This window comes from Miscanthus floridulus, chromosome 9, assembly GCF_019320115.1.
Source record: "Miscanthus floridulus cultivar M001 chromosome 9, ASM1932011v1, whole genome shotgun sequence".
In the NCBI taxonomy this organism is placed as follows: Eukaryota; Viridiplantae; Streptophyta; class Magnoliopsida; order Poales; family Poaceae; genus Miscanthus; species Miscanthus floridulus.
In genome coordinates, this window is record NC_089588.1 from 101,785,832 (window position 1) to 101,846,779 (window position 60,948).

The 60,948-nt window shown below is 47.1% G+C and overlaps 1 non-coding gene and 3 pseudogenes across 1 annotated transcript; 1 reads left to right on the forward strand and 3 right to left on the reverse strand.

The window, feature by feature from the left end:
* Window positions 1-29,918: 29,918 nt before the first annotated feature.
* LOC136484611 (small nucleolar RNA snoR60) lies at window positions 29,919-29,992 on the reverse strand. The gene has a single exon (XR_010766117.1). It is a non-coding gene; the product is annotated as a small nucleolar RNA snoR60 (small nucleolar RNA).
* A 10,484-nt stretch (window positions 29,993-40,476) lies between these two features.
* On the reverse strand, window positions 40,477-42,686 carry LOC136482486 (uncharacterized; annotated as a pseudogene).
* Window positions 42,687-44,216: 1,530 nt separating this feature from the next.
* LOC136484028 (ETO1-like protein 1) lies at window positions 44,217-52,442 on the forward strand (annotated as a pseudogene).
* LOC136484027 (uncharacterized) lies at window positions 47,119-49,750 on the reverse strand (annotated as a pseudogene).
* Window positions 52,443-60,948: the final 8,506 nt, after the last annotated feature.

A 60,948-nucleotide genomic window follows, 5' to 3' on the forward strand; every position in this document is an offset into this window, starting at 1 on the left:
TCACGACCTCGCTCCCCGTCCGAGGAATAGGGACGCAGCAGATGGGGCACTACACCCTGTCACCACAACAACTGCTGAGCGCGGCACATGAGGCCGCAGCGGCACCTCATCTCGACCTGACGACCGCTCCACACCAACCACCTATCTACGCGCGGCTCGGACCAAACCGAGGCACTTGCAGCGGCGACCGGAGTCCCAGCACTGACGGCCCAGGACCACCGACCTTTGCCCAACTCCCCCAGCAAGCGCCGTTCTTACCGCGCTCCAACGGAGGCAACGACAAAGGTAAGGCCAAGCGCCAGGATCAAGACAAGGGCCCCTCCACGCAGAGGGGAAAAAAGAACAGAAAGGATCGCCGCCGACCGGCAAACTCCACGTTGGTCGCCGTGGCTGATCACCTGGGCACGCAGCCCCATCAGGACCGATCGGGGCACTTCCACGAGCTCATGGAAAGCCCATGCACCAACCACAACTATCCTGTCAACCATCTCTACAAGGACTGCCAGCTCCTCAAGCGCCTGCTGAGGTAGACTGGCAGGCCAAGGAACGAAAAAGGCAATAGAAGAAGGGGGCACATCGGGCGAGGATCCAGACGTCTGAAGTCTAAATTGATCCGACCGGACACCTACCGACTAAAAGACAACGACGACGACGTTCTCTCCGAACGCTTGGAACAGCTATGCCATTTTTTCCTTTCCCTAAGTTCCAGTCTTACCATTATTCACTAAACATACGCTCCTGTAAGAGCACCCCGACCCGAACACTTTTCGGCTTGGGGTGCTCGGGGGCTCCACTAAGGGGCAATACTACCTCTCTGTTTTGTTCACTGTTGTATGGAGAAAACTCCTTCCCTCCTGAACAGAAGGGCGGTTCGTTCTTTTGATTTGCCTTACGTAGCTTTGCTTTAAAAGATTCCGACTGATCGCACCCCGCCCTTTCCTATGGTTACGAGCAGCCGAGCCTCGCGGGCCACGCCCCGGGCTCACAAGGTTGCAGCCTACGGGACAAACGGGCAGGTACGAGAAAGAAAGAAGTAAAAAACAAAATTATGCTAAGGAAAAACTAAAGAACGAAAGGGAACAAGCTTCCCCGAATGGAGCAACTCCATCACAAAAACAAAAACCGATTGCAGTCATTAAAACACACCACGAACGTCTTATATTCTGCAAGCTATTAAAAACTTTTTATGTTTACTAACTACTTATATTCTGCAAGCTATTAAACCGACCTGACGACATCTGCTGGCGGCGCGACCGACGAAGGCGTAGGCTGCTCACTCCTCGGTGGCACGACATTTGGCTCGATCGAGGCCGAGGCGACATTTCCCCCCAAACCAGGCTCCGGGCTATCCACAGGCTCAGAAGCATTCTCTCGACGCATGCTTTGGGCCATGTCTTGATGGTGAACGTCCATCACCCACTCGGTGGAGACTTGCTCTGACATCGACCGTGCGTGCGGCAGCCAGCTCACCCCGATTGATTGGATGTCCTCCATGCTCAGACCTTCAGCATACCCACTACAGATAGCGTCAAAGTCTAGGTTCGGGTGATGCGTCGCCACCAAGGTCAGCACCCCCGATGCTCCATAAAACAGCCCGCTCCTGACAAGGTCCTTGACCGTGTCCGGGACCTCCGCTAGCTGGACCGCGGGCGCGCTGGTACTTGGCGCCGACCCGAAGATTTCCGAGATCCACTTCGAGAGCACGTCGCTCTTCACGGGACTTGGCCAGCTCCTCGGCGTTCCGGCTAAAGCTCGCCTTGGACGTCTCCAGGTCTCGCTCCAGTGCCCTCACCTTTTCACCCAGCTCTAGAGGAAGGGAGACAAACTCAAAAACAGGCTGAGGGAAAAATCAACACCATGAGAAAACAAAAAGGTACGCACCGACACGAGAGGCCTCAAGGGTGGAGAAATCCTCTGCCTACCAAGCCACCTGCTCGCGCAGCCAGGCACTCGCATCCTCCATCCCCATCACCTGGCTCCGGAGCGCGAGCACCTCCTGATCCGCCTCCGACCGGGCCCTCCGCTCCGCATCCAGGGCCTTCTGTGCCATCTCTAGGGCGGCCCGCTCTGGCTCAAGGGCCGCCAAGGCCTCTTGAAGCGCCGCCTCGGTATTCACCAGGGACGTCCGCAGCCCTGCCTCAGTCTCCTCCTAGCGGACCTTCGCCGCCTCGAGCCCTTGCTCGGCAGCAATCGCTCGCTCAGCCACACGCTGTCCCTCCGCCCGCGCCGCAGCCGCCTCGGACTCCCATACCTAGGACTCGCGGTAGGCGAACTCCACCCGACGCTCAAGCTCGGCCATCCGAGCGTGTTTCGCCCGAAGGAAATAGGACTTGCGGGATGACGCCTTCCTTATTTCCTATGAAAAATAGGCATGCTAAAAACAACCGACGAAAGCTTCAAAGGGTAAGAGTGAGTACCAGAAACTCACCTCCACGGTGAGCTATAGGTCAACGTCAACCAACTACCAGGTGAACTGAGCCTTCTTCCGGGCACTCTCGAGCCTTGCGGACAGCTCGGTGAGCTCGGACACCGCGGCATGCCCTTGCCCCCCAAAAATGTCCCAGAGCTGGCGCTCTCGAGAATCTCGGAGGACGAACCTCGCCTTTGACGGGTCCTCTGGGAAGGGCCACTCTAGGTCACCCTTCGACGAACCGTCGGAGGGCCCAGCCTTCGACTGGACCACCGCCAGCTCCCGCGCAACACCGCCAACTCCTGCGGCGACGCCTCCAACTCCCGCAGCGACACCGGCGGCCTCGCCACGGCATCCGCTTCGTCGTCGGATAGAATCTCCACCACCTCATTCGCGTGGGACACCGCCGCGTGTCCCGGCTCTGTCCTGGCCACACTTCCCTCCGGCGCCTTCAGCTCCGACGGCAAGGATGGGTCGTGTGGCCCTCCACCCGGCGAGGTAGGGGGCTCATCCTCCCTTGTCTCTTCTGCCACGCCCGATGGAGGAGGGGCCACGAGAGTTACCTCCACCACAACCCTCACCATCGACACCAGGATCGTGGCCAACAACGTCACCGCTGCTGTCACAATATCAGCAGCAGCCCTGAGAGGCACTACCCCCGGGAGGGAAGGCTTCGCCGCCGCCACCCTACTGCCCCCTTTGCTCGTCGCCACATGCTACAGTGTGGGCCTCCAAACCTCCTACACAGGGGTCGAGGCGATGCTCAACCCCAGCATCCCCCGGCCGCTGACAAAAATCGCGGGTAAGCCACACTCAAAAAAGACTCGACCAGCAAGAATCGAAGAAGCAACAAAAAGAAACATACCGGGTGGCGAGCGGCACGACCCAGAAGGCAGACTCCGACGACCACAAACCTATGGGATGAGGACCGCTCCTAGGCTGTGACCCATGCCCCCTCACTTCAGACGGGGTCGGAGTCATCCTGACCGGCTCCTACCCGGCCTGTGGGTCGCTGCGACCTCTGGCTCGGGACTCCCCGACCGGAGCAGCAACCAGGGCGTCCTTCGACTACAAGTTGCGTATCGACCGGGCGCTAGTCTGCCCCTCAGACCGCCTAAGCTGCTCGAATATACAAACGGCAGGCGAGGCCTCCTCTGGCTGCAAGTCCGGCGTTGGCGCCGGTCCCGTCGCCGCGCCAGCACCGCTCTGCTCCTCGGACCGCCCGGCTCGCTCAGTCGTGTCCGCCGCAGGTGACGACGGGACCGGTGGCACCACCGAGGGGCACGGTGACCGTGTCCGCTTCACTGCTCGCTCGTCAACGGCGTCCGCGCTCGCCGCACGCTTCCTCGATGTAGGAACCTCCGCACGCCACGCAGCCTCCTGCTCCTCACCAACGGACATCGCCGTAGGGTCGTGACGCACCGCCGAGGTCACAACGACCTCCCGACTCTCCTCCCCGTCGGAGAAGACCATGTCGTCCAAGTCTAAAGGATCATCCGATGCGAGTTCCGACTCGACGTCACTCCTACGTTCCTCGGCCCTCACGCGCTGGGCAACCTCCTTCGTCTTCTCTTCCTTCCGCTGAACCTCCTGGGTTCTCTTCTTCTTCTAGGCGTCAGCCGCCTCCTTCTGGGCGGCCTGCCAGGCCCGGCCCTCTGGACCCTTGGGATGGTGCGGCCGGGACTTGTACCTCCTGAGCCCCTACGGAATGATTGAACCAAAATCAAAGAAAAGGGAAAGAGAAAGAGCACGAACAAAATAAGGACCATACCAGTGTGGGCACGATCGAGGCATTGAACGGTATGGGCTTTCCTACAACCGTCTCTCCGGGCCTCAGCTGTAGCACTCGGCCGATGCGGCTCTAGACCTCATCGTCCGGCAGCTCCTCCGACGACGCGTGGTCCGGGTCCGACCGGCCGCCGTACGTCCACATCGGGTGCGTCCTCTCCGCCAACGGCGCAACCCAGCGGCGGTAAAGGGTGTAGAACACCCGTGCCCCATCGAGGCCGCCCCTTATGAGCTTCCACAGCTCCTCCTCGATGTCCCCCACCTTGTGCTTCTCCGTGTGGGCGCAGCCCCATGACCAACTCTTCTGCTTCACCGGCCTCCCGTCGGTAAACGCTGGAAACGGCGCCCCCGCCGGATTCTAGATATAGAACCACTCCCCATGCCATCCCCGGTTGGAGTCACATGGGGTGTATGCAGGATACGAGCCTCCCGCACGCGGCTTCCACTACTGGGCAAAGCCTCCAACCGGTGCGATCTCGGCCGAACTCCAGTCCGCCATAGCTCTCCCAGAGAAGAAAAGCCGGAAGAGATCCGCATGCGGCTCCATCCCGAGGAAAGCCTCACAGACGGTGATGAAACCAGCAATGTGTAGCACCCCCGTCGGGTTGAGGTGCTGCTGCTCCAGACACCACTCGTTGAGGAGCCTGCACAGGAACCAGTGCGCGGGATACCCTAGTCCGCGCTCATGGAAAGTGAGGAAAGAAACCACCTCGTCGGGACGAGGTTGTGGGAACTCCTTCTTAGGGACCCTCCAGTGTGCCACCTCCTGCGGCGGTAGAAACCCCTTCACAACGAAAGCCTCCAGCACCGACTTCTTCACAGTGGACGATCGCCAGTTAGACATTTCAATCTGAATCGCCAAGGATCGGTGAGTTCCCCTCTTCTCCCTCGCTCTCTCCCCCTTCTTCCCTAGAAACCTCTGCGGCTCTCAGGAACGCTCATGGCAAAAAGGAAGAGAGAAGGCGGCGACAGGTAAAGAACAGGCAAAAGAACGAAACAAAAACCTCTCCCTGCTCCTACTTAAAGGAAAGGGAACATCGGTTAAGGAAGGACGCTCCGATCACGGGAGGCAGAACAGCAGAGCGAGAATTTCTCTCTCTTTTCCATTTAATGCAGATAAGACGTGCCTTGAACCAATGAGACACGCCCTGCTCGATGGAACGGCTCCTGATCAGACAGGACGTGGCCTGGCCGTGGCCTGCCCGTGGCCCACCACTACTGCACGATCAACCACTACCACACGACGGGCACAGGAACCAAAGCGCCACCACATGCGGGCGGCTTCCCGCCTCCCCAGGCCAGGCCTGAGGAGACCAAAAAATGAAATCTGCGCCGAGAGACCAACCGATCCCCTGAGCCAATCAAATCGCTCAGGATAAACATGAAGACACAAGCAGGAAGCGAAGGGACGCCCCATGTGGGCCATGCCGACTCCGTCATGAATGACGAGTGTGGGTCCCGGTCGGACGTTTCCGACTAAAGCTCTCCGAGCCCCGTCACTCCAGTCGTCAAGGTAAACGTTACCGAAACCCCCTCTATTTCTTTATAAATCATTCATACATCCATACGCGCATTCATTTCATACGCCTAAACCCCCCGGATGGTTAGGGCATGAACCGCCCGGGGGCTCGGGAACTAAGCATCGCACGTGCAGCGAAATGCACCAGAACGCTCCGTGTTGCGTCACGAAGTGGCGGTTGCCTCTTTTGACATGGGCAACCAATAGAGCCAGGGGAGAAAACCGTAGATGAGCACCATGTGGCCCTAGCCTAGTCTGACAGACCGGGTCATCTCAACCTTCTCGTTCGATCCTGAACCTCTCGCCAGGCCCACAGAATCCACATCGAGGGGAGGCCGTTAGGCCACCCAGGTCGATTTCCGGAACGACCTAGGCATCTGTCAGGTTGCAGGTAAAGGAGTAGTGGAATGTCATAAGAGGGCTATGCCGACCCCATCATGAACAATGGACCCGGATTCCACTCGATCACACCTGTTAGCGAACTCACCGAGCTAGTCTTCGAGCCCGAGCGATCGGGACAGGCGATGAAACTCAGCCCCTCCGGTTGTGAGGAACCGAGGATGGGGTAACGCACAATAGTCACATCGACCCCCATGAAAGGCCCGATAGGGCTCGGGGGCTCAAGATAAAACGCCAAGGATGACGACCTCGAACTCGCTAGATCCACGACTCTGACTCGCCCGGTCCTGCGGCGCGCACCGACGCCAGGATCCACGAGCATCGCCTCGTCCGATCTTTAACCAAACTAACTACGCTTCGGCTTCAAAACGGCTTCACTTCCGACTGCGCTCCAAAAAACCTTGGGACCGCGACTCCGAACTCGCGTCGACAAGATCTATGACATCAGGCTATGACTCTTGGGACCGCGACCCCAAACTCGCGTCGACGGGATCTATGACATCCGGTTACGGCTCTTGGGACCGCGACCCCGAACTCGCGTCGACAGGATCTATGACATTCGGGTATGGCTACTAGGACCGCGACTCCTAAACTCACGTAACGGCTTCAGACGGCTTCACTACGCTCCAATAAAACCAGGGACCACGACTCCTAAACTCGCGTAACGGCTTCACTTCCGACTGCGCTCCTAGGATCCACGAGCTCCGGCTCGTACGATTCCTAAACTAACTAAACTAACTCTCTCGATCCACGGCGCGCACCGACGCCTGGGTCCGTTCGTGGCTCCACCTCGCCCGATCCCACAGCGCGCATCGACGCCAAAGATCAGTGAGCTCTGTCGCATCTGAACCAGGCTATCTCCATCCGTGGCGCGCACCGACGCTAGGGTTTTTTTTCTTGTGCCAAACTAACCTTCACACCCGCGCCTCGGCTGCACAACGACGCCCGGGTTAAACAAAAATCGTCTCAAAACTAAAACATACACACACGTCCACCGAAGCAACACCCCCAGCTAGTTCTGCCCGAACCACCCGGGGGCTACACCCGCCGGTGCGCTCGCATGCACCCGTCGACACAACGCAAAAAACCTATCCCGTTGACAACACAGAAAACCCCCCAGCCGGTTCTGCCCGAACCGCCCAGGGGCTCGGGGGCTACACCCGCGGGTGTGCTCGCGCGCACCCGCCGGCAAGACAAAAAAATCCCCCGGACGATTCTGCTCGAATCGCCCGGGGGCTCCTGTCGGGTTCACAAACCCGGGGTCCCTCGGGGACCGGCTTCCACGCCAGGGCTCAGCTAAAGAAAACAGCATGTTGTTCATGGGCCGGCCCGAAGGTCTAAAAGTACGACGGGCCGGAAGGACAGTCCGATCGCCAATCGGAAGGTCTGCCCAAAAGAACGAACGCCCGCTCATCAACTTCTTCGGCCCACCTCCGACCGGAGCACTCGCCTCGGGCACTAGCCGCCTCCGGGCGGTCTCTCCGGTCGGAAGGCCTGGCCCAAAACGCTGCTTCCTACTCCGACCCCGCGACTCCAACCGGGGACCCATAAGAAGCCTGCTTACCGCTCTTCTCCGACTTGCGCGGCCAGGACCGACTGGGGCCATCCGACCGGGGGCGCTCGCTCAGAAGGGACCAGGGGCGAACGGAGAAGGCAGCGCACAAAGTCAAACCACGATACCAGGACCATACCCTGCACGCCTGCGGGAATAGTGCTCCTCACCACCCTGACATAAACAGTATTGTAGGCGCCGACATTTGTGTCTACAGTATTGTAGGCGCCATTAGGCTCCCATACGGCAAAAAGCCCCCACATACCTCTAGGCATCGGCAGTGGGCGCCAGGGTTCGCCATACCTGGTACATGTGGTGGGGCTCCTCACCTACCAATAGTATTTTATAGGTACCGACGTCCACCCTTCCTGAAGAAGCCAATGCAACCTCCCATGTGCACCTGGCATTCTACAGTGACGTCAACAGTTTTGTGGGCGCCTACCATCGGCTGTCCTCATCGGCGTGGGGAACAAGGCTTAGTAACATCCGTACTCTCCCCCTCTCACCTGTAAAGTCATCCCCTTCATCTATAAAAGGGGATGCTCTCCCTCCAACAAGGAGGATCGACTTTCCATAGGTCGACTTCCCCAAGTTAAGATTCACTAGACCGATAGTTCGCAACCCCTCAAGCACACGCTTGAACACCTAGTTCGTAGCGGAGTTCCGGTCGCCCTCGGCCCTTCCGGTCGGACCCAACCGGGCCTCTCGTACACCCCACCTTTCTCCTTCTCGTTTGTAACCCCACTACAGACTTCGAGCACCTAGGCTCAGGAATAAAGTCACCGACCGACCCACACTGGACGTAGGGCACATTGTCCGAACCAGTATATATCCTGTGTCATTGAGTGCTAGGCCACCTCCGATCACAACATATAGCAAAACTACAAATATTCACTAGTTGGCCGACACTATTGTTCTAGATGGATGTTCAACTTAACAGTCTCCATCGAAACACTGGTATATAAAAGAAATAAGGTTCTGAGACTACTTTGTCACAAACCCTAAAGTTTGGTGGGGATTGTTGGATATATTATGGGCTTGACCCATATAATATTTAATAAATCAAATAAAAACTCTATGGAATGTAACATTAAGCGTTGTATTGTTTAATACCATACGGGATTTTGACTGAACGTTGACTCAGTTTATATGGTTGAAAATTGTTCATCTTAATTGAGAAGCTGAGAAAAGGACAATGGCATGCCACGCGTGCGCGCGCCGCCGCCACCGGCGGCCGGGCTGGGGCGTGGGCGTGGGCGTGGCCCGGGCCGGGCCGAGGCCGAGGCCGTGGCCGTGGCCATGGCGAGGCGAGGCAGGCGGGCATGGCCAGTCTTTTACCACTTAAATCCACATAATCACGGGAGTTTCGCTCCTTGATGGTGGAGGCGAACTGATTGCGTCAGTTACCATCCCTTCCGCTTCTCCGTCTCCTGGGATTCTCCGCTGCCTCTCTCCCTTCCCGTCACAGCCATATATACGTAGTCCTCCGTCAGTCCAGACCCCGTCGTCCGCAACCGCTCCCGAGAGAATCCACATTTCAGCAACCCTCTATCTTCCCCGTCCCGTACCTCTGCGCGCATGGAGTAGCAGGAGAGCAGGTGCCTTCGAAACCCTCGTCTGCCTGAGAACCTTGCACGGGGTGTGCGGCGATTAGGTTTTTGGGGAGCAATCCACGACTGCTCGTCCACGTACGTCTTCTTCCCGGTGATTGCTTTCCCGCAAGGCGTCTTTTTCCTGGTGATCCGTTCGTGGGATTGCACCGCGAACACCGTCCTACACCGACTGTGGTCCACGACTTCAAGCAACGCACTATGTCGACTAGTGTGAATGGAGCCTCCGATGCCCTCGGCATGGGACCCTCCGCTGGGTACAATCTTATCTCTAAGATTACTGTATTTTGTATTCTTACTGTATCGATCTGTATGTCATCTCTGCATGCTGTTGCTTTCGTTAGCGATTTACACATGCACATATATGTCATCACAAACCTGCTGATGTTATATTTCTGGATTAAATTGACCACGAAAATGCCTAATTATCTAACACGTTGTTGTTCGTCTGTACTCTGTACGTGAGAAAAGAGGAAGGAGAACAATAGGGTTCCCAATGCAAAAAATAATACAGACAAGAAAATATAAGATGAGCTCATATAGTTTAGAAATAGTTTAGGGTTCCCAATGCAAAACTGCCAGTTTTTTTTCTTCATTTTGGTTTTGTAAATGAATGAACAACAGTAAAGTTGTAAAATCATTATAAAATCAAAAGTAAAGTCCAAAAATTGCAAACTAATTTTTCTTAGCTTCCTTCACAAAGATCTATTGCTTGCTCGTGGAAAATCACCAATTGCTTGAATAATATCTTATCAAGAATTATTTGTATAAAATATGCAATACCTTTTTAAAGTAAGATATTGGCTTTATTTGCCCTATAATAAAGAGAGAAAACTGTCACATGTCAAGGGCACTTTGGTCTATTCAACCACATTCTTCTCTCTTCAGAATCTGAATAACTGACGGTTTCAGCAAGTGATTCTGTTTATCAGATAAACGATTCTCTAGAGAATCTGGAACTGAAACGTTTCTCCGAGAATCTGGAGCCCTACCCAACACAAAACACGGCGTACAGTGGTCCAGTCAGGCGTTGGCCGCGCTCACCACACCACACCATGCATGTTGTTGCGGTGTGTGTACCTCAGATCTCTCGTACGAGTAACTCCTAAGTCCTAACCAGTGATCGGTGCAGACCCACCGAACGCATGCAATGCAATTAGCAGCAGCACCACCACCACCACTTACGATCTCAGCGCGCTTTGATTATTAATTAAGTAACCTAATTACTCCCTCAATTCCAAATTAATAATCAAAAAAATTGGAACGGAGAATTAAGCAACTAGCAAAATATATATCTAAATACGTAGCAAATTTGATGTACTAAAAAAAGTCAATATGACTTATAATTTAGAACGGATGGAGTAATTAGAACGAAATCAATGATCACCTGCTGCTGCTACGCCAGTACAGTACGCCTGCCTGCAAAGTCAAGAGCGTGGAGACCATAGAGACACAACCATGCCGCTGCCTGTCTCTTAGGGCGCGTTTAGATCCAAAAAAATTTTGGGTTTTGGCTATTGTAGCACTTTCGTTTGTATTTGGCAATTAGTGCCTAATTATGAACTAATTAGGTTCGAAAGTTTCGTCTCGCGATTTCTCACCCAACTGTGCAATTAGTTTTTTTTCGTCTACATTTAGTACTCCATGCATGTGCCGCAAGATTTGATGTGACGGATACTGCGCAAAATTTTTTGGAATCTAAACAGGCCCTTAGACCCGGTGCACGGGGCCAGACCGCCCGAGCGGCATATGCATCCCCACACGTCCGCGCGTCGAGGCGCGTGGCGTGGTACTCTGGTAGTGGTAGTGGCAGAGCCGTTGGGTCGGTTGGCTGCCTCCGCGCCACCATTGGTTGCTCCACACAGTTTTTTTATTATCTCGGCCACACAGATCTGGTACACAGAGGGGTGATTGGTTGCCGAAACCGAGCCACCTCGCACGCTTTGTCGTGTTTGGTTCTCCTCCTCGCACGTTTTGCCTGCTTCATCTCATACATTTATCCTCCATCCCGTAGTCTCCGTCTTCTCAATTTCCACTTCCCTCACAATGCAGGACGGCTTGATTCACACATGATGCAGGGGCCCATATGTCATACACCCAAAACTTTGATACATGCATGCAACCAAACACGACCTCGTCTTGTATTGGACCAACAACAAAGACAACCAAACACGACCACCTGCACGAGCTCAACCCGACTTATTCGGTCCTGCACAGCTTGGTCATCCTGACTCGAGGCTTGCTCTGCAACCAATCACGTCCAGAGAGGGGGCTCGCCCCGCACCTCAGCGGCTGAGCGGTCTGAGTGCGTGCTCCCGTCCACGTCGCACACCACCACTAGCCGTTATGTCCGCCTAGTTTCCCCGCCCGTGTTGCAGGAAGGAATGAATTCTTTTTTCTTTCGATCAACCAATTAATAATAATATAATCCTCCCCACCCACACCTATTTTTGCAGAAATAAAATGGGTTGTGACAAATGCTGCTTTATCAGCCTCATAATTTCCACTGTGAAGGTTGATCCCGGCCAGTAGGACGAAACAAGAGGAACCGAGACTCTATTATGCTTATGCCTAGCACAACCTAGGTCCACAAATAAAAAAGCACACATGCGAAGAAAAAAAATGGGGTTCACGGTTTTCCATTTCACGAGGTTACTCGAGTACACCTTGAGGATATCTGCAAGATCCTATAATCGACTCCAGATAGTCGGTTTTAGGCTCGGGACTGCGGGATATATATCCACAGGTAATGCATTCAAATTTCTTCGAAAAAATTGAAACAATTGCAGAAAATACACTCCACCTCTTTATGCTAAACAACAAGAGCTCCGGGGCTAAGCATGTGTGCTTCACCGAATGGTGACGCATATTCAAGACTTCAAGAGCACTTCATGCTGCCTAATTCTACTCGGCCAAGAACAGGAGATTCAAGATGACATCGAAGATCAACCATGAAGAGCTCGGAGACTTGACGGACCGAGATCCTATGGGTTCCTTAATTACAAGGCCGACTGCTCGGATGGACTTGGACCGGCCCACAGTCTGCTTGAAGACACGAAACAAGGTGGCGTGATCTCCAAGGCATGAAGGACCGACCTAGTCGGAATTATAGGAAAGCTAGTCTCTGTAATAGAACTACGACTCTTCTATCATATCCGACTAGGACTAGATCAATGCGCCTGCCCTCTGGACTATATAAAAAGAGACAGGAGCACCACTCCTTGTATAATCAATCATACACAACAACTTGCGCAAAGGCAACACGCCTAGCTAACTAGACTATGGTATTACACGCTATTCAGCGATCTGAACTAGTATAAATCGCGGTCTTCGCATTAACCGTCGAGTTTTGCATACACCGAAGCCCATCAATCATCGTTCCGAGTAACCCCGTGACATGTTGGTGTTGCCGGTCATCAAACACCGACAGCCACCTCGTAGAACCCACACAGGTTCTAATCATTCATCAGAGTTCGTCATAAAAAATAACACGCGTAGAAGGGCTTTGTAGCATAGCGGTTACAAGAGCCTTAGTAGCACCCCAGGCTTTAGATTTGACTCTTCGTGTGAGCGAATTTAAACAGATCCCTTTGTGCGTACGAGTTAGTAGCTCGTGGCGTGTTTTTTAAAAAAAGTCCCCCTCACCGAGTTTCAAGGATTTTCTTGGACATCGAGATTGTTGAGATCTTCTGCCTTAATTACAGTGCCCTCAGGGAGATCGTACCCCTGGCCGGTTGAGGTTTTTTTTATAACATGGTACATGTGGTGCTAGCCTTAAGACCGATCTCATTTTCATATATATTATTAGAGAAAAAATAGGGTGTGGAAAGAGCTAGCTCCCGACTTAGTACCAAATCTTGGAGGTCAAAAGTCAGTGTTGAAGCTTGAAACAGTTGTCCAAAACGGAACAGATGTAGTCTGGGCTTGTAGTGTGTAGTTTAGGACTTTAGGGTCGCTCGTCTCTTGTTTTAGAGAAAAAAAAAGATTTATTAGATAACGGATTACTTAACTCTTGATCCATCAAATTTGTTTGGTGGATGCATGTTCCATAATATTTTGGACATAATAAAGATATAGAATTATAGATTTTACGTAACCGATTTTTTTTTGGCAAATCATAGTACATACTCAGGCACTTATACATCCATCCACATTCATTCCCGTAGAGTGTGAACGCACACAAACACACGGTATCCTATGAGCACCTCAGAAAAAAATGAACCAACAAATCCCGAGAGCGACAAAGCGCGCTTATTGCTGATGGGCACTTGTATACTACTATAAGAACCATTAAACACTGAAACAGATCTAGAAAAAAAAAACCGAGCATCCATGGTATTAGGTCGACAAACTTGGGTAGGACAGGTTCCCGCAACGAATCCAACAAACTAAGCTACCATCGGTTGAAGGACGACCAATGTGTACGTTGGCAAAGGACGACCAACATTGTTATGAAATGCTGTACTAATAATCCGATGTCATTCAATTTCGCAGAACCATTCCCTCCTTATTTGTTGCAACCACCCAATTTACCTATAAGGGCGCGTTTAGATGAATTTTTTTTTGGGTTTTGGTTACTGTAACAGTTTCGTTTGTATTTGGTAATTAGTGTCTAATTATGAACTAATTAGGTTTGAAAGTTTCGTCTCGCGATTTCTCACCCAACTGTGCAATTAATTTTTTTTCGTCTACATTTAGTACTCCATGCATGTGCCGCAAGATTCGATGTGATGGGTACTGCGCAAAATTTTTTGGGAACTAAACAGCCCCTAACTACTAGTGTGAAATATTAACGGGCACAACCAATGTGTAAGTTGGCAGTAAATGACTACCACCCCGCGCACGCGATTCCTTTCCCACCCCTCTCCTCCGCACGACAGCAAATGAAAAGCCAAACCGAAACCGAGTGCGCCGACGCCGACTCGCCGCCGCCGCCGTTCACGCGCGCCGGGCTGGCTCGTGCACTCATGCCCACGTAAAACCAAGCCAAAAAAAAAGTGCCACTGCCACCCCGCAAAAAGAAAAGTCATGTCGCGAGCAAACGCGCCACTGGCATTGGGCGACTCTGGTCTGGTCTGGTCTGGTGGAGCCTGTGTGTGGCCTGGCCTGGACCAGCGGCGCAGGCACTACGGCCGGCCGGCCCGTCCCCAGTGAGTGATGCCGCACGACGCCATCGCACGCACCACAACAACACTCGGCAGCAGCAGGGGGCCCAACGCTACGCTTACTACGACCACACGACACGGGATTCCGAAGCGATTAGCCGCGTGCTTATCGGCGGCTAGGCTCCCTTGATCCTTGCTTAACACGGGAGCCTCTCTCTCTCTCTCTCTCTTGTGCATCGTCTTGTTCGCGACAGCGAACGAAGGGGGAGGTAGGAGTAGATCGATAAAGGGCGGCGTCTTTCTTTCCCATCTTTCCTCACCAAAAGCCGAGCGGAGCGAGCCTAGAGAGCCAGAGAGGAGGGGATCACAGACAGCAGCGGCTGCCCATGCATGTCCTATCACCAAGGTCTCCTACACAAATTGAAAATAGGAAAGAAGCCAAGGTGCGTCAATTAGGTGATTGGTGTAACCATCCAGGCACAAATGACAAAAGTTCGAGGCCTTTTGCTCGCTCTTTCTTTTTGCCGAACTGCCGGTCGCCAAATGTCGAAAACGTCAAGAGTACTCACGTCATAGGGGTAGCGGCCGCTCCCAACTTTTGTGGTGAAGTTTCGGCAGCAAGCTTCCCTATGAGAGGTACATGAAGGGAAAACGATGTGAATGCGTTGAATGATAACCAAGTGAGAGGATAAGAACGACTTTGAAGATGAGACTTAATTAGCTGATGAAGAGGACGACCTTTTTGGAATGGGATATATCATATATCCTTTGTAGTTGTACCATCGTGTTTTTAAGTTAATGAAAATAAGGCATAAGCTACTTTGATTTGCTGGACATCTTAAGTATTTATGTCTTTTTGAGCCCTTTGATCATTTGTGAATCACCATATATGTGAACATTTTGTGAGCCCGCCTGTCAGATCATGAGCATTGCAACTACTAGTAGGTAGAGCAGTGTTCGGCTGCAGCAAAAAGTAGCTGCTGCAGCCTGCTGCTGCTTGGCGCTACAGTAATTTGAGAGAGAGCGCTATCAGCCGGCTTATCTGCCCTACTTCAGTTTATTCTCTCTCACAGAACACTATTGAATCATTCGAAATCAGCCGTGAAACGCACCAGCCAAACAGCACCAGAATAAAAAGCAACAGCTGCAGCAGCTGCGCCTTTTTTTTTTCTTGCAGCAGCTATAGCAAGTTTTTGCACCCACACGTACGTGAAAAGAAATACATACCACTACCAAAATACTCCATAAAGTTTTAAGGGTGCTATGTTAGTTGTGCACATACTATTTTGATTTGCAGCCATAAAGTTTGCAAAAGTGCATGTTCCAGCATTTGCTACACATTTGTTTGTTTCAATTTTAAGAACACAAGAGTGGCGGACCTGTAAGTGTAGCAGGGACCCCAGCATAGGATTACACCTAAATCACATTTGTGCATCCACGCCCCCACGTCGCCCCGCACAGGCGACTCGGGCGGCGGCCACCATAGCCCCGCCGCCAGCCCTCCTCCTTCCCCTCCCTTCCCCTCGCCGCTGCCGGAGGGGGCTGCCAGGAGGCCCGCGCTGCCCCCCAGGATGGTGGCGGTGAGGCCTTCGCCCAGGCATGCGAGACCCTCCGTGCAGGGCGGCGCTCGGCGGCCATGGCGCGGTGGCTGCGCGCGGATGCGTGGCGGAGAAGGAGTTGGCGCGGCAGTAGCTGCGCGCGGAGGCGCGACGGAGGAGGAGTAGGTTGCGCGGGGTGCGTCTTCCGGTTGAGGGTGCTGCTCGCCGGCGACTACGGCGGGCGCGGTGTCAGCGACGGCGGCTCCGGGCAGCAGATCCGGCACCCTGGCGGCCGGATCCGGCCTCCCCGGGGCCGGATCTGGTGCTCCTGAGGTGGCAGCGGCGCCGGCAATGGGGACGGAGGCCGATGTCAACTTCGGGGACGGCGGCTGGCACCGGCGTCGGCAATGGCAGGCATGATGTGGCTGTCGATGAGCGGGTGTGGCTCAGCTGCGTCGGCGCGGAGAGCATGGAGGCGGCAGTGCGGGGGGCGGGGTCCAGAGGTGGCGGCCCAATGGTGGCATGGTGGCGTAGCCAGGCGCCGTCAGACGTCGTCGTGGTGCGGGCGGCTACGCTGGTTGAGCGGCGTCGGCGCCGTGGTGGCGTGGATGGCGCCGGCCTGCTCATTCGCGTCTGCGGCGTCATGGTGGCGAGGCGGGCGATGGTCGAGCGGGCCACACTAGCCTCTCATAGTTCGGCGACAACGACAGCGCGGCTGGGAAGGCTGGCGTAACGAGTTTGGGCCGGCCACTGTCGTGCATGGGGTTGTGGGGCCATGGCGAAAGCTTTGCCCATTTTTTGGGCTGATGATGGCGACACCTTTGGGCGTCGTTTACTTTCTTGGAAACGTCTATCGAAAGGCCCTCTCCCTCTGCACGGCGCATCTGTGGTGGTGGCCGGAACAATGGCGAGGAAGGTGGAGGAGGATTTTGAGTTTCGATGTCCACGGTGGTGGAAGGTAGCCATGACAAGTGCGTTAGCGCAACGAATGGAGGGCTACGCATCTGTTTGCCAGTGGAGGGCGATGGTCTGGCGGGACTGTGTGCCATTGCGACCACGAAGATGGTGAGGAGGCCGGCGTGGGAGGTGCTTATGGAGTTGGCGACGAGGTTGACGTGGGAGGTGGTAGTTAGCATATTTGTGTTGCTAAGGTGACCTGAGTGGAGTTGTGGCGGGCGGTCCTACTCAGCGGCGATCGTTCCGGTGCAAGGAGGCGCTTTCATGGCTGCTGGAGTTGGCGTGTGATACTTCACCTTCGTTGAGCCAACTAGGTTGCTAGAAGCTATAGGGTTCGCTCGTGCATCTCGGTGGTTTTGGTCGGATTGGGGAGCGCCAGAGGCAGCTACTCACGCTTGAGTTGGCTGCTTGCAGCGGATTACAGCGGCTAGCCCTACTTGGCAGTGGCTAGTCCGGCGTGGGACAACGTCTTGAGAGGCGGCGCAAGCGGATTTGATTGTGGGAAGGCTACATGGCTTGCAGCGGCCTACTGTGAGTAGCTATGCTTCGCAGCAAGCTACCTCGGTGTGGGACTTCGTCGGCAACAACGACGTGAGCGGTGACGACGGAGTTTCGTCTTGACGCCTTCGTCGGCCGAGGGACGGCAATGCAGTGTGGTGACTGGCTGACGGTGGTTTGGAGGCGGTGCGGTGTGTAGCTTCTTTGAGTTTCGGCTTTGTTGGGGTCGTATCGATGTCCTAGTCCGACCACCTAGAGTTGATTTTCTCTTTGAGTTTGCGTTCGACGCGTGTTGATGTCCCAATCCAACCGACCCGAGTTGTTTTTTCCTAGTTTTTTTGTATTATCGTGTGCTGTTGTTTGTTGTTGCCTAGTCTTGGTTCATCTTCTTTTTAATATAGTCGGCAGCTTCTCTTCTTCTCCGATAGCTACCCAACCTCCACCACCTCCCGGGCTCCAACGTCACGCCGCCTCCGCCATCCACCATCGTCATGGTAATCCCAAGCTTCTCTTCTTCTCCGATAGACGCCCTCGACACCGGCACTGACCAACCAACCTCTCCCACCGCCCGGCGGGTGGCACTTTCGCCCTCCGCCTCCGTCTCGACCACAACCACTGCCTATCTAGCAACCTCTCCCCGACAACCCATTCTAAGTGCGGAGAGCATAGAAACCCCCAAAACCCCAAACCCTAATGCGACAACCTGCTTCATCTCTAGCGGCAGCGAGGGCAGGTAAGTTCATCTATATTTTTTTGTCGTTTAGTGTGTGCATGCTGAAGTCTTTCTGCACGCACGTGCTGAAAGAAGCATTTGGGTGCAATATGGTTGTTATAGATACTTTGAATAGGACAATAAGGTTGAGTTTGCCAGATAGTAATTCTCAGCTTCTTATCCAAATTCCAACCTTAAAGAGATCAGTGGAAAAAGTTTGTGCAACTTCCGTTAAGGAGATTAGAGATATCCCTGTAGTTGGTGAATTTCCAGATGTTTTTCCTGAAGATTTACCCGATCTACCACCTGATAGGGATGTTCAGTTTAACATCGATCTAAAACCGGGAATAGCTTCGATCTCTTGGAGAGCTTATAGGATGCCTCCCAAGGAATTAGCCGAGTTGAAGACTCAATTGCAAGAGTTGATTGATAAAGGGTTTATCCAACCTAGTTCATCACCTTAGGGATGTCCTGCAATTTTTGTGAAAAAGAAAGATGAGACCCTGAGATTGTGTGTTGATTATCGTCCATTGAATGAAGTGACCATTAAGAATAAATATCCCTTACCTCGGATAGATTTACTTTTTGATCAACTGGCTGGAGCCAAAGTTTTCTCCAAAATTGATTTGAGGTCAGGTTACCATCAAATCAAAATTAAGCCTAAAGATATTCCCAAAACGGCATTTACCACAAGATATGGATTATATGAATACTTGGTAATGTCTTTTGGTTTGACGAATGCCCCAGCTCATTTCATGTATCTGATGAATTCAATATTCATGCCTGAGCTAGACAAGTTTGTAGTGATGTTCATTGATGACATCTTAGTATATTCCAAGAACAAGAAAGAACATGCGGAACATCTCAGAATTGTTCTGACCCGGCTAAGAGAACATCAGTTGTATGCCAAGTTCAGTAAGTGTGACTTTTGGCTAAAGGAAGTACAGTTTTTAGGACATGTCTTGTCAGCTGAAGGAGTTGCAGTAGATCCAAGCAAAGTTAAGGATGTACTAGATTGGAAACCACCAACACTGTTCATCTGGTTTAGAGTTTTCTAGGAATGGCGGGTTATTACCGTCATTTTATTCCAGATTTCTCTAGAATATCCAAGTCCATCACGGGATTGTTGAAAAACCAAGCCAAGTTTGTCTGGTCAACTGACTGTGAAGAAGCTTTCCAGACTTTGAAGAAATTATTAACCACTGCCCTAGTGTTAGCACAGCCAGATATCGAGAAGCCGTTTGACATTTATTGTGATGCTTCAGGTATTGGTATTGGGTGTGTTTTGATGCAAGAAGGCCGAGTCATTGCCTATGCTTCCAGACAACTTAAGCAACATAAAGAACATTATCCAACTCATGATCTGGAGTTAGCAGCAGTTGTCCATGCTTTGAAGATTTGGCGGCATTACCTGCTTGGTAATACTTGCCATATTTATACAGATCACAAAAGTTTAAAGTATATCTTTACTCAATCGGAATTGAATATGCGGCAAAGAAGATGGTTAGAATTGATTAAAGATTATGACTTGGTGGTGCATTACCATCCTGGTAAGGCTAATGTGGTTGCAGATGCACTCAGTCTTAAGAGTCATTGCAATTGTCTGGCAGTAAAAACAATGGATCTGACTTTATGTCAAGAGATGGAGAAGTTGAAAATAGAGATAATTCAACAAGGTAGTTTGACCAATATAGTTGTTGAATCAACTATTCAAGACCAAATTATTGCCGCTCAGAAAGAAAACAAGGGTATAGCCCATATCAAAGAAAGAGTCAGGAAGGGAAAAGCAGCATGCTTCGGGATAGATGATGCAGGTGTGCTATGGTTTAAGAATCACCTAGTGGTACCAAAGGTTCCTGAGTTGCGACAGTCAATTCTTGAAGAGGCACATACAACCAAGTTATCTATTCATCCGGGAAGTAATAAAATGTACCATGACTTGAAACAGAGATTTTGGTGGACCAAAATGAAGATAGAGATTGCTCGATATATAGCCAAGTGTGATACTTGTCAAAAAGTAAAAGCTATACATTTGAGATATGCTGGAGAGTTACAGCCATTGCCTATTCTAGCTTGGAAGTGGGAGGATATTAGTATGGACTTTATCGTAGGTCTACCCAAGACATCTAAAGGTTTTGACTCAATATGGGTTATTGTAGATCGACTAACTAAGTCGGCACATTTTCTTCCAGTCAAGAGTATATATCCTACTATCCAATATGCCAAAATGTATTTAGCAAGAATCATGAGCTTACATGGGGTACCAAAGACCATTGTGTCGGATAGAGGTACACAGTTTGTCTCCAACTTTTGGAAACAATTGCATGCTTCGTTGGGTACCAAACTTCTTTATAGTATCGCTTATCATCCACAGACTGATGGTCAGACTGAAAGGGTGAATCAAGTACTTGAAGATATGTTAAGGTGTTGTGTCCTTAACTATTCCAATAAGCGGGATGAATGTTTGCCTTTGGCTGAGTTTTCATAAAACAATAGTTATCAAGAAATTATTAAGATGGCTCCGTTTGAAGCACTCTATGGTCGTAGATGCAGAACATCACTAAATTGGTCTAAATCCGGGGAAAGATGGTTCTTTGGAGTTGACCTGGTGAAAGAAACAGAAGAGAAGGTTAGGCAGATACAAAGTAATTTGAAGATAGCTCAATCCCGACAAAAGAGTTATGTAGATAAACGACGTAGACCATTGGTGTTTAACAAAGGAGATTTTGTATATCTGAAGGTGTCACCAATGAAGGGAGTTACCCATTTCGGTGTTAAAGGCAAGTTGGCACCTCGTTATATTGGACCATTTCAAATTTTGGAGAGGCATGGAAAGGTGGCATATCGCTTGAAGTTACCAGAGTATCTCTCAGCTGTACACGATGTGTTCCATGTTTCTCAATTAAAGAAATGTCTTCGAGTGCCTGATCAGAATGTTGAGGTTGAAGGAGTTGAACTTGAACCTGATTTGACCTATTCCGAATATCCTATCCGAGTTCTGGATCAGAAAGACCTTGTCACTCGAAGGAGGACAATCAAATTCTACAAGATACAATGGAATCAACATTCCAAAGAAGAAGCTACTTGGGAATCCGAAGATTACTTGCTAGAATAGTTTCTAGAGTTTCTTGCATCAATATAGAATAATGTTAGTTGTGCTCTGTTGTTACGAACCATGTTTTGTAAAAGGACCTGAGCTGTTTTATGGTTAAGTTTGGAATGTTTTTGCTTGACACATTTCCTTTCCCATTACTTACCCTCGGACTTTAAATCTCGGGACGAGATTTCTTTTAGGGGGAAAGATTGTAACACCTCTGGTGTTTTAAACCCTAAAACATGTCATGTCATCATATGCATTGCACATCATTCGTGTGTTAGTGAAAACTTTGATATGCATCCACTAAAACAAGTTTACTTTTATGTTATATGTGTTGACTTGTATGGTTTGAATCAAGTTCAAAATCTTTGTATTGATTTGGAATTTCCGAAAAAAACCCTAATTTTCAGTATTTAAATTCTACCCTAAAAACCTAATTCAAAATCTAAGTACATTTTGGGGTTAAGCCTAAAAGGAAAAGTGTAGAGCTTGACATTTTGTACAAAGTTGGTATTTGGAGTTTTCAAAGTTGTTATATAAATTTTGAAGTAATTTGAAAAGGCGATATGTTCTTAAAGTGCTCCATTTTGATTTTAAATTTGCATTTCAAAATGTAGACATAATTTGGGTATGTTTATTAAAGCAAAGTTGTAGAACTTTGAATTTGGAACAACTTTTATTTTTGGAGATTTTTGAGTTACCATATAAATTTGGGAGTAATTTGGGAAAATTAAACGAGTGGCAATTCGGTAAATATTATGAACAGTGTCTTCGGGCGACACCTCACCGACGGCGAACTTCTGGCTTCCCGGCGCGCCTGTGGCCACCTCCGGCTTCGCACTGGCGTGAGAAGGCTGCTGCGTGGCTTCTCCTTGCTTCCTGGCCGCGCTATAAAGCTCGAGCCGTCGCCGTTCTTCTCCCTTTCTTCTCCCCTGTTTTTCCCGACGACGCCTCCGTTGCTCCGTCGAGCTCGCACCGTCGCCGTAGCGCCTTTCCAGTCTTGGCAAAGCATGTCACAGCTCCGCCTGCTCCTTGCGAACCCAGCTGACCAATCCTTGAAGCCTGACTCCGCTGGGAAACGCTGCGCGTTGCCTTTCTTCCTCGCGGCCGGCAGCATCGCCGTCGAGTGCGCATCACCGTGGCCAGCACTCTACGGTGCGTCTTTGCTCTTGCTCAGCGTAGCTCCAGCTTCGCCATGTTGCCGTGATACTCTGTGCCTTGTTGATTGATCCTTTTGTCCACTACAGCCACCGGAACACCTCCGTCGACGCAGCTTGCTCCGCCATGTTGGCTGTGATCGTTGACCCGCTTCTCCGTTGCTCCTCCGGTCCATCTTTCAGCTCAAGCGTGTTTGGGGTGAGCCACAGAGTCTTCTCAAGCCTTTTGTTTAACTGCTACCGGTCTCCCTTCGTCGGCGTGCCACAGCCGCGCCGTTGTGGCCGCCATGGCCGGTGTCAAGCTCGGACCAAGTCGTAATTGGTGTAGCCAATACCCCTAACCGAACCGCCGTGAGGTCATTGGAATAGTCGTCAGAGGTTATTGGACAGTGACAGATACATGTGTGTTCTATAATTTAGGAGATTCTGCCACAATATACGAAAAAAATATACAGAAAAAAAAACGGTTCCAAAACAAACACTTCCACGGGCAAAAAAAAGTGTTTCAGAAAAAAAAACTCTTCCACGTCGTTCACATGACCAGAAAAAATACGTTTCCCAAAAAAGAAAAAACATTTCCAAGAAAAAACTATACGGCAAAAAACAAACCCTTTCCTGAAACAAAAAAAAAACGGAAAAAACAAAACCAAAATGTTTCCGAAACAAAATCTTCCACATCGTCCGCGGCTAGATTAAAACGTCTAAAAAAACGCTTCTGAAAAAAAATATACAACAAGAGAAGCTCTTTTCCAAAACAAACTCACCAAAAAATAAAGTTGCCGAACAAACTCTTCCACATCAATATAAAGGACTGATTACAGACCGATGGAACAGATCAGGCACGTATTCAAACAGAGAAATTCAGTAAGGGCTTTACTGACGAAAACAAAGCAGATCACGCATATATTCAAACACAAGAAAACTTTGCTGACACTGACGAAACAGATCACACACATATTGAAAAGAGAGTAATTTTGACACCAGACCCTCCCACTGCCGACAGCTCAAAGGCACAATCAAGTTCACTGTCCTCAGTAATTCTACAGTTCGACCATGCTCGTCGTTCAATAAAGGTATCCAACAAAAAAATATAGCCCCGTGCAACGGCACGGGCATTTATCTAGTTGATTATTAATTAACCAGTGATCGGTGCAGACCCACCGAACGGATGCAATGCAATTAGCAGCAGCACCACCACCACCACTCACGATCTCAGCACGCTTTGATTATTAATTAAGTAACCTAATTACTCCCTCAGTTCCAAATTAATAATAAAAAAATTTGGAACGGAGAATTAAGTAACTAGCAAAATATATGTCTAATATAATATATGTCTTGATACGTAGCAAAATTGATGTACTAAAAAAATTAACATAACTTATAATTTAGAACGGATGGAGTAATGAGAATGAAATCAATGATCACCTGCTGCTGCTACGCCAGTACAGTACGCCTGCCTGCAAAGTCATAGAGACACAACCATGCCGCTGCCTGCCTCTTAGACCCGGTGCACGGGGCCAGGACCGCCCGAGCGGCATATGCATCCCCACACGCCCGCGCGTCGAACCGAGCCACCCTCGCACGCTTTGACGTGTTTGGTTCTCCTCGCACGTTTTACCTGCTTCATCTCATATATTTGTTCTTCATCCCATACGTCTTCGTTTTCTCAATTTCCACTTCCCTCGTGATGCAGGACGGTTTGATTCACACATGGTGCAGGGGCCCATATGTCATACATCCAAAACTTTGATATATACATGCAACCAAACATGACCTCATCTCGTATTAGATCAACAACAAAGACAACCAAATACGACCACCTGCACGAGCTCAACCCAACTTATTCGGTCCTGTACAGCCTGATCATTCTGGCTCAAGGCTTACTCTGCAACTAATCAGGCCACCTCAGCGGCTGAGCGGGCTGAGTGCGTGCTCCCGTCCACGTCGCACACCACCACTAGCCGTTATGTCCGCCTGGTTTCCTGCCCGTGTTGCAGGAAGGAATGAATTCTTTTTTCTTTCGATGAACCAATTAATAATAATATAATCCTTCCCACCCGCACCTATTTTTGCAGAAATAAAATGCGTCGTGACAAATGCTGCTTTATCAGCCTCTTAATTTCCACTGTGAAGGTTGATCCCGGCCCGTAGGACGAAACAAGAGGAACCGAGACTCTATTATGCTTATGCCTAGCACAACCTAGGTCGACAAATAAAAAACACACATGCGAAGAAAAAATATGGGGTTCACGGTTTTCCATTTCATGGGGTTACTCGAGTACACCCTTGAGGATGTCTGCAAGATCCTGTAATCGACTCCGGGTAGTCGGTTTTAGGCTCGGGACTGCGGGATATATATCCACAGGTAATGCATTCAAATTTCTTCGAAAAAATTGAAACAATTGCAGAAAATACACTCCACCTCTTTATGTTAAACAACAAGAGCTCGGGGGCTAAGCATGTGTGCTTCACCTAATGGTGACGCATATTCAAGATTTCAAGAGCACTTCATGGTGCCTAATTCTACTCGGCCAAGAACAGGAGATTCCATTTGACATCGAAGATCAACCATGAAGAGCTCGGGGACTTGACGGACCGGGATCCTATGGGTTCCTTAATTACGAGGCCGACTGCTCAGATGGACTTGGACCGGCCCACGGTCTGCTTGAAGACACGAAACAAGGTGGCGTGATCTCCAAGGCATGAAGGACCAACCTAGTCGGAATTATAGGAAAGCTAGTCTCTGTAATAGAACTACGACTCTTCTATCGTATCCGACTTGGACTAGATCAATGCGCCTGCCCTCTGGACCATATAAAAAGAGACAGGAGCACCACTCCTTGTATAATCAATCATACACAACAACTTGCGCAAAGGCAACACGCCTAGCTAACTGGACTATGGTATTACACGCTATTCAGCGATCAGAACTAGTATAAATCGCTGTCTTCGTATTAACCGTCGAGTTCTGCATACACCGAAGCCCATCAATCATCGTTCCGAGTAACCCCGTGACATGTTGGTGTTGCCGGTCATCAAACACTGACAGCCACCTCGTAGAACCCACACAGGTTCTAATCATTCATCAAAGTTCATCATAAAAAATAACACGCTTCGTAAAAGGGCTTTGTAGCCTAGCGGTTACAAGAGCTTTAGTAGCACCCCAGGCTTTAGATTTGACTCTTCGTGTGAGCGAATTTAAATGGATCCCTTTGTGCGTACGAGTTTAGTAGCTCGTGGCGTGTTATTAAAAAAAGTCCCCCTCGCCGAGTTTCAAGGATTTTCTCGGACATCAAGATTGTTGAGATCTTCTACCTTAATTACAGTGTCCTCAGGGAGATCGTACCCCTGGCTGGTTGAGGTTTTTTTTATAACATGGTATATGTGGTGCTAGCCTTAAGGCCGATCTCATTTCCATATATTGATGCAGGTGCCCGGCCCAAAAACTCCATGCTAATCGCTTAAGATAATCCAACCTTGGACACGCTAATCCCTTTTAGCCCTTGAGGTACCATGCTCACGACAATGGAAAAGCATCAATGCTTTTAGTGGAGGGTGGTCAAGAATATTGGTAACCAGCCCTTTTGTAAGCCTGAATGCATGCAACAAGACACGATCGATTATGCCCCTTTTTTTTATTTGGCCTTTTGGGACACGATATATATGAACAAGAAATTCTTCAAAACAAAAGCGAAGTTACGGAAAAGGGGACATATCTCGTGTGAAACTTGAGATATATTAAATGAATTTTGATTTATGTATGCACGTGTGCGTGTGTGTTTTCATTTTCACGAAGAGTGCGTGTCTTAATTTCTTATCTACTCCTGTCCACACCCTTTTTGCTATTTCAAATGTAACCTTTTTTTTACGTACTATTTTTGTGAGACTGCAGTATTCTGCTGAGCTGGAACCTGGAAACACACGTTGACAAAACTTTCCCTTTGACTGCCTTTCATGCTCCCACAAAGAAATACTATACCAAAAGTAGTATACATGCAGAGTGACGTTTGCAGGGGCGGCGGCTATATTCATCAGAATTCAGACCCTTTTTACCGTTGACCATGTGTGGCAGGATTGGTAGGACGACCAAGTTTGACTCTGAAAGTCTGTGTTGATCAAGTCAGATATATTTACCACTTACAAAACCAGATGTCAGTCTGTAACTGTAGTCAGATTCTACTGACAGAGGAACCACTGAAGTACTGCTTGCTAGTCTCGGATATGGACTATACGGCAGGAGCCTGATTTTTTTTTTTTTTGTCATTTACCCAACATGTGCTATCCATCCGATACGCAAAATTTGTAGCATAGCCGCTAGATTTTCTTTTTAAGGGGCCATTCGGTTATTCATGAATAGAGGTAGGAATCAATCCAGCTGATGTATTGTTATACAAATTACTCAATCATTCCAGCCGTGAATAGATCGAGGCCACGCATCCTAAACCATCGATCGAATAAGCCCTAAAACGGAAAGTATTCCGATGGATTCGATATTGCCAAAAAAGATAGTCCATGCTTATACTTGTTTAAAGCATCTTATATGTACTAATATAGACTAGATATACTCCTTCCTCAGAAAAAAAAACTCAAAAAATAGGGACGAAATGGACAGAGGGCGATCGAGTTGCCGTACGTTCTCATATCATGCAACGTCCCGCGCGGCACTCTTGTTTATTCATCTAATAATCTATCTAGTTCCGGGAAAAAGAAATTAAAATTCGTTGGCTTGCAAGCCGTAAACCACTAGACACGGGGAAATAAAATACTGAGGAGAGGGAGAATAAGAAAGAACATTATGTGCGCGTAACTTTTTTTAAAAGGTTACGACACTTAAATTTTTCGTGGCAATACTTAACTAGTATAGTACCTGTATTGCTAGATCCTTGATGTTGGCACGGGCATGAATAATATATATATATATATATATATATATATATATATATATATAATTAGAGAAAAATAGGGTGTGGAAAGAGCTAGCTCCCGACTTAGTACCAAATATTGGAGGTCAAAAGTCAGTGTTGAAGCTTGAAACAGTTGTCCAAAACGGAACAGATGTAGTCTGGGCTTGTAGTTTGTAGTTTAGGATTCCCGCAACGAATCCAACAAACTAAGCTACCATCGGTTGAAAGCATGTAACCAATGTGTACGTTGGCAAAGGACGACCAACATTGTTATGAAATACTGTACTAATAATCCGATGTCATTCAATTTCGCAGAACCATTCCCTCCTTATTTGTTGCAACCACCCAATTTACCTATAACTACTTGTCTGAAATATTAACGGGCACAACCAATGTGTTCGTTGGCAGTAAATGAGTACCACCCCGCGCACGCGATTCCTTTCCCACCCCTCTCCTCCGCACGACGGCAAACGAAAAGGCAAACCGAAACCGCGTCCGCCGACGCCGCCGTTCACGCGCGCGGGGTTGGCCCGTGCACTCATGCCCACGTAAAACCGTAAAACCAAGCCAAAAAAAAAAAAGTGCCACTGCCACCCCACAAAAAAGAAAAGTCATGTCGCGAGCAAACGCGCCACTGGCATTGGGCGACTCTGGTCTGGTGGAGCCTGTGTGTGGCCTGGCCTGGACCAGCGGCGCAGGCACTACGGCCCGCCGGCCCGGCCCCAGTGAGTGACGCCGCACGACGCCATCGCACGCACCACAACAGCACTCGGCACTCGGCAGTCGGCAGCAGCTATACCTGGCCATGCAGCCCGAGGCCCGGCAGCCCGGCCCGAAGCCCGGCACGAGCACGGCCCAGCACGGAGGCTAGCGGGCCCGGGCTGGCCCGGCCCGGAGGGGCAGGCCGTGCCTGGGCCTTACCCCAGGCATGTGGGCCGGCATGGCACGACCCGCTACAGAGCGCGCGGCCCGGTGACGGCCCGGTGACGGCGGCGGCTATATTCATCAGAATTCAGACCCTTTTTACCGTTGACCATGTGTGGCAGGATTGGTAGGATGACCAGGTAGGCCTGGTTTAGTTCCGCGAAATTTGGAAATTTGGCGACTGTAGCACTTTCATTTTTATTTGACAATTAGTGTTCAATCATTGACTAATTAGGCTCAAAACATTCGTCTCGTGATTTCTCACCAAACTGTGTAATTAGTTTTTTTTTCGTCTACATTTAATGCTCCATGCACGTATTGCAAAATTCGATGTGACGGCTACTGTAGCATTTTTTGAAATTTTTTTTTGGAACTAAACAAGGCCCAAGTTTGACTCTGAAAAGTCTGTGTTGATCAAGTCAGATATATTTACCACTTACAAAACCAGATGTCAGTCTGTAACTGTAGTCAGATTCTACTGACAGAGGAACCACTGAAGTACTGCTTGCTAGCATCGGATATGGACTATACGGCAGGAGCCTGTTTTTTTTTTTTTTTTCATTTACCCAACATGTGCTATCCATCCGATCGATACGCAAAATTGGTAGCATAGCCGCTAGATTTTCTTTTTAAGGAGTCATTCGGTTATTCATGAATAGAGGCAGGAATCAATCCAACTGATGTATTGTTATACAAATTACTTAATCATTCCAGCCATGAATAGTCCCAGGCCATGGATCCTAAACCACCGAATAAGCCCTAAAACGGAAAGTATTCCGATAGATTCGATATTTCCAAAAAAGATAGTCCATGCTTACTTGTCTAAAGCATCTTATATGTACTAATATAGACTAGATATACTCCTTCCTCAGAAAAAAAACTCAAAAAAATAGGGACGGAATGGACAGAGGGTGATCGAGTTGCCGTACGTTCTCATATCATGCAACGTCCCGCGCGGCACTCTTGTTTATTCATCTAATAATCTATCTAGTTCCGGGAAAAAGAAATTAAAATTCGTTGGTGTGCAAGCCGTAAACCACTAGACACGAGGAAATAAAATACTGAGGAGAGGGAGACTACGAAAGAACATTATGTGCGCGAAACTTTTTTTAAAGGGAGTTGCTATATTTCAGTCGCCTGAAATATAGCATTTTTTCAGGCAATGTCTTAGGGCCATCAGATCTGGATCCAACGATCACATTCAAAGCTGGTTGTTTCTGTACACAGGCAATATTAACGGGTCCGCGAATCAAACCCGCCAAACCTTACCGGGTCCGCCAAACCTTAACAGACGCATGATCCAATACCCGCTAACTGAAGTTGGTGCTCGGCTGGGCTAGAATTGAACTATTGGCCCAGTAAACACACTCTTTTGAAGGGTTGCCCAGTAAACACACTTAACGTATCTATCCCACTGTAGAACGAGTCTCTACCACAAATTAAAATTGACAGAGTACAAATTTTATTCCACTGTTGCAAAAATAGACAATGAATATGGTCTTCAAAAGTTACAACACAAGAATATGAAAATTGCACGTTTCAAATAGTGCAAATACTATATATTGTTACTACAATTATATTGTATATGTATATAAACACAGAAGTGAAACTAATAACTAGTATTATAAATCCATCAAGCAACAAACTGTTCAAAATTACAATGGTCCAAACAGGCAATGGCAGGTTATTTATAGATATCACATACACAGTTGGAACCATATATAAATGAGGAAACAGAGGGCATAACAGGCATCAGAAACTCGAATCTGCATCATCCAATTGATGTCCTGAAGGGGAATCCGAGTATGCTCATCATGTGCTAAGACCAATATTGCCAAATTAGAAATGAAAATAACATAAAGGCAGAGAATACGGGTAAACAACTCTCAATTCAACAATGTGACAGACAAGCGAATCAGACACCAGGTTGCAAGGAAATGATAGGAATACCTGGTCAAGCTGTGCTACATCAGAGAAGATAGCATCAACCATGCCAACCAATATCCAGTACCTCGCCGGGTACCTGACATCCTCAGTAATGGAGATCAAATTGGTCCTCTTCTTTGCCATGTTGACAAGGTCTCTTCCACTCCTGTGGGAGAACTCAATTGCATACACCGGCCAATTCTGCAAGACTGCAAGAGTGTCTAAACTCTTAAGACAACATACTACCATTGAACTAATACACAATCTGACAATAGTAAGGACCATGCTACAGCAACTCCTGGAGACATGTAAGCCATATTTTCTAATGGACCAAACCTGCTCACTTGCAGCAGCATTAGCAGTAGCTGCTATAGCTTTTTGCCTCTATTTTACTGTAGCGCTGAACTAGCAGCAGCTACCTGATACAATCACTTGAAATCTACAGCCCGCACAGAATAGAAGCAGCAGGTAGAAGATTGTAGCAGAGAAGGCTTGCTTGAGATCCATAGGATTCCACATTTCCACTTGTGGTAACCACTAATGAAATGAGTGCGCCTGTTGGAGAAACAGAGTATAATTGGCAGATCAGTTGAGTTAGATGGAAACAGAAGCTACTACAGCTAGCATGGCATCTCCACTTTAGACAGAACTGGAGAGACATCAAATAAGAACAATAAAAGGCAAACGCATAGTACTGGTGCATATGGTGCAAAACATAGACCGATACTTACACTTGAGCTGAATGTCACAATTATCCTCTCTATGATATAAACAAAAAATTCCTCCATCTTCTTCCCCCTGGCTCAGTAGCAACCCACAAATTTTATAACAGCTATACTAGGCATACGCTTGGTGCCTTGCTACAAAAGGCAAATGAAACTATGCAATTGCCCAAATAGCATTGGGCCACATGTGTGTTGACACAAATAGTAAAGCAACGCACTAATAAGGAGATTGCAGGTGGAAGACATTCTCTGGCAGAAATTTGCAGTCAGATTCACAGTCAAAGTGCAGACCAAATTATTGCTACCTATCTGACAAAAGCAATAAGGAGAGAACATAATTCATACAACCATGCATGCTTTGAACTGAACAAACAAGGAATGAAAAGAACCTAAAGTCTACAAAATCACAAAAGCTGAATGTGTAGAATGCCATGTTCAGCTCCCCTAGTCCAATGTTTTTCAAGATAAACTAAAAAATGTCTACAGAAAATGACTATGAAGGCAATCAAATATCTGAGTTTGACTATTACTTTGCCTTGAAATGCTACTCTGATTTTTTTTACATATACTTCTTAAAGCCGATTACGCAGATTTACTAAACAAGTAGAGTTTTCCCTTGATAATTTGATTGACAAAATTTGTTTGCATGAAAATTTTGTTTGCCAAAGATCACCATTTTACCTAATGATGGACAACTTTCTATATATATCTTCTAGTAATACAGTTGCAAAATACTAGTTGATAGTTTAGACTTCACATGTAAAATATTGAATCAGACTACTAGATCAATATTCACACCAAACTTTAGTAAGCCATCTAAGATAGATCACAATATAACATGTAAGGTACAGCTGTATAGCCATACATGCACATCAGTAAGCAAAAGCCAAGACTTACCCCAACGAGCAACTGCAGCCACTTTAGCCCCTTCACATGCTTTTGGACAAAAGGGACCCCCTGTTCCAAAGAATCAACAAAACAACAAACAAAGATGTGGTGTGTGTTGGCACAAATAACAAGAAACAAGCACTGTGCAACAAGAACTCAGATAGACAGAAGGTTTATCTATAGTTGTTAGCTGCTTCTAGGGCTGGGAGAGAGAGACAGAGAATGGTTGGTTGGGTGGGTGGGGAATAAGAGAACCAGATAGTGATCTAGGTCTAGGCAATTGCAAAAAATCACAAAGAACACAATTACAAGGACAAAAATGTGGTCTATATTGGCACAAATCCCAATTAACAAATTATAATTTTTTTCTATAGAAGGACAAAGTGTGCATTTAGAGAGAACATATACTGACCATTGGTTGCTGAGAAGTAGGGCTAGGCAATGCACTTGAGCACAACTCTTCCTTCACACAAAACTTGAACCCCTATCCTGAACAACCTCCTCCCTGCTTTTGACATATGCAGAGCTTTTAGGAAAAAGCCCAAGATGCTAAAATAGGCTCAATTCAGTAAGCAGTTCGTGGACAATAATCAGCAGTGAAGAAACACACTGGTTGCTGTTGTAAAGATATTTAGGGCCAACACAGAAACACAAATCAAAGAGGACAAATGAGAGGTGTGTGTTGACCCAAATTACAAAAAACACATTTGAATACGTTTTAGCACAGATCACAAGAGACAATTTTTTTCTATGGAAGGACATATCACAATTTTTTCTATGGAAGCACAATCACAGATCACAAGAAATAATTTTTTCTATGGAAGGATAGATCACAACTTTTTTCTATGGAAGCACAATCGCAGATATGTCTAATATTCTGAAAAACAATGAAAAAATTTCCAGTGATTATGCAACTAATCATGACTTCACTAAACATGGTTCCTATGCGTTAACTTATGCATAGGAACCATGACTTCACTAAACATGATTTCACTAAACGCCTTCTCATAGTTTTCTAGAACAAGGCACTATAAACCATAGAACCAAAGTAGCAGGGCAATTTCAGTGCACAAGAATAACACTGGTTCTCTTACCCAACATGCATACACAATTAGGCACTGATGAGATGCAAAAACATCCTACCAAAACCTGTAATGTAACAAATTAGCTATGCACTACAAAGCCTTTAAACAAGTAAACCACTAGTTAGTCCTCACTCCTAGCTTGCTTAGAAATTGTAAGCATCCCACAAATATAGTTGACACAAGGAAGCAAAGCCCCACCTGTTGACTTGTTAATGCAATTATATTGTATTTTATGTTAAAAATTACAATACACAAATATGAAAATTGCACATTTCAAATAGTGCAAATAGTACTCGTTCTTAATGCAATTTTATTGTGTATGTATATAAATACAAAATCTGGCTCATGCGTGTGGAGCCTGCTGACAATACAGTTAACTTGTGCTACTGAACAAGTCTTTTGCAGACAGAGAGGGTGCATTAGTGGTAGCAAAAGCATATCAGATGTAATTTGCTGAATATTTAATACAAAAAATTAATAGGAAATGAAGTAGACATGCACAACACAGGACAATTAGCAAGGATGACTTGTTTATCAGCATTAACAAAAATAGAATGACAAACTGAGACACAACCACAGAAACAAGGATGACTTTGTATAGTGCCAAAGTGTGTGTGTAAAGAAACCATCTACCTCTGAACTGCAAATGCCTTCTCCACTGGGAACAGCTAGTTGTGGTCTCCCCATACAATCAACACTTCTTGCACAATGCACGCACGACCATGACAAAAGTTTAGTCACAGGCTCACAGACAGAACGTCATCTGATAGCGAAGACAACCTGTGTTTTAACAGTACCTGAGATATTGGTGTCACTTGGAACTTCTATGTTTCGACCGTAATCCCCTTCAGGAGATCAATGCACGAGCATGACATAAGTCGTTGTTGTAGTAATCACCAATATGCATAGCTTCATCGGGTTGCACTCCTAATAACTTGCAGGCCTTCCAAGAATATTGTAGGGTTTGGCTTTTCTGCTGTAACCTAGAAGTTGAGCGGCATCCAAGGAACTGAGTTTAAGAAAGCAATAATAGGAAAATCAATAGCTAAAGTTTAGAAACAAGCACATATAAATACAAGGACAGAGCTTAATTAGTAAGATTAGTTAAACAAGCCCATATAGTGAATATTCTGAAATGGAAACCAACCTCAGCAGATACAGGAACTGCATCAAACCAATGGCCACATTTCAGTGCTTGTAAAATACTAAAATTAGCTGAAGATGAGTGTCAAAGTTGGACACAACAACTGTTCCGAAACTAGCCCTTTGCAATGCCTCAAAAACATGTCCAGCATCAGGATCACAGAGATGCCAAGCCTAGCAAACATATCACATTTTGTAAGATTAGCAAATATGTACCAAAATCAGACGGTCAAAAAGCATTTTGATTGCATACTGTATCTCACCTTTCCGGTTGTATAGTACTGATACAGTTCCTCAAAGTATTGTAGATCTGAGCAGCCAGTAGATGCACTCACTATGTATCGCCAAAGGGACTTTCATCATTGACATACCTGGACAACATAAAGCGAATTGAATGTAAATATTAGCTCTCAAGGTTGAATGACTTAAAAGTATATATGAAATATCTGGAGGGCTGCAAGGCTCCCAGGCACAACTCTTTCTAGTAGCATCATAAATCCAGGTTCATTCTTGAATTAAACTAGTTGGCAAAGAGACCAAATTTAGACATGACATTGTACTGCCAAAATTTTGGGTTTTTTTCAGGCACAACAGAGAACCGTAATGTGATGGAAGTTCAGTACCATACAAAAAGAAAAATTAAAACTCATCAAGTGATCGAATAACTCACTAAATCAGAACTAGTATCTGAATCTAAAATGAACAAAAAAGAATGGAAGGCAAGCTATACATGAACTTGTAAATCGGCAAACGAACTCCAGGTAACAACCAAAGAAAGCAACATAAATTTTGATAGTCTGACACTATCGAAATTCACAGGTAAAATGAAACTATGAAATCAAAGGGAATACTGAACTTAGTGGTAAGCAACACACAAATAGCAGCTAAGAGCCAGACCAAAACTTATGAGTCCAAAAGGGAACAGGAAGGCTGAACCTACGGCGAAGAAAGCAGAAAAATGAGAGCAGCACATAAACAATTAGTAACTGATATTGTATAGCAGATCATAGCCTCATAGGCCAGAAATCACCCAATCTAGCAACATACCCAGTAGCCTAACCACGCAACAGCCACCAGGCTGATGAGTAGCAAACAACACCGCAACATATATGAGCTGAAACAAGTCGGAACCCATAGGCAGTGCTAGGCTAACAAATACAATATTACTGCAGGCTTAAGCTATGGGCACCAAATAGGAACATGTCGAGTATATCAGGAAAGAAAGCACAAGATCTCAAACAATGACAGGTAAATTGCGCAGCAAAACTAAACATGCCCACTTGACTTTGACTACCACCAAACAATTTTACCTTACATCCCATGAAGCTGTGTGTATTTCTTAGGAATTTGATGTAAGCCCCTGTCAGGATCTGCAAAACCACCATTTCGTATGAGTGTAAGTAGAAGTGCATAATTGCTTACTTGAAAGATGCAAATCCCTATCAAGTTGTCCCTCCCCGTCAAAACAAATCATTTAAAAAACAAATAGTTTGAGACTACACTAGACCTCTGATTATCAAATACAAACTAACAACAGTAACATTTCAGCATTACCAAGTGGTGGATCTCGACAGTTCCTTCCGTCCACAAACATGAATGTTCATTCAAGCAAGCCATTTCTATAGGTCTTTAACTGGAAGCACTATTTCTGGCATTTGAGATTTTGTGGCATAGGAAACTCACTCACTCTTGAGAGCAGCCAATAGTTGACAATTCATAAATTTTAAAAAGGTACAGTTTGTTAATGAATTAATCTTAAATTATCTCCTTCCTGAACTATCCTTGAAGCCAATAAGACAATTGATCATTGTAATGCATGGGTTAGTTGTTTAAGAATACTTTCAGGCTGCATTGCAAGTATATGCTGTAATTAAAAATAGCACCTGCAAGTCCAGTTTTATGATCTTTGGAATTTTATGCTCCTCACTGAAAGAAACTTGACTCCAGTGACACAATTAGCAAATACATACAGAAAGTTTTAAAGTCTTCTATGAATGCAGTAGTGAGTCGATGCAGATGGTCATCAACTAAACAAAAAAGGACAGATCGAGATGCAACCCACCAACCATGCATGTCATCAGACTAGAGAGGAAGCAACAGAACTGCCGCTGGCTCCAGCTAGATAACCAAGGGCCCATTCGCTAGCTTGCCCACCTCCCACAAGGCTCCTCTCGAGTCCTCACCTTCTCTCCTGGCCGCTAGGTCATCGCATGTCTACATCCACCACCACCACCAGGCTATCCCTCCTCTCTTTCCCTTCCCCATAGTCATCAAGACACCTCCAGACAGATCGAGATCCGGTGATTCCCTGTGTCACCCCACAAGCACCTGGCAGTCAAATCGGCTGTTAGTGGACACAACCATGCCTTGCTGGATGCTGCTGTTTGTGACCTTGGCGCGAGAGCCGGCCCGGTCCCGCGAGGGCGCGAGAAGCATTGCAGAGTCGCAGCAGCATCGGCTCCGCTCCCCACATCGGCACCAACTGTGAGCTCCGAGTCAGACTCCCCTACCCCATTGATCCCCCGGTTACATCCCAAAATTCCCCACCCAAATCTCCATCCCTCTGTCCTCATCACAATACAGATCCACAAAATCTACTCCAGATTGATCGAGTACACACCTTCGGCAGCACTATGCGAAGAGGAAGTGGAAGTTCGCCGGAGCAATCATCGCAGCGCCGACGAAATCGCCTCCGCTTTCTTCCCTGGCCGCGCGATGCAGGAATACAAACAGTGTCCGAAGCCACCAGACAGGCAGACACGGGTGTCGGATAGCTTGGGTTGGGTGCTAACGGGTCGACATCATAATGGATCACAAATCCGCATACAATAAAGCCCATCAGCCACACGTGAATCTTGAAGCTCGTGAACGGACGCAACGTCGCCTAAAGCAAAACACAATTTTCAGGTGACTGCTATATAGGAAAAGTGTTTTTTAAAAGGTTACGACACTTAAATTTTCCATGGCAATACTTAACTAGTATAGTACCTGTATTGCTAGATCCTTGGATGTTGGCACGGGCATGAATAATATATATATTATTAGAGAAAAATTGGGTGTGGAAAGAGCTAGCTCCCGACTTAGTACCAAATCTTGGAGGTCAAAAGTCAGTGTTGAAGCTTGAAACAGTTGTCCAAAACGGAACAGATGTAGTCTGGGCTTGTAGTGTGTAGTTTAGGACTTTAGGGTCAGTGGGTCACTCGTCTCTTGTTTTAGAGAGAAAAAGATTTTATTAGATAACAGATTACTTAACTCTTGATCCATCAAATTTGTTTGGTGGATGCATGTTCCATAATATTTTGGACATAATAAAGATATAGAATTATAGATTTTACGTAACCGATTTTCTTTTTTTTTGGCAAATCATAGTACATACTCAGGCACTTATACATCCATCCACATTCATTCCCGTAAAGTGTCAACGCACACAAACACATGGTATCTTATGAGCACCTCAGAAAAGAATGAACCAACAAATCCTGAGAGCGACAAAGCGCGCTTATTGCCGATGGACACTTGTATACTACTATAAGAACCATTAAACACTGAAACAGATCTAGAAAAAAAAAACCCGAGCATCCATGGTATTAGGTCGACAAACTTGGGTAGGACAGGTTCCCGCAACGAATCCAACAAACTAAGCTACCATCGGTTGAAAGCATGTAACCAATGTGTACGTTGGCAAAGGACGACCAACATTGTTATGAAATACTGTACTGATAATCCGATGTCATTCAATTTCGCAGAACCATTCCCTCCTTATTTGTTGCAACCACCCAATTTACCTATAACTACTTGTGTGAAATATTAACGGGCACAACCAATGTGTACGTTGGCAGTAAATGAGTACCACCGCGCGCACGCGATTCCTTTCCCACCCCTCTCCTCCGCACGACGGCAAACGAAAAGCCAAACCGAAACCGCGTGCGCCGACGCCGACTCGCCGCCGCCGCCGTTCACGCGCGCCGGGCTGGCCCGTGCACTCATGCCCACGTAAAACCGTAAAACCAAGCCAAAAAAAAGTGCCAGTGCCACCCCACAAAAAGAAAAGTCATGTCGCGAGCAAACGCGCCACTGGCATTGGGCGACTCTGGTCTGGTCTGGTGTGGTGGAGCCTGTGTGTGGCCTGGCCTGGACCAGCGGCGCAGGCACTACAGCCGGCCGGCCCGGCCCCAATGAGTGACGCCGCACGACGCCATCGCACGCACCACAACAGCACTCGGCACTCGGCACTCGGCAGCAGCAGGGGGCCCAACGCTACGGTTACTATGACCACACGACACGGGATAACGAAGCGATTAGCCGCGTGCTTATCGGCGGCTAGGCGCCCTTGATCCTTGCTTAACACAGGAGCCTCTCTCTCTCTGTCTTGTGCATCATCTTGTTCGCGACAGCGAAGGAAGGGGGAGGTAGGAGTAGATCGATAAAGGGCGGCGTCTTTCTTTCCCATCTTTCCTCACCAAAAGCTGAGCGGAGCGAGCCTAGAGAGCCAGAGAGGAGGGGATCACAGACAGCAGCGGCTGCCAAAAAAAAAGGGTTAATTGTATTGGTGCCATTATAATTCTCGCGTTTCTTAGGAATACCATTACTATTCAGCTTATTGTAAGAGTACCATTATAATTACACTGAAGTCTGAAAAATGCCATTATGTACACTTGCCGCGACGTTTGGCCCACGTGCAGGTGTACACAGGGGTTACGTACATTCGTATGGACCGTGTTGCCCCCAGATTGTCCATAACTGTGCGCCGGCTTGACTGGATCGACTCAGTCGACTCAATCCATCCATTCCCCACCGCATCCTCTCTCTCTCGCTCGAACCCTAGGCAGTCTGCCTCGGAGGCGACTGCGACCGGCGGCGGCGACGACTACTGCTCGCGGCGCCGGCGATCGCGACTACCGAGGGCGCCGGCGTCGACCGTGACTACTGCTGCTCCTTCCCCGCCCCATCTACTGAGCGGAGATGGCATCCACAGCTGTCAGTTCAAGTGCTAGCCAGGTTGGTGGTCTCCCGCGGATCGATTGCCCCAAATGCAAGATCCAGGTCATTAGGCGAAAGAGCAAGGCTGGCAATATCTCTACACTTGCCCCAACAATTTCCCAGTAATTTGTCTTGCTTTTCCTTTGATGTTGGGTTCCATGTTCGTCCAGCTGCAAATAGTGTTAAGTGGGTTGGGGTTTTGATTGTCAATTGCAGAATGATGACACTTGTGCGAACTATTGGTTTGAGGATTAATACCTAGCCTATCTACGCACCAATCATCCAGACAAGCTCAGGGATGTGGAAGGTGTAGAGGGCCCTTTTGTTGCTCCTGCGGTTCAAGGAATGTCACAAGAAGTGCCCAAGATTGGGATGATGGACTTGAAGGTTCAGATCATTGACTTGAAGGTTGACATTTTAAAGTTGGAGCAGGAGATGAAAGAATTGAAGAATGGAGGATTGAACAAGGCTTTTAGCTTAGGCAATGCATTAGTTGCTGTGGTGATGCTAAATCTGTTTGTAAGCCTCTTAGTTGTAGTAGTTTGGAAATGAAGTAGAATGCACCTTGGTTCCAGTAGTTTGGAGTTTAGTGATCTTAGCCTGTAGGTTGTCAAGTGCTACTACTAATTTTTGTTTATTTTTGTCTGTGCAACTGTGTATCTGTGATCAAGGAATGTATGTTTATGTAGGTTTTGTGAATCTGTGAATTTGTGATGAATCTGTCAATGTGTGCAACCATGAATGTGCCCACTTTGTTTCTAGAGAAGTTGGACCATATCATGTGAGCTGTAGCATTTGGTGGCAGAGATGCAGTACTTGCATTGATCAAAATTCGCTTAGTCTCTAGAGAAGTGGGTTTTCAGGACCTTCCACTAGAGCCATATCAAACCACTTCCTTTTTAGTGCTCACAGATTGCCTCTAGAGAAGTTGGAATACAGTAGTGTGCCAATGGCAGAACCTTTGTACTCAACTGCTTGCTGAACTGTGCTCCAGTGACCACCAGATCCAAGGTTTAGGGAGGCCCTGTCCATTCCAATCAAGAAACATAACCAAAGATGAAAAGAAAAGGCCAGGTAGAGGGTAGAATCTGATGTGAATCCAGCCTTTGAAAATTTTGACATCCTATTGTGTGGACAAAGAGTGATTACTAGCAATACAAAACAAATCAACAGTACTTTACAGATAGCCCACTGAACAGTACGAAATAACAGTTGTTTAACCATAACAGGCATCGAGTTCAGGCCCTAGCATACATCAAGTTCAAGGACGTACCATACATCGAGTTCAAGGCCTACAATACATCAAGTTCAAGACCATAACAGGCATCGAGTTCAGGCCCTAGCATACATAATGTTCAGGCCACAAAAGAAACTAATTTCATGCTTGTGATCACAACAAATTACATTGTGTTTAAGAAGTCCTTCAGGCTTCTCACAACACTAGCTGTAGGAGCAGCAGCTTTCTTTTGCTGCTTCTTTTTCTTAGGTGTCTTCTTCTTCTTAGGTGTTTTCTTCTTCTTCTTGGGTGCACCCTTCTTCTTAGGTGATGTCTTCTTCTTCTTCATTTGTGAGGGTCCAGCACTGTCATCATCTTCCAACTGTTGCCTTTTCCTACAGATGCACACTATGATTACCAAAAACTAGGGAATGTCACAAGAATTGGAAAGAGACATACAAATCATTTTACCTTTTTTTCCTTTGAATTCAGTCCAACTTCACCATCTTCTCCTAGCTCTAGTTGTTTGCAAGTCTTAGAGAAGTGCCCAAAATCTCCACACCTTTTACACCTAACCTTCTTCTTGGTAGCATTTTTCTCAAGGCAACCTCTAATTCTCACCGATCTCGGCCTACCTGCAGCTCTACCTAGCAGAGTAGGGAGAACTTTGAAGCCTAGGTCAACCTGTGGCCACTGTGACCTATCTGGCAATGGCTGAACTCTAGAAGCATATGTAGCCCTAAATCTCTAAACAGAGTAGTACTCATACACAAAATCTGTTATTTTAATTCCTCTGTTGGAAAGAATCCATGCTAGGGCATGTTTGCATGGTTTTCCTGTGATTTGCCACTCCCTACATGAACAGGAGTGACCTTGCAGGTCAACCATGTGCCTCTTGTGGTTGTTCCAGTCATCTATAAGTGTTACTTCAGCTATGCCTTCATCACTTCTTGCAACCTTCACAACTTTGAGGTTTTTGCTTATAGTGTTCAGGTCTTTGATGACATTGGGCAGTATACCATCCTGCATATCCTTACCAATCTGCCTTCTTAAGTACCTCTTTTCCATTATGAGTTCCCTAATCCCATCTACCAGTTCATGCAGCAGAAGTCCTTTCAACTTCTTTATCTGAGCATTGAAACTCTTAGAAACATTATTGGTCAAATAGTCGCATTTACTTAGCTCTGGAAATCCACACCTGTACCATATCAAATTGTGATGTTGCTGAAGGAAGTCAATGGCATCTAGGGCAAAATCTGCTATCTTCTGCATGTGCCACCTGAACAGCCCATCTGTGTAACTCCTTGCAGCAGGGTATAGGTGGTCAGTAAACACATCTCCTAATAGTGCTTCATAAAGTTGTTGTACATGTGCCTCATACACTCTCTGTATTCCACTTTAGGGAACACTGCACCCACAACCTTCTCAAGTCCTTTACAAGCATCAGTACATATGACTAAACCTGTAGGTGAACCCACTGCTCTATGCAGCTACTGCATGAACCACTTCCAATTGTCTTCTGTTTCAGAATCAAAAACACCATATGCCACATGGTATAACCAGTTGTGCCCATCCACTGCAGTTGCTGATGCCAACTGCCCTCTATATTTGCCATGCAATGCAGATGCATCTACACCTATAAATGGCCTACAACCAGCTAAGAAGCCATCAATACATGGCTTCAGGGCTACAAAAATCCTATTGAAGCGCTTCTTCTTCTTCCCTTCTAACTCTATCTCTACAATGCTTTCAGGAGAACTCATTTCTATCTGTACTTTCCAATTGAACAATAGCTGAAAACTTTCTGAATACTTCCCATGAACCTGTTGTAGGGCAACCTTCAAACAACACCATGCCTTGGAATATTTCAGTTTAATGCCATAGTCTCCTTGTAGCTTTTCCTTTGCATCCTTGGCTCCTTTATTTGGGTTCTTCTTGACCCAGTCCGCCAACCCATCTGCACACCAACCTTGACTAGCCATCTTTCCCTCCCTCAGCTTGGTAGTGGGACAATTATGTTCAGCAGGCAATGTTTTAATCTACATAAGAAATTAAGATGAGTATCATATGTATAACTGAATAAGTTACAAACAGTAATAAAAGGACCACACCAACCTGTATTGTTTTATTATCAAAAATCCTAGATGCATGAATTCTCCATGGGCACCCTTCGGCAGCACAATGTGCAATGAATCTTGTTGGGTCAGTTTGCAACTTAGCTAACTCGAAACCTTTCTTAACAGCGTAATGTCGAATAGCTTTCCTGAATGTTACTATGTTAGGAAACAATTGTCCCTTGACAATCTTTGGATTTACAGGATCATGGAGGACATTTATTTCCTAGGGATCTGCATCATCAATTTCTGCCTCAAGAGGAGCACCTCCATCAGCAACAACATGATCAGCATTATCAACAGATGGTTGGGCACTGTCAGTGTTGGCTGGGTGTGTAGGTGGTACTGAAATGTAGATGTGCTCATCATCAACCCCAACATACTCCTCTTCATCGTCAAAGATGTCTGGCTCCCTATCAGGCTCTACGTTCGACTCATCGACAGTACAAGGATTGACATTAGTAGAAGCTTGGGCATTTGGAATGGCATCAGTAGAAGCTTAGGCATCTGGAATGGCATCAGTAGAAGATTGGGCATTTGGAATGGTAGCAGAAGAAGCATTTGCATTTGGAATGATAGCAGAAGAAGCATTTGCATTTGGAATGGCAACAGAAGAAGCATTAGTTGCATTTGGAATGGCATCAATAGAAGCTTGGGCATTTGGAATGGCAGCAGTAGAAGCATTAGTTGCATTTGGAATGGCAGAAGCACAAGCATTTGCATCAAGATTGAAATCAGAAGGGTTGACTGCTCCATCATCAGGTGGAATAACACATAAAGGCTCTATCAACTCATACTCAAATGCATCAGCAACAGCATTATCAAAGACTCCTACCAACACATAGCAACACATTTTTGACTTATATATGTCAAACAAATCTATCATCTGAATGTCACTGACTAATCTGACATCTTCTTGCACATTCTTGTCAAAGAACCACATAGATGCAGACTGGTTAGAGGCCCATTTAACTTCATTCCACAAGCTTTCCATCAACAAGTCTAAAGAAAACGATCATATCTCGACATTCCACTTAATCACAGAACCTTTGGTGTAAACTTTCCTACCCAACGCATCTGTTGTATTGAAACCTTCAACTTTAATCTCTAGCGAGAAGAGGTCGGTCATAGCAGGAAGTAAGCAGATCAAGTCAACGAGTTCTACAACAAATTGCAGTAACAACTAGGGTAACCTAACAACTAGCCTATTCGTCGAGGGAAAGTCATGTCAGATCGAAAATACCTCAGTATGCTATCGTCCATTGCTGCAGCACTTGAACTAGTAGCTATGGATGCCATCTCCGCTCAGCAGATGGGGCGAGGAAGGAGCAGCAGTAGTCGCGGTCGCCGCCGGCGCCCTCGGTAGTCGCGGTCGCCGCCTTCGCGAGCAGTAGTCGCCGCCGCCGCCGGTCGCAGTCGCCTCCGCTCAGCAGATGGGGCGGGGAAGGAGTAGCAGTAGTCGCGATCGACGCCGACGCCCTCGGTAGTCGCGGTCGCCGCCGCTGCCGGTCGCAGTCGCCTTCGAGGCGGACTGCCTAGGGTTCGAGCGAGAGAGAGAGGAGGCGGTGGGGAATGGATGGATTGAGTCGACTGAGTCGATCCAGTCAAACCGGCGCACAGGTATGGACAATCTAGGGGCAACACGGTCCATACGAATCTACGTAACCCCTGTGTACACCTGCATGTGAGCCAAACGTCGCGGCAAGTGTATATAATGGTATTTTTAGACTTCAGTGTAATTATAATAGTACTCTTACAATAAGCTGAATAGTAATAGTATTCATAAGAAACGCGAGAATTATAATGCCACCAATACAATTAACAAAAAAAAAAAAAAAAAAAAACGTTCGTCCGGGCTTTGAATTCCCAGGAATTCCGTTCCAAAGCAGCAGCCCAAACGCGGGACCCCGCCCGCGCCGGACCGCCTGCGCACACCGCACAGCGCACGCCGACTCCTCTTCCTCCCTCCCTCCCTCCCCTCCCCTCCCCTCCCCTCCAACCGTCCGTCACCCTCCTCCCGCCGCAGCAGCGAGAGCGAGAGCAGAGCGGAGCGAGCAAATCTTGGGGGGCTTTCGCACCCGCTCCGATCTCCCCGTGCTGGTGGATTCGCTCCCCTTTTTCTTCTTCCGTACCCCGGGTCGGGTTGGGTTGGATTTGGTTGCGAGGTGAGGTGTGGTTGGGGGTGGGAGAGGAGAGCTCGCTCGCTCGCTCGGGTGGCGGAGTGGTTACTTCCCCGCTTGTTGGCTTCTTGCTGGTGCTGCCTGCGCCCCGCTGGGCCGTGTCGTGCCATTAAAGCCGTCTTCTTTGGGTTTCTCTCTCCACCTCTCTCTATCCGCCCCCGCTCTCCCACTTCCCTCTCCCTCTCTAGCGGCAGATTGGTGCCTTCCTTCCCCCTCTAGCTGCGGTCGGTGGTTGGGCCGGGGTTCCGACGCCTGCTCGGGAGCTCCACCGGGCCTCCGAAGTCCAAAGCCGCTGCCGCCGCCGCCGCCTTCCCGTGGCGTGCCCCTCCGGAATTCTTGCCTTCTTGGGCTCCGAATCTCGCCGCCGGTCCCCGCCACGCGGCTGGCGCGAGGGGGTTTGATTCGCGGCGTTACTTGCGAATTCCGGGGGTGATTTGGGCCCCTGGATGGCGAGGATTTGAGTGGATTTGTCGAGAGGAAGAAGTGGAGGTGGAGTCCTGATTTGGGCACCTGCCGTGGTATGTGCCATGAGGAAGCTCTTCTTCTCCGAGTCGGCCTGCAAGGAGACCAAGCTCCACTCCGCGCCCCACTCATGGCTGCCCCTCGAGAGGGGGAGCTCTCCAAGTTCTCCGGCCATGCCGCCGCCGGCTCCTCCATGTAAGCTCCCCCGCCCGTCGCTTACTCTGCCGTACCTGATTTCCGGATTGATTTCGCAAGATGTCCTCGTTTATACCTGAATTGTGTTTCATAAAGACTCGGTCTTTTGGGTACTGACGTTGATTTGGCTGTGAAGAATTGGCTGATTGAGATCTTCATCCTCTTCTGTCTGTGTTGCAGAGATTCCTTGATGAAGATGCCGGAGCCGGCGGTGCTTCCGCACTTCAAGCCCGCGGACTATGTCGACATACTGGCCCAGAGACACGAGGAGCTGGAGTCCTGCCCTCCTGACGAGAAGTCCTGCCTGTACCTGCTCCAGTTCCAGGTCTTCCGCGGCCTCGGCGAGGCCAAGCTGTCGCGGAGGAGCCTCCAGTCCGCGTGGGAGAAGGCGAGCACCATACACGAGAAGCTCATCTTCGGGGCGTGGCTCAAGTACGAGAAGAAAGGGGAGGAGGCGATTGCCGACCTGCTAGCTATGATGATGATGATGATGATGGGTCTGATGAGTTTCAGGGTTCTGCGGTGGTTCATTTCCGGATAAGAGATGATATGATTGCATGCGATCGGCGGAAGCTCGCGGCTCTGTCGACTCCACTGTTCACTGTATGCAATGCTTAACGGTGGATTTAGGGAATCGTATCTGGAGGTCATTGACATGTCTAGAAATGGTATCTCCCCTATTGGCATGAGGGCAATCAGTAAATTCAGCCTATCAGGAAGACTACCATACTTGTCAGCTGATGCTATCTTGGAGATGCTTGATTTTGCCAATAAATTTTGCTGCAAGGGCCTCAAGGATGCCTGTGAGCGAAAGCTTGCTTCTTTCGTCTCTTCAAGACAAGATGCTATAGACTTCATGGAGTGTGCTCTTGAGCTGGGCTGTTTCATCCTTGCTGCTTCGTGCTTGCAAGTGCTCTTGAATGAGCTTCCAGAGTGCTTGAATGATGAACAAGTGGTTAGGATATTCTCCTCTGCAAATAAGGCACAGAGATTGACAATGGTTGGCAATGCATCTTTCTCCCTATATTGCCTTCTTAGTGAAGTCTCCATGAGTACCAACCCAACATCGGATGTCACTGTAAGTTTCTTGGAAAAGCTGGTAGAGTCAGCATCAGATTCTAGGCAGAAGCAGTTGGCCTTACATCAGCTGGCATGCGCCAGATTTCTAAGGAAAGATTACCCTGAATCTGAGCGCCTGTTCAATGCTGCCTTTTCTGCCGGCCATCTCTATTCGTTAGTGGGTTTGGCTAGATTGGCCTCTCTGAGGGGTAATAAGCATTTTGCTCTCAAGTTGCTAGACTCTGTTATGTCATCTCGGTGGCCTCTTGGGTGGATGTATCAAGAGAGAGCACTATATTTGGAGGGTGATAACATGTTAGAAAATCTTAACAAGGCTATTGAGTTGGACCCTACTCTTACATATCCCTATATGTTCCGAGCTGCATCTTTGATGAAAAGGCAAAGTGTTGAAGCTGCATTGATGGAGATCAACCGGATCCTTGGATTCAAGCTGGTGCTGGAGTGCTTAGAACTAAGGTTCTGTTGCTACCTTGCCCTTGAGGATTATAGGGCTGCCTTATGTGACGTGCAGGCAATCCTCACTCTTGCCCCAGATTATCGTATGATTGGTGACCGGGTTGCTGCCAAGCAGCTGCGAATGCTAGTGCCAGAGAATGTAGAGCAGTGGACAGCTGTTGACTGCCGCAGCAACAACAACAACAACAAAGTCTTTAAGTCATAAACAAGTTGGGGTAGGCTAGAGTTGAAACTCAACAGAAGCAATCAAGGTTCAGGCATGTGAATAGCTGTTTTCCAAGCACTCCTATCTAAGGCTAAGTTTTTGGGTATATTTCATCCTTACAAGTCTCCTTTTATTGTCTCTACCCAAGTCAACTTTGGTCTTACTTTGTCTCTCTTCACGTTACTATCCTGGTTTAGGATCCCATTACGCACCGGTGCCTCTGGAGGTCTCCGTTGGACATGTTCAAACCATCTCAACCGGTGTTGGACAAGCTTTTCTTCAATTGGTACTACCCCTAATCTATCATGTATATCATTGTTCTGAACTCGATCCCTTCTTGTATGACCGTAAATCCAACGCAACATACGTATTTCCGCGACATTTATTTGTTGAACATGTCGTCTTTTCGTAGGTCAACATTCTGCATCATACAACATAGCAGGCCTAATCGTTATCCTATAAAACTTGCCTTTTAGCTTCTGTGGTACCTTTTTGTCACATAGGACACCAGATGTTTGGCGCCACTTCATCCACCCTGCTTTGATTCTATGGCTAACATCTTCATCAATATCGTCTCTCTGTAGCATTGATCCTAAATATCGAAATGTATCATTCATAGGCACTACTTGACCTTCCAAATTAATATCTTTCTCCTCCCGAGTAGTAGTGCCGAAGTCACATCTCATATACTTAGTTTTAGTTCTACTGAGTCTAAAACCTTTAGATTCCAAAATCTCTCGCCATAACTCCAGTTTCTGATTCACTCCTGTCCGACTTTCATCAACTAGCACTACATCGTCCGCGAAAAGCATACACCAAGGGATGTCCCCTTGTATGTCCCTTGTGACCTCATCCATCACTAAGGCAAATAGATAAGGGCTCAAAGCTGACCCTTGATGTAGTCATATCCTAATCGGGAAGTCATCCGTGTCTCCTTTACTTGTTCGAACACTAGTCACAACATTGTTGTACATGTCCTTAATAAGCTCGACGTACTTCATTGGTACTTTATGCTTGTCCAAAGCCCACCACATAACATTCTTTGGTATTTTATCATAAACCTTCTCCAAGTCAATAAAAATCATGTGTAGGTCCTTCTTCTTCGACCTATACCGCTTCATAACTTGTCTTATTAAGAAAATAGCTTCTATGGTTGACCTTCCGTGCATGAAACCAAATTGGTTCATAGAGACCCGCGTTATTGCTCTCAAGCGATACTCGATAACTCTCTCCCATAGCTTCATAGCATGGCTCATCAACTTAATTCCCCGGTAATTAGTATAACTTTGAATATCCCCTTTATTCTTGTAGATCGGTACCAATATACTTCTCCACTCGTCAGGCATCTTGTTTGATCGAAAAATATGGTTGAATAGCTTGGTTAGCCATACAATAGCTATGTCCCCGAGGCATCTCCACACCTCGATTGGGATACCATTCGGTCGCATCGCTTTACCTCCTTTCATCCTTTTCAACGCCTCTTTGATATCAGATTCTTGGATTCTCTGTACAAAGCGCCTATTGGTGTCCTCAAAAGAGTCATCCAACTGAAAGATTGTGTCCGTATTCTCACCATTGAATAATTTGTCAAAATACTCGTCATCGATGTCGGATCTCATCCTCCTTCACCAAGAGATACTCCCTTTCATCCTTAATGCACTTAACTTGGTTGAAGTCCCTTGTCTTTCTCTCACGAACTCTAGTCATCCTATAAATGTCCTTCTCTCCTTCTTTCATACTCAAATATTGGTAAAGATCCTCGTATGTTCTACCCTTTGCCACACTTACAGCTCGCTTTGTAGTCTTTTTTGCCACCTTGTACTTCTCTATGTTGTCCACACTCCTGTCATGGTATAAACGTCTATAGCATTCTTTATTTTCCTTAATAGCCCTTTGGACTTCCTCGTTCCACCACCAATTATCTTTAGTCTCGCCTCCACTTCCTTTGGTTACTCCACACATCTCTGAGGCCACCTTCCGAATGTTGGTTGCTATCTTCTCCCACATGTTATTTATGTCCTCTTCTTCATTCCAAGAGTCCTCTTTAATAACCCTTTCCCTGAATACCTCTGACGTTTCCCCTTTCAGTTTCCACCACTTTGTTCTTTCAATCTTAGTTTGTTTATCCATACGGGCACGCACATGAAAATGAAAGTTTGCCACCAAAAGCTTATGTTGAGAATAACACACTCCCCTGGTATCACCTTGCAACCTAAGCATGCTCGTTTGTCCTTTCTTCTTGCGAGGACAAAGTCAATCTGGCTAGAGTGTTATCCGCTACTGAAGGTCACTAGATGAGATTCTCTCTTTCTAAAGAAAGTGTTGGCTATCATCGGATCAAAAGCTACCGCGAAATCCAGAACTTCCCCTCCTGATTCCTACTACCATACCCAAAACCTCCATGAACTGCCTCGAAACCTGTGGTTGTAGTACCTACATGCCCGTTAAGAGCTCCTTCTATAAAAAGCTTCTCACTACTAGGTACAGCTCTAATCAGGCCATCTAAGTCTTCCCAGAACTGTCTCTTAGCACTCTCGTCGAGGCCTACTTAGGGGCCATACGCACTAATTACGTTCAAGACCATATCACCAACGACAAGCTTGACTAAGATAATCATATCTCCTTGCCTTCTCACTCCCACCACACCATTCTTGAGGCTCTTATCAATCAAAACTCCTACTCCATTTCTAATTGCGACTGTCCCTGTGTACCAAAGCTTGAAACCTGTATTGTCCACCTCCTTCGCCTTCTGACCCTTTCATTTAGTCTCTTGAAGGCATAATATATTTACACGCCTCCTAGTCATGGTATCAACTAATTCTCTTAACTTACCTATAAGCGACCCTACATTCCAACTATCTAAACGGATCCTAGTTGGTTCGACTAGCTGGATGCAACTTTATGATCGCTGGTCGTCTGTGGATGATATAGGGTCCCTCTCTGTTATATATCAAATGCTGGAGTCAGATAATGCCAAAGGAGTTTTGTACTTCAGGCAATCTTTGCTTCTTCTCAGGTAAATAAATTAATTTATGTTATTGCTTAGAAGAATAGTTTGCCTAATCCAGTTTTATAGAGTAACACAATAATGGTCATAGTAGATGCTCATGCTATTGCACATGTTTTGGCAACTTGGCGTCTTGGCATGTCTTGCACCTACTAGTATCATGTGTCTGAAAGCTGGAATGTTCTCACATGTTTGTCTTGTTAGCATGTTTGTACATGTCTTCTGTGCTAAGTGCTAACTTACTGCATGTTTTTTATGATGTCCCTAATTGGGGTGTTAGGATTGATATGGTTTCATTTTGTGTTATCAGATTAAACTGTCCTGAGGCGGCAATGAGGAGTTTGCAGCTTGCTCGTGAGCATGCTGCAAGTGATCATGAAAGGCTTGTCTATGAAGGATGGATATTGTATGATACTGGCCACTGTGAGGAAGGACTGCAGAAAGCGGAAGCATCTATTGCAATACAAAGGTCATTTGAGGCATTTTTTCTGAAAGCTTATGCTTTGGCCGATTCGAGTCTTGATCCTTCAACCTCAGCAACAGTTGTATCACTTCTAGAAGATGCATTGCGGTGTCCCTCAGATAGACTTCGGAAGGGTCAAGTAAGGGTTCTTTTTCCCTCTGCATCATTTCCTGAATTTCACTTAGCTAAATGGACCATGAATGAACAGGAGCCGCTGTCCTTTTTCTGCCTTAAAATGCTGCATATGTTGGGATTTAAGACATCTTGTACCAAAAACAGGAATATAGTTGCCACTATTAAATTTTTCCTAGACTTTCATCATTCTCCTTGGAAAATATGAAGTGGAAATTTATTGCTACAATTGTTGAGTAGTCGCTTTTTTTTTGGGGTAGGGAGGGGCCTTAGATTCCTGCTATTGCTTTCATTCTCCACCTATGCATTTGTTCAACTGCCAGGTGTTGCTTAATTTTGTTAGGAAGTTAAGATGTCCTATTAATTCATTGACCATTGTTGCATTAAGTATGGGAATGACACACTCACTCTTAAAAATGGTTGTCCTGTTTCTCCTAACATGGCAACTGATCGACTGGATTGTTGGGTACTCACTAAGTTTAATTTTATTTCCTACCAATTAGTTGGCCTGTTAGCTAAGTTAGAGCATCCGATATCATCACTATTACTGGGAATTTTCATTTTAACCCTAGATAAATGAAGCACTACATGAACTTGAGAAACTGCCCTGTTTATGTGTCTTTATCATTCTAGTTTGAGGTGTGCATAACTGCAACTTACAGATAAATATTTAACATGTAGGCTCTAAACAACCTCGGAAGTGTTTATGTGGATTGTGGGAAGCTAGACCTGGCAGCTGAATGCTACATTAACGCCCTAAAGATTGGCCACACCAGAGCGCATCAAGGCCTTGCAAGGGTTCATTTCCTTCGGAACACCAGAGCTGGTGCATACGATGAAATGACCAAGCTGATAGAGAAGTCCAGGAACAATGCATCGGCATATGAGAAGAGATCCGAGTACTGCGACCGGGAGCTGACAAAAACAGACTTGCAGATGGTCACCAAACTCGACCCTCTGCGAGCCTATCCCTACAGATACTGTGCTGCTGGTAAGCGCTGCTTCCTGCTGCATGGCATACCCAGTTTCTTATAATTTTAGCATGACAAAGCTAGGACGTGATGTGATCCTAGGCCACCAGATTCAATGCAGATTGAAACTTAGAATATAAAATTCTTGACACAGTAGTTTATAATTGTTAATAGATGTAGCTCATCTCCCCGTGGTTCGTGCTACTTTAACGAACCAACTACCATGGTTCCTATTTTCTAACATAAGCTGGTTGGTTCCTAACATGAGCTGGTGAGAAGTCAATGTAGTCTGCCATTGTCTATGTTCAATTTGATCAGTAGGTGTAACAACCATAATATATTTCATTCAGTCCATGAATTAGCTCATCTGTTCAATGTTCTGTTTCCTCATTTGCTGATGCGGACTCTTTCCTAATTTGATTCTGTGCTCAGTGCTGATGGACAACCACAAGGAGAAAGAGGCCATCTCGGAGCTGACCAAGGCGATCGTCTTCAAGGCGCTGAACCTGCTCCACCTGCGCGCGGGCTTCCACGAACACATCGGCGACATCTCGAGCTCCCTCCGGGACTGCCGCGCGGTCCTCTCGGTGGACCCCAACCACCAGGAGATGCTGGAGCTTCACCACCGGGTGAACAGCCAGGAACCCTGAGCGAGCGCCCCATGGTGTACATACAGGACAGGAGCCCTCATAGCCATACCAGTGTATGTTTTGTACCATACACACAGCAGATCAATGTAAGGATAGTAGAAAGTCACTTTAGGTCCCTCCCTCCCTCCCCTTGAAAACCAAACACCCCATTCCTTGTGTCCCTAATTAGATTTGTTGTTTGCTATAGCCTCCCCTTAGTAAATTATTGTTGTCGATTGTGATTAAGCCTCCTAATTGTACCCGCCATGTGGCCCAGCGGCCCATGCTGCCAGAATCAAGAAGTTTTGACTGTACCATGTGTATGTAAATGAAATGGGAAAAAGGATGAATGGAAGCTTTTGTCGGCGCAAAACTGTCAGCCTGCAGGCAACTTGCCGATCACTGATTGATTGCACATGTGCAGATGAGTGCTTTTGGCTGTTGATTTATCTGGAATGTTCTTTGTTTAATGATACTACCCATCAGTCAGGATTAGAAATTTAGAATGCAGTCATTGCACTGATTGGGGGTGAAGACTGAAGGAGAGCAATGGCTGACAACAGCTTCTGAAAATGAATGGTCAATGGGTGAGGACTGGGGACAGGGCAGGGCGTCACTTTCTGAGGCTGAATGGTCCATGAATAGTGTGAATCGGAACGTCTCCCTAGTGACGGGAATGGGACAAATCGTAGGATTCCTTTTACCCGTGATGAGCAGCACTTGCCACTTGGTGGTGTGCTTGTATGTGACGTTTGGCTACTCTGAATTGACTGATGCATCAGGGATTAGCATGCAGTCACTGATGACGGACACATTGGATGATTTACATATATGAAGTAAAAAGAGGACAAGACTGAGATACAATACGAGTCCTCGGACAAAACATAGTGTGAAGCGACTTTCAGCGTCATCCTTTCCCACCATCATTTACATCTTACGAGTAGGAGATCCGACTCGCGCTGACGTTCTGAAAATTCACACAAATTCTTCTCTGTTTTTCGTCGAATCGTTCACATATTTCGTTGGTTTGCCTAACAACAATCTCAACAAATACGATCCCATGCATGTCCTATCACCAAGGTCTCCTACACAAATTGAAAATAGGAAAGAAGCCAAGGTGCGTCAATTAGGTGATTGGTGTAACCATCCAGGCACAAATGACAAAAGTTCGAGGCCTTTTGCTCGCTCTTTCTTTTTGCCGAACTGCCGGTCGCCAAATGTCGAAAACGTCAAGAGTACTCACGTCATAGGGGTAGCGGCCGCCCCCAACTTTTGTGGTGAAGTTTCGGCAGCAAGCTTCCCTATGAGAGGTACATGAAGGGAAAACGATGTGAATGCGTTGAATGATAACCAAGTGAGGATAAGAACAACTTTGAAGATGAGACTTAATTAGCTGATGAAGAGGACGACCTTTTTGGAATGGGATATATCATATATACTTTGTAGTTGTACCGTCCTGTTTTTAAGTTAATGAAAATAAGGCATAAGCTACTTTGATTTGCTGGACATCTTAAGTATTTATGCCTTTTTGAGCCCTTTGATCATTTGTGAATCACCATATATGTGAACATTTTGTGAGCCCGCCTGTCAGATCATGAGCATTGCAACTACTAGTACGTAGAGCAGTGTTCGGCTGCAGCAAAAAGCAGCAGCTGCAGCCTGCTGCTGCTTGACGCTACAGTATTTTGAGAGAGAACACTATCGGTCGGCTTATCAGCAGCTTATTCTTTCTCACAAAATACTATGAAATCATTCGAAATCAGCCGTGAAACGTACCAGCCAAACAGCACCAGAATAAAAAGCAACAGCTGCAGCAGGTGCAGCTTTTTTTCTTGCAGCCGCTATAAAGTTTTTGCACCCACACGTACGTGAAAAGAAATACATACCACTACCAAAATACTCCATAAAGTTTTAAGGGTGCTATGTTAGTTGTGCACATACTATTTTGATTTGCAGCCATAAAGTTTGCAAAAGTGCATGTTCCAGCATTTGCTACACATTTGTTTGTTTCAATTTTAAGAACACAAGTGGCGGACCTGTAAGTGTAACAGGGACCCCAGCATAGGATTACAACTAAATCACATTTGTGCATCCACGCCTGCCCCGCGTCGCCCCGCACAGGCGACTCGGGCGGCGGCCACCATAGCCCCGCTGCCAGCCCTCCTCCTTCCCCTCCCTTCTCCTCGCCGCTGCCGGAGGGGGTTGCCAGGAGGCCCGCGCTGCTCCCCCCAGGATGGTGGCGGTGAGGCCTTCGCCCAGGCATGCGAGACCCTCCATGCAGGGCGGCGCTCGGCGGCCATGGCGCGGTGGCTACGCGCGGATGCGCGGCGGAGGAGGAGTTGGCGCGGCAGTAGCTGCGCGTGGAGGCGCGACGGAGGAGGAGTAGGCTGCACAGGGTGCGTCTTCCGGTTGAGGGTGCTGCTCGCCGGCGACTACGACGGGCGCGGTGTCAGCGTCGGCGGCTCCGGGCAGCAGATCCGGCGCCCTGGCGGCCGGATCCGGCCTCCCCGAGGCCGGATCTGGTGCTCCTGAGGTGGCAGCGGCGTGCGGTGCCGGCGATGGGGACGGAGGCCGATGTCAGCTTCGGGGACGGCGGCTGGCACCGGCGTCGGCGATGGCAGGCATGATGTGGCTGCCGGTGAGCGGGTGTGGCTCAGCTGCGTCGGCGCGGAGAGCATGGAGGTGGCAGTACGGGGGGCGGGGGTCCAGAGGTGGCGGTCCAATGGTGGCGTGGTGGCGTAGCCAGGCGCCGTCAGACGTCGTCGTGGTGTGGGCGGCTGCGCTGGTTGAGCGGCGTCGGTGCACTACAAGAATTTTGGGATTGTAAGACAAAGCGTAATCGTCATGTTAAGGGCAGATATTGTCATAAAAAGAAATTTGTGACGAAAAAGTGGTCATCACGCTGTCGTCACAAAACGAACGACACAAAAAGTACCGCGTGACGAAAAATGGAAGGCCGTCACAAAATGTCAAGACCTTTTGTGATGGTTGAACTTATTCGTCACAGATTCCTATAATTTGTGATGCCAGCTGTCGTCACATTAGAGTGGTCAACGCGTCATATAATACATGACCCGTCACAAATTGAAAGTAGCCAGTGTTGACTGGAGAACTTTTTGTGACGACTCCTGATCGTCATACATCATTATGTGACAATTTCCTCCGTCGTGTTAGGTATGGCTTCGGAGAAAACGAGGAGTTTTTTGTGACGTCATTTGTCATCATATAATATTATGTGACATTAAGGTTTTGTCATGTTTTGTACTCGTTTGATAAAGTGAAGCAGTCTTTTGTGACAAACAGAGGCGTCATATAGCATTATGTGACAATTAACTTGTGTATTGCTTTGTATACATATATATCTAGCAGATCATCACGAAATGTCCTTGCATTCAATGATGACTGCAGCACAGATCTCCATTACAGGTCACATACACACAGATATACACATACATCTCAGAGTCCATCATCCACAAGATTGTATCAGTAGGCATCATCCATCACAGCCATCAGAACTCATAAGTCATACAGAACTGAGGCAAACCATCATACACACATTGCAACTGGAAATATAACAAGTGTTTGCACCACAAATGCAATACAAAGTTTTCATTCACATGCACATAGTTGAAATTGCATATTAACGAAAACAGATGATGCAGGGCATGGACCTGATTCTTTGGATCACACCAGTAGTCTACCAGCTTGGTCCACTCCGCTTTCTTCATCTTCGGTGGAGGTTGTTTGGCCAGCAGCTGTTCTCTTGTCAGTGATGAGTCGAAGTACCTCCTTTTGAGGTGATACCTCTGCTGCCGTACTCCCCTCTTAACGATATCAGTGCATGCAGCCCTGCTTGGTCCTTCATGCTCAACTTGCACATCCAACCTTGTCTGCAGCCACACAAATGAGTTATTAGACACAATTTTGTACATGGAAGTAGATTAAGGAAAGAAAGTATTTGGAGTGAAATAGCTCTCACCGCCACTTTGTCAAGCACTTTTTGTACTTGTGTAGGCCCCTCATCTCTTTCATAAATCTTCCAAGATGTGAAGATAGGGAGCTGGTCTCTAAGGGCAACACCAGTCTCTGATGCCAGCTTTGCTGCCTAAAGTGGGACATCAGGTCTCTTCTTCCCTTCAACAACTTGAATAGGCATCCTGTTTCCTCTTTTTACCAGCCTCTCTAAGCCAAGACCAATGGTTTCTTGCGGACTTGCTTTTGGGCCACTGCAATTGGCAAACAATAATAAAAATGTGTTCATATAGCAGTAACAAGTGTATATGCAATAGAGACAATAATGCTTGGAAATTTTGTTTACCTGGAACCAAGCCAGTCTGTCCCTCTCCTTGCTCTACATGGCCCTTTGAATTTTCAGCATCAAGTTGCTCACCGGACTCATTGATTTCATTGCTTTGCCTAGAGCTCCGTGCACCTGGCGAGGTGTCTGTAGGAACTGGTTGGGTGACACTAGTTGTGCGAGTAGGTTGCTGAGTCTGTGTAGGAGTAGTAGTATGGTCACTGTTTGCAACAGGCTAAGACATGGTTGAACTGATCTGGTTGCCTCTAGGCGGAGACCTTAGCCAAGGGTTTGCACCAGTCACAGACCGGGCTGCAGTTAACTTGGTGTATTTTGTAGGACTAGGCACTGTCCCTGGATTAGGGGCAGACAAGGCTGGACTGGATGTGGTGCTTTTTGGAGTAGTAGGAACTGTGGTAGTAGTTTCTGTGGTTTGAGTCTGGCTGCCGCTTGTACTTAGGTGGCCTTGCAGTTGGGTGGCACTGGAAATGGCATTAGGTTTGGGGTTGGCTTTGGTAGTGTTCTTAGGAGGCAAGGGATGTCTCTCCTTAGGTGGTGGACGCCCTCCTGGCGAAGGCATGGCTGCCTGTAGCCTAGTGACTCTTCCTGGCGTGCGCGGTGGCTGCTGGTTGGCAGCTGTCATTGATGCCAGCTTTTGCTTCTTCTGCTGAGGCCTTATTCCTGGAACCATCTCTTCTACCTGCCAAGATAAACATCCATATTATTAATGTAGAAACAAGTGACCTAGTAGATTAAATGATACAATGAGCTACATGTTTCAAATAGATAGACCTCGTTAGTGAGGTCATCATCAGATTCATCATCGCTGTCAGATTCGTTATCAATTTCAGAGCATGGATCATAATCAATGTCAGAGCCCTGTTTGTCAGTGACTACAGTCTTCGCTTTCCCCTTTTTCTTTTCTGAAAAAACATCACTAACTGTTTGAGCTAAGACCTCAATGCCCAGAGACTTAAAAACATCCCGAATATTCTGTACATTCTCATCCCTCTGCTGCTCGTACTTGCTTTTCGTCATTTGTTGTATTACTTAGTACGAGCAATTGCAGAAAGATCAGAAACTGGAAACAGTTTCTGTAGAGGAGTTGAAAAGAAATACTCACAGATCAGTATGATTTTAGAAAATGGTAGACATAAGGCAAAATAACAATAAATGGTAGAAAGAAGGCAAAATAACAAATCCATATTGCATAACAAATCATTACTCAAAAGCCTACAAAAGCTACTCAGTTTCCCTAGTTATGTCAGCCAGCCAGTTCTCTTTCTGTAGTTTTGAAGGCACAAAATCAAGAATAACAAGCACTATAGATAGATCAGATTGGTCATGTAGCAACACGTTCTGGAGAAAACATCCCATGCCCAACTACAGCCATGCTTGAAAATCTATCCATGGTCCAACATCTATTAAGCATAGCCAGCATATGACTTTGTGCAAGTTTCGGCTTGGTGGTGGATCCGGCTCGAGGCGGAGGTGACGGAGTCCCGGATGCCGGCTTGGTGGTGGATCCATGGCTCGGGGTCGATCCGTGGATGCCAGCGGCGTGATCTACTGCTCTGGCCTCCGGCATTGGGTTGCACGTCGTCGGCGCTTGGCGCCGCTATGTTGTGGGGAGGGAGGACGAAATGGCCATGCTCGGCAGTGCTAGTGTTAGGGAGGAGGCGACGCTAGGGTTAGGGAGGAGGCGGCGCGAGGGTTAGATGGTAGTGGAGGCGGCGGCACTAGGGTTAGGGAGGACGCGCCCCCATGGTCTGCGTGGAGTACACGCGGTGGAGGCGGGTGTTTTGGCGGTGGTCGGTGCGGCGGCGAGGGGTGATGGCGGCGGTGGGCGGTGGAGTCGAGTGCACGAGATTGGGGATTTTTCCCCTAAGTCTGATCGGGCAAGAGGATAAGGCGCTGGGGCTTGGGTGGCTTGAGCGGGAAGCGGGGTGGGCCCAATATGTCGGCGAGTGGGAGAGCACGGGAGAGAGCGTCCGGCGGCAGCGAAAATTTTGGCCTGACGACTGGGCCCGATTTGTCGGCGGCCGGACCTAGGCTGGCCGAATTTTTTTACTGGTGCAGAGGGTCCACTAGTCAGTGACCCTTTTATTGTTATTAGGATTTGAAATGAATGTTTGGGGTATTAAACGATAGAAAATGGAAATAATGCCTGAAACAAAATTGTACAACTCGTCGAAATCTACAATGTTGGTTTTGGGTATTTTTTCATTTGACACTTTTTGATAGTTTCAAATTTGAATTTCAAAAAATTTGAGCTTGGAACTAAAATTAGGGGTACTAAATAATTTCAGATTTAAAAGTGATGAACACAAAGATTGCACATCTCATGAAGATGTACACTTCTTGTTTTGGGAGTTTGTTCATCCGAGGAAGTGACAATAACTTTGTTCACAGAAATCATATATCTCACTCAATGTTCATGAAACTATAAGAGTGAATGTAAAATTTGTGAACTACTTTTTTACCACTTTGTCAAATGGGAAAATGGCCAAGCTAACACTTGTTGGTCTTCATGAGTTGAACAACTTTCTTATTCATGAATTTTATAGCTGAAGTCATTTTGAGTTTCAAATTTTGGATTAAAATTGTATATTTTTATAAATTGTACTTTTGAACTGTTCAAAACATGATACCTGACTATATGGTATAAATCATCACAACACATTGATAGATCATGATTTTAGAAATTTTTAGGAGAAAAAAAATAGATTTGGAGATTGCATGTAGGAGAAAGACTTGTTATAAGATTTTGCCATGGATTAAAAAAACAAATTTGCCAACAATTCACAGGGAGCAAGAAATACTGATGAACATCTTATGGCCCACATGTCATATAAAGAAGGGGTATGTACACTTGCTCCCTAGCGCTCGGACCAGCTAACATGCTCAGTGGCCCGCTCGGCCACTGTCTCTGGCCTGCAGCCTCTCCCTGCCGCCCCGACCTGCAGCCTCGCCGGCGACGAGGGCCTACAGGCCCACCGGCGATGAGCACTTGCAGGCCCGCCGACGACTAGCACTGCAGCTTCAGGCCCTCCCCTCTAGCCACGCCCCTCACCTCACCTCCCCCCACCTCAATGGCGACGAGCACCGACAGGGCCGCCGACGACGAACAGCTACAGGCCCTCTCCTCCAGCCGCACCGACCCTCACCTCCCCCGACTTGAACGGCGACGAGGACCTGCAGGCACCGTGGTGTAGCCTGGCCGTCCAAGCCGTGGTGGAGCTTGACCGGCCCGATCTGCTCCCTCACCGTCCACCTGCAGCCACGACAACCACCCCCACAAGGTGAGCTACTACCGATCTGAAAAAAACAAGGCTGAACTAACCTTTTCCTGATACTTCATCTCATAGGAAGAACCAGTGTTCAAATGAAATATTGTGTATTGCCTTGAAGAAAACAGTGAACCATTTTATGTTATCTTGGTCATGAAAATAAACAATTCTAATTACTGTCTTTTATTTATCTTGGTCGAGATGGACAGAAGTTGGATTTATAACAGTGAACCATTTTTGCCGTCATTTTTGTGTGGTGTTCAGCAATTCATGGAACATGTCAGAGCTAGATTTAGTGCAGATGAGAAGATCAAGTGCCCATGCCGAAAATGCCTGAACCACATAGACAAAAGCCTAGATGATGTACACGAGGATATCGAACTCAATGGTATGTCTAGGTGCTATACTAGGTGGGTTTACCATGGAGAGGAAGAAACTGATGTTGGACAAGATGAAGATGGAGAACTTGTTGTACCAGAAGATATGTCATGGGATGGAAATGACTAGGCACCACTTGATGAGGAAGGACAAGCTGAAGATGTCTTAGATGACGGTGCAAGGGGAGTTCAGGGGTTGATTCAAGATTTGCGCGACGCAGCAAGCCATGGCTTCGGTGGTAACTTATATAAAGAAATTATGGAAGAGGCAAAGCGTGAACTTTATCCAGGTTGCACCGAGGAGTCTAGGCTATCTTTTATTATTAAACTGCTGCATATCAAAGTGTACAATCGGATAACAACATCTGGGTTCGATGCTATGCTTGAGTTGCTTTCTTCATCTTTGAAGAATGTGCCCGGACTTCCTAAGTCCTATAAAGAAATGAAAGCTTTGCTTCGGAAGCTTGGTTTTGGTTATGTTTCTATTGATGTGTGCAAGTTTGATTGTGCCTTATTTTGGAAGGACCATGAAGCTGATGATCATTGCCCAGTTTGTGGATTCACAAGATGGAAAGTGAACAAGGAGGGCATAAAGAAAGTTGCTCACAAGGTCCTCCGTTAGATTAAACAAATAGTGACGCAAAAATAGGGTCACAAAAAACCAATTCATGTCGTCATAAAAGCATAACCAACGATTGGCTACTGGCGGTCGACATTTTGTGACGACGCTTGGCACATTTATGTGACACATTTGAGAGAGTCGTCATAAATAATTCTAGGGCTTCTGAAATTATGACGCCACTGATTTTGTCGTCATATAATGATATGATATATGACAATATTATGCCTCGTCATGAAGACTTTTGTCATAAAATATCAAATTTCTTGTAGTGGCGCCGTGGTGGCGTGGATGGCGCCGGCCTGCTCGTTCGCGTCTGCGGCGTCATGGTGGCGAGG